Source organism: Perca fluviatilis, chromosome 2 (assembly GCF_010015445.1).
Source record: "Perca fluviatilis chromosome 2, GENO_Pfluv_1.0, whole genome shotgun sequence".
NCBI classification, from domain to species: domain Eukaryota; kingdom Metazoa; phylum Chordata; class Actinopteri; order Perciformes; family Percidae; genus Perca; species Perca fluviatilis.
The window spans coordinates 38,840,334-38,899,130 of record NC_053113.1 but is presented as its reverse complement, the minus strand read 5'-3'; the positions used below and the strand labels follow the sequence as shown (position 1 = coordinate 38,899,130).

The 58,797-nt window shown below is 40.8% G+C and overlaps 3 protein-coding genes and 1 pseudogene across 3 annotated transcripts; 1 reads left to right on the top strand and 3 right to left on the bottom strand.

The window, feature by feature from the left end:
- Nucleotides 1-13,906: 13,906 nt before the first annotated feature.
- LOC120549135 (zinc finger protein 862-like) lies at nucleotides 13,907-15,633 on the top strand. The gene is made up of 3 exons (XM_039785793.1): nucleotides 13,907-14,135; nucleotides 14,230-14,629; nucleotides 15,259-15,633. Exons 1-3 carry the CDS (start codon nucleotides 13,968-13,970, stop codon nucleotides 15,558-15,560), a joined length of 870 nt encoding a protein of 289 aa, XP_039641727.1. The 5' UTR covers nucleotides 13,907-13,967; the 3' UTR covers nucleotides 15,561-15,633.
- Nucleotides 15,634-30,211: 14,578 nt separating this feature from the next.
- On the bottom strand, nucleotides 30,212-34,114 carry LOC120553818. The gene is made up of 2 exons (XM_039792525.1): nucleotides 33,457-34,114; nucleotides 30,212-32,803 (listed from the first exon to the last, which is right to left on the bottom strand). Exon 2 carries the CDS (start codon nucleotides 32,538-32,540, stop codon nucleotides 30,927-30,929), a length of 1,614 nt encoding a protein of 537 aa, XP_039648459.1. The 5' UTR covers nucleotides 32,541-32,803; nucleotides 33,457-34,114; the 3' UTR covers nucleotides 30,212-30,926.
- Nucleotides 34,115-37,252: 3,138 nt separating this feature from the next.
- On the bottom strand, nucleotides 37,253-38,218 carry LOC120552206 (olfactory receptor 52K1-like). Its single transcript, XM_039790043.1, has one exon. The coding sequence runs from the start codon at nucleotides 38,216-38,218 to the stop codon at nucleotides 37,253-37,255; it is 966 nt and encodes a 321-aa protein (XP_039645977.1).
- An 11,698-nt stretch (nucleotides 38,219-49,916) lies between these two features.
- Nucleotides 49,917-50,897, bottom strand: LOC120551801 (annotated as a pseudogene).
- Nucleotides 50,898-58,797: the final 7,900 nt, after the last annotated feature.

Below are 58,797 nucleotides of genomic sequence, written 5' to 3'. Positions count from 1 at the left end.
TTACAAAAACGTCTGCTACGGAGCCATAACGTGAGGTACAAGGTAATGAAGCCTTTTATACATTGTTGTGTTTCTTTAGAACTAAACAATGGACAAATAGAGTCTTTAAACGCTTCAGATGTAAAGTTATTCGCAGTCAAGTGACGTAAAAAAAAAATGGCGGTCAGTGGAATGCTAACAGGAGGTGATACCTTTGTAGCAACAAAATGACGCCATCGGAGGTTCGAGTTCTGAGGTTCGAGTTCTGAAGCGAAGCTTACCCCCTTGATTGGGACAGTACTTTGGCAACACGAGATGACGTTTCACAGGGACACAAGAACACAAGTCAATAGAAGAACACATATTGGGAAACGCCCAATGAGACTCAGGTGCAACACATTAGGGCGGGGACATGTAATCACAATGGCGGGAAAAATGACAAACAGGAAGTAAAACAAGAAACACTAAGGGGAACAGAAACCTTCAAAATAAAAATGGAAAAGGAAATGGAAAAAAACAACAAAAATGAGAACCAAACTAAAAACAATAACTTAAGCGGGCATGACAATATAGCTGTTTTCTATCGACTGGGAGACTGAGGCAAATCCCAATACTGACAATCAAGGTTACAGTGCACTGCATATTATAAAGGCTGTTTAGGAACTGACATAATGACATATGCGGGGTGGGATAATCTGTGTGCACTATGCAGTGTATAATTCATTAATATCTTGCTGATCAAATATGTCCCAATTACTAGGGATCAAGGTTATAATCGTTGAGTTGGCTTGATCTGACTTCTTCTAAAGTTTTTAACTGTACTTCTCTCCCAAAAAAGCCCCTGATCGGATTGGCTTTCTGACTCCTTTAAAAAAGGCAGAGAAACAGAGTCAGCTCCCTCAACTGTAGACTGTATACGTGTGCCTCAGGTGGGCCAGCAAGAAAGACAGAGAGAGCATGGCAATGCTTGGAATGAGAGAAATAAAACATTTTGTAATGGTTTCTCAGTGGTTGCGTTCTAAATCACATAAAGACAAAAGCTATTTTGTTGTTGTCTTGTGTATTGTAGTGTATTGTGGATGAAACACTGAACTGCAGGATGTAAAGTGTGTTAACCCCTGTGACCACCAGCAGCGAAAAGCAGCTATAGTGTGAAAATGTGAAAGAAACCTTTTATTTTATTTTATAACACAATTAAACTGCATTAAATCCAGATAATGAAAAAATAAACGTGTCAAGAGAGGTCATGAATCTACGACGGAGCATTAGGGCCACATCAAAGGAAAAAAAAATAAGGAGGACGATTGTTTTTATTTATTTTGCATTTCTAGAATAAAGTTGAAATGTTGAATAAAGTCAAAATGTCGAGAATAAAGTCAACATGACGAGAATAAAGTGGAAATACTTTTTCGAGAATAAAGTCGAAATGTCGAGAATAAAGTCAACATGACGAGAATAAAGTGGAAATACTTTTTCGAGAATAAAGTCGAAATGTTGAGAAAAACTTGATATTTCAAGAATTCAGTCGGACTTTTGAGAATAAACCAAACTACTAGCTTTACCTATAGTCTTCTACAAAATGCCTTGTGAAGGCCTATATGAACTCGTGAAATTAGGCTATACTTCAGAATCGGTTTTAATAACAAGGAAATTCTTTCTCTTAAACACAGTATGGTATTAGGACTTTGAAGAGATTGTGCCGTAAATTGCGTCTGTTCAGAAGGAGAAACCACACAAACTTGGAAGAGGTGGCCGCATTCCTGCAAACTGAAATAGCAGGTAATGGACAGATGCAAGGGTATCAATGGTTACACCTACGCGCAATACAGAGAGGATATGTTGTATCACAAGACACAATAAGACAATTGATCAAATTGCTTGATCCTGAAGGAGTGGAGCTCAGGCGAGCGTGGCGTCTGAGACGCAGGCATTACCACAACAAAGGTCCCAACGCGCTAGGGCATATGGATTCGTACGACAAGCTGAAGCCATACGGCATTGGCATCAATGGTTGTGTTGATGGTTTTAGTCGCTACATTGTGTGGATGGAAGCCTACACAACAAACAACGACCCAAAAGTAATAGCAGACTACTTCATCACATCCATTGCGCGCTTGGAAGTATGCCTGCAGCGATTGCGCGCTGACAGAGGCACAGAAAATGGTCATGTTGAAAAGATGCTTATTTTTCTGCGCAGGAATCACACCGATAGTTTTGCAGGAGACCAAAGTTTCATCTATGGACGCAGCACCGCAAATCAGCGGATTGAATCGTGGTGGGGAATCTTGAGAAAACAAAGTGCACAATTTTGGCTCAACCTTAAACCCTCCAATATGATGGACATTTTTCCGGTGATTTCTTGGATAGAAGCCTAATCCAATTCTGCTTCCTAACCTTGTACAGGTAGGCCTGCACGCTCCCCAGTTATAGGCCTACAGAAGTCACACACTGATACTCACACATAGGAGTGGATTCAACACTCAACATACAGAACACACTAACAGGTGGATATACATTAGGCCTATATGTTAGGAAACAGGTGAAAACAATGCTTAGATATTATTATTCAATATTATTTTATATATATTTTAAGGTATTAGCTTGGAGAGCACTGGCACACAGTATGCCTGCCAGTGGGCTATATATAACAGTTTTAATCCTAAATATTTAAATATATTGGCATGTCTCCAACAAATGAAACATATATACTGTATATCTCATATAAGGAACCTTGTATAATTAATAAAACCTCAGGTTATGTCTGTTTTTTATGCAGGATAAACTTGATGAAGTTGTGACAACCTGGAATTCGCACAACATAAGAGTAAAGCCAGGCCATGGTGTGATAGGAAGACACCCTATTTTGATGTACACACTTTCAGAGACGTATGGCGCTGAGGACAATCTCAAGACAGTTGACATGGAGGAATTGGCCCTGTGTAAGGAAGAGTGCACCCCCAAAAGCCAATACCCATGTGATGAAACCGTATTTGATCTCTGCTGTCTTCTGATGCAGGAAAAAGGATAGGGTGCTCCCAAAGATGGATTTTCTGCTGCTGAACTGTACACCTTATTAAGAATTGAAATAAACCTACTGCTAAATATTTGAGAGTGGACAATTCTCTCTGCACTAAGGAGGATCATTGGATCATATGAGACTCACTTAGGCCACACATGGAAAGCATAATTTCCTTTAAATGGGCCTGATTTAGACCTGCACTTAAGTACCATGCAGTGGTGTGCAAGACCATCTCCACCTACTTGGAAACCTTGCAGTGATTATACACAGGGATATGCACTCTCTTGCCAGTATAGCCTTCATGTAGCATGTGTGATGGACCCATGCATGTAGTTTGAATGGCATCTTATGAGCATCCTCACTTTTGAACCTTTAGATTTTATTCCGAAAATACATTCTGTATTTTCACTAGCTACCTGGCAGTGAGTTTAGGAGGATCTATTCAAAGATATTGAATATTAATAACTATGTTTTCACTAATGTATCACCTGAAAGGTGTTTTTGTTAGTTTAGAATGAGCAATCTATATCTACACAAAATGTCTGTCTTGGAAACCACCATCTTGCATTTACTTTTGTTGGAATGTCAAACATGCAAGTTATGTAATGCTATCAATTAAATTATTGTCTATAACATTGTCTATAACCAGTCCTTCCAGAAAAACGCGGACTTTTTTGTGATTGTTGCGGGCAAAAATCCTTGATTATGCGGCACGTTTTCTTAAAAAATGCGATGGAATATGCGGGATATTTATGCAATTTTATGCGATGAAATTGCGGGAACTTGCAAAAATTGCGGGAACTTGCAAGAACTGCGGTTTGATGAAAAAGAGAAGAAAAAGTGATTCCCCCAACACCCTGCTTTTTTTAAACTTAATTTCCAAAAATAGTTTACAGATATTCAGTCATTGCAATAAGTAAACAAATAAGATACAAAAATATATACAAATAATATAATATTAAAGTAAAAATAAAAGTAATAGTCTAAACAGAGGGAAATAAAAGATACAAAAGAGACAGACTTTCAAAAATCGTTAATAATATAGACAGCAGGAGCACTTAAACAAAGAGATTTCAGATAATATCAGATATTAAGATAGCTTTCTTATTGGATACCAACTTAAGAGACGCAAAGTACATGTCAAATTCAACCTCCAACACCTGCTTTTCGATGATGTTCACGTCGCGTAATTACGTCACTTCATAATGTTCCCATGGCAACAGGGGAAAATGGCTGCTCTTGTGTGAAGTAAACGCAACATCTTTCCACTTTCTGCTTAGATATATGTGACTTTTTTGCAACAAAAATGCGGGGATTATGAAATCATGCAAGCACCGCATATTTTGCGCGGAAATCGGCAATTTATGCGGCGAAAGTGCAGCATGTTTGAAAAAATGTGGCCCCCGCATGAATATGCGGACTTTGGCTGATTATGCATTGAATTATGCGATCGCATTATCGCGTTTTTCTGGAGGGATTGTATAACAATGGGCTAAATTTATTGTATATAACATTAAAGGTTGTATTGTATTGTGAATGACAATGTTTACATAATTTCTCACCAAGTTAATCAGGTGCTTGATTAATTACAGCATTAACCTGTTAAACTCAAATGTTTTTCTAGAAATGTAAGTGTTCTTGACACTTGTGAATCTTACCCTTTAACTTAATGAATAGTTAACAGCATACACAAATGAAATAGGTGCACTTTTAATGTCAAATCATAATAATTTTTTTCCCATGGTCCATTTTTGGGGGGATAGAAACTACACCCACAGAACACTCACATAACAAGTAATTCCGTGTTGCTTGGCTACATCAGTGAACTCAGATGTTTTTTTTCACTTCCTATTGTTGGACATATTGTACCTTATCCTGTAAAACATACAAATAAAAAATACAAATCACCTTATTCACAGAACACCTGAAGTGTAATCTAACAAACATAGCTAACCGGTGACATGCTTTACATGTACTATGCCTGTGGTTGTTTTACAAAATAAAATCATAAGAAACCATTTTGCAAATTCAAAATATTTAACTAAAAAAAAGTTCCCTATTGTAGTGAAATAATGATGGCATGACTGCGAAGGGCCTGTGTGCATTAAGAGCTGCAACTACAACATGTATTTTGAATTAGGCACAAAATTAATAAATGAACTAATTAACCTGAAATTCAATTTTCCACTACCTACTTATTGTAATAAACCCTAGTTTAAGCTTACTCAAGCTGTCAATACACAAAGACAAATATGCAAATATTGTTAACCTAGAAAATAGTTTGTGAAAACTGTACTTGAAGTGGCTCTATACAAACAGAAACAGAAGTAGTGAAATGCAGGTTCCTGTTATAAAGTCATAACATCTGACATTTGCAAAAACATAGAGCCCTTAGTTTTTGCAGGAATGCAGGAGAACTGAAGACAAACTGCACCTATAAAAGGCTTTCAAGGTAAAAATAGCAGCTTTTATTTTTTTTCTAGAAACCTTGGCTTGGCAACAGCATGGCCACAATTGTTTTTGAGGGGCCACATATTGTGCTACACAATGTCCATCACCCAGATGTTGCTCTCAAGGACTTCATTGAATTCAGCCCAAAAGTCAGGGAAATTTTCATAGCAGTCAGGTAGCTGTAGGAACATTCCACATGTCCGTCCAATTAGTCTTCTTGTGAAATCCGTCATTTCTGTAAATTCAACAGTGATGGTGTCTGACACAATCAAATCGGACCCTGTGCTGAATCTCAGAAATGTTCCAAGTTTTTCTTCATCCAGTTCCCTGATGTACCTTCGTAGATGATGTTCGATCATCTTTTTGCTTTGCCCTCTTATCTGCTGGGAACTTCAACAGCCTTAACACCTTCTTAGCTGTGGGTTTAAGATCAGCATACATCTTTGACAGCTTTTCATAATTCAGACTGATCCGTGATTGTGTGATGTCCCTCCAACAATCAATAACAAACATAGGCTTTTGAACAAGTTCTTTGTGGGAAATCTCCATCAGAATTTGTGGAAGGGTGTCTGCTGAGGGTTTTCTTCTGCATTCGTAGTTGTCATGGACCTCCAACAGGTCATCAGGTTCAACAGATGAGTAGAGAAATCTTGTAAGGCTTGCCTGAGGATCTCTCGGTCTTGGCAGCTTACAAACTGAAGAAAGGCTTCTGTCAGATCACTGCTCCAAATAACATCTCCTCAACAAAAGGGGGCGCAAGCTTGATAGGAAGGTAGTGGTAGTCTTTGTATCCTCTCAATAAAATTCTGCCGACGGCTTTCCATGTGTCAGCCTTGAAATCATGTCTGATGAAGGGTACTTTCATTATTGTCCCGAGTGTGCAACGATCATAGAATTCGTGCCAAAATGCACTAAAGACATCTCTCAGAACCCCTGACCCACTACCAGCTTCCTCAGAATTATCTGGGAGTAATCGTCTCACTGCCAGTGGTCTGGTTGGAGTCTCGGGGTCAGAAAATGCTTCAATCATGTCATTGAAGCAATTTGCATGGTGTATAGTGATCAATTTTGTTTGCGGTGCATGGTCAGGTGTTTCAGGCTGATAAATCAGTGTCATCAAGATCAAATTCAGCCTCTGTGTGTGGGCCAAATGTAATTTCAGGGTCTGAGATATATGTTACGTCTTGAAGAACAACTGCATCGTCCTGCAATATCTCTGGTACAATAAAATGGATCTCTGAGACCACTGGGTAATCTGTGACATGATCTGTAGCAAGTGAGTGATCTGTGGCAACGGGGTGATGCAGAATGACCTGGTCCTGGTCCTGTGCTGAGTAACTAGACTCCCGAGACAGGGATTGGCTGTCAGAAACTTCAATAATTTCATCCTGGTCCTCAAAGTTAGATTCATCATTGTGTTCAGACTCAGTAGTAGATGCATCTTCACCTAATTGTGGTTTTGGCTGAGTGGCAATGTAGAAAAGCAGCTTGGGTAGTTTGACTGTTATATATATTTTGCCAATTGAGACATCATCAGAAATACAGTTTTGTATCAAGTCCCATACATCAAATGTGAAGTCTGATTCATGGCCTTCACTTGAAACACTATTTGGAAAAAACGACTCTTTCCCTCTTTCAGGATGTCATTAAATCCACTATTGAAGTCCATAACAACCTTTCTGGTGCCCCCTCCTTGTTTTGCTCTAACCTGTTTAGTTTCACTTTTGTCTTGGTGTATCCAACCTATCTCAATAGTCTGTGTAGTTAGCCTTCGTCCATATGTAGGTTTAGAGGTTTGAGGCTCCTCTGGAATTTCTTTGGTTTCCTTTCTTAGTTTCATTTTCTCCCTGAGCTTTTCAAGAAGACCCAGTTTTCGCTTTGAGGCAGGCTTTTGATGTCAGCAAAAATTGAAAAGTGCAATTCTGTCTCCATATGAGGGAATGTATTTGGCCAAAGCTGAACCATAAGCAGGATGACATCTATGTTGATCTGTGAAGCAAAGGAAAACCATGAAAGGGAAAGAATCATCAGTTTAATAGCTACAGCCTTTTTATGGTATTCCATTTCAGGGTTCTATAATTGACGTATAATTACTATATAGTTTAATTTTGTCATTCTTTCTGTATGTGCAATAATTAAGTGAGGTCTGCAACCCATTCACATTACTTGATATGTCATTCAGGTGCTCTTCCTGGACTTTTTGCATGTGAATCTATCTGTAAGGAATCAGCTGTGACTATGCTTGACTCTAAATAAACCCACTAGGCATACTGAAGCATCATAAGAATCATGGTTGGCAAAATGCATATCAATAAAGGGTCAATGTCAACTTTGAATTCACACTAGAACCAATTGTACTGTCCCTAAAGTGCAAACCTTGTCCATCAAAAACAGACAGATTGAAGAAAATGCTTATACAGTAATTAAGAGAATTTAAGTTGATAATTGACCCAGGCCTGTCTATTGTTAAGCTCTTTGTCAGGATCCTGATTATTTGAGGTTAGGTCAAACTGAAATAGATTATAAGTACAAAAAATATTCATAAATCACAAGGGAATCAGCAATCCTGTTAAATTAACTTTGTATTCTCAGAGAATAAATAAATTAATTCGTTAAACTTACCCAGGGGATACCTAGCAAGCCTGTCAATTGGACTTCTGCATCTCAGCTGCTACATACGCACCTTTTGCTCCTCCATTAGTGTGAGGGCTTCCTCTGGGACCCCCCGATCTCGTAGGAAATCACGAGTCACGGTGATTGACATTTTTGCCAGGTACATGGAACTGTTGTTCTGGCGAATTATGGTCCTTTAACATTGACAGAAAAGAGTCTATGAGCTATTTGTTTATAGTTGAATAGTAACGACAATCAAGATGGTGTTCTGTTTCTATCTTTCTTTGATAGCATCTATTCAATTCAATTCAGTTTTATTTATAGTATCAAATCATAACACGAATTATCTTGAGACACTTTAGAGATAGAGTAGGTCTAGACAACACTATAATTTACAAAGCCCCAACAATAACAGTAATTCCCTCAAGAGCAAGCAGTGCGACAGTGGCGAGGAAAAACTCCCTCTTGGAAGGAACCTCGGACAGACCCAGGCTCTTGATAGGCGGTGTCTGACGGTGCCGGTTGGGGATGCGATGAACAGTGGCAGTAATAGTCACATTAATAATGGAACAGTGACTTCAAATGGTAGTCGTAGTAGTTCATGTCATATCAGTGCGCTGTAGGGCGTTACAGGATGTAGCGTGGCCCACAGAGCATGGATGGACGTAGCGATCTACGTAGCGATCATCTAACAGTTTTTAGGATAGTGGGCTGTTGATGACTTCAATTCTGCTAGGCTGGTAACGTCAAGGTTAAGCATAAATAAATAGGCTTTACCCTATTGATATGATACGGCTTTCGGTTAAGAATACAGTTGCACCGCTTCAGAAACTCACCTTTACACTCCAAGGATGTAACCCATATCTATGATGTTGCCTACATGGCAGCTGGCATGGCAGGCAGTCGCTGTAATGTGATTAAGTGATAAAAGAGTTGAATTTATTCTCATCATTTCAACTTTAATTTCAACATTTCGACATTATTCTCGAAATAGTATTTCCACTTTATTCTCGTCATGTTGACTTTATTCTCGAAATAGTATTTCCACTTTATTCTCGTCATGTTGACTTTATTCTCGACATTTCCACTTTATTCTCGAAATAGTATTTCCACTTTATTCTCGTCATGTTGACTTTATTCTCGACATTTCGACTTTATTCTGGAAATAGTATTTCCACTTTAATCTCGTCATGTTGACTTTATTCTCGACATTGACTTTATAATCAACATTTATGCAAAATAAATAAAAAAAATCTTCCTAGTTTTTTTTCCTTTGATGTGGCCCTAATGCTCCGTCGTAAAAAAAAACCACAATAACAAAAAAGGAAAAAAATATGGTAAAAACAAAACAAACAAAAAATAAAACTAAGCTAAAAAAAAAAGCAAAAAACAGCAACAAGAAATAATAGGCTCGTTCGAGATGAACTGCAGCCTCGCCTGTAAAGTAGACGAGAGCAAGCGGCAGCAGCCGGGGGCGGTGACAAAAATCCGCTCTCAAGACAGTTTCCAGCTGATTCCAGCAGCCTTCAGGCTGAACAGGAAGTGACAGAAACACTGGTGGTCCGATTCCGATTTAATAAAATGTTATCAGAGCCATATATCAGCTCCTACACAGTCTCCAGTTGTTTTTATTATGACAGAGTAGCTGTCAGAATTCTCTACATGCGATCGGTTGCTGATTTTAATTAACAACACACTGTAGATGATCCATGATCTGAACAGATTTTTGTCTCTCTGACTTCTAAACATAACTATCAGCCACACAACATGTGTTCTGTACAGAATAAGCCTTTAAATCAGACAAATCGCAGTTAAAATCCCTCCGATTCTAAATAAATAAAAAGTGTATATAAAACGTCATCATGTTGAGTCGATTCTGAACCAATCAGCTGTTCGATCAGCTGAGAGGCCGGCGTTTCCCAGCATGCACTGGGTCCGCCTGCGTCCGCCTGGCTCTTGCAGTTGGTGAAAAGCAACTGCGCTACCTGCGTCTCAGAACTGCGGCCGCCTTGGTCTCGTGAGATTATCGTTGCCCACATGTGCATGACGTCAGAGCAAGTCAAGCAATTGTTAAAAAACAATAAATACAATACAACAATACCAGCAAGTACACATAAGATAAGAACAACATATGCTTAGATAGGTAAAAACATATCTGATACTACATAGATACATCAACACATACAAAGACAATACTGTAGCAATGAATACAAACACATTATTCTGTATGCGTTCTAAATCATATAAAGACAAAAGCTATTTTGTTGTTGTCTTGTGTATTGTAGTGTATTGTGGATGAAACACTGAACTGCAGGATGCAAAGTGTGTTAACTCTTGAGACCACCAGCAACAAAAAACAGCTATAGTGTTAGCAATAATAATGTACAATTCATTTCAATTTTATTTATAGTATCAAATCATAACAAGAGTTATCTCAAGACATTTTACAGATAGAGTAGGTCTAGACCACACTGTATAATATACAAAGACCCAACAATTCCAGTAATTCCCCCAAGAGCAAACATTTAGTATGACAGTGGCGAGGAAAAATTCCCTTTTAGGAAGAAACCTCGTGGTGAGAAAAACTTCCTTTAAGGGAGAAACCTCAGACAGACCCAGGCTCTTGGTAGGCGGTGTCTGACAGTGCTGGTTGGGGGTGTGATGAACAGTGGCAATAATAGTCACAATAAAGATAATGGAACAGTGACTAGAAATAGTAGTTGTAGTAGTTCATGGCATAGCAGGGAACTGCAGGGCGTTACAGGATGTAGCAGGGCACTGCAGAGTATAGCAGGGTGTAACAGGGCATAGCAGGGCACGCAGCAGGACCACGGCGACAGCTGCAACCATGATTTAGCTGCCACCCTAATCCAAGGAAACATGCTGGGCGAAAAAAAACATAAGGACTCCAGCGAATAACCTCCCCAGAGCTAAGTTAGTAACAAGCATTTCTGGGACATGGATGCACACAGATAGAAAGAGAGAGGAGAGAGAAGCTCAGTGTGTCAAAGGAAGTCCCCCAGCAGTCTAAAACTATAACAGCATAATTAAGAGAGACAGGTTAAGGAGAGGAGCCTGGTCGGGCTAGAACTCTCCCCCGCCGGATTGAGCTGTACTGGCCTGCCTCCCTCTACTTTGATTATATCATTAATTATATGGTAGATGAATCTGACGATTATGAAGAGAAGCAGCGAAGAGAAGGGGTGGCGCGTCTGCAGACTCACACCTTCCCCCGCCAGTCTGGCTGAACGCTGTAACTCCTCACTCCCTAACTATAAGCTTTATCGAAGAGGAGTGGTTTAAGTTTACTCTTAACTGTGGTGATGGTGTCTGCCCCCCAACCCAGACTGAAAGCTGGTTCCACAGGAGAGGAGCCTGATAGCTGAAGGCTCTGGCTCCCATTCTACTTTTAGAGACTCTAGGAACCACAAGTAACTCTGCATTCTGGGAGCGCAGTGCTCTAGTGGGGCAATAAGGTACTATGAGCTCTTCAAGATATGATGGTGCTTGACCATTTAGAGCTTTGTAGGTCAGAAGAAGGATTTTAAATTAAATCCTGGATTTTACAGGAAGCCAATGCAGAGAAGCTAATTCAGGAGAAATATGATCCCTTTTCTTAGTTTTTGTCAGAACATGCGCTGCAGCATTTTGGATCAGCTGGAGAGTCTTAAGGGTTTTATTTGAGCATCCTGATAGTAAGGAATTACAATAGTCCAGCCTGGAAGTAACAAATGTATGGACTACAGGGCTCGACATTAAGGCTTGTCCGCTTGTCCGGGACAAGTGGATTTTTTTTCGGGCAAGTGGATGAGAAATTTACTTGTCCCACTGGACAAGTTAAAACTCAAACACAATAAAATGCCACTCATTACGTCTATTTTACCGATTTTAAATGAATAAACCCCCCCATAATCCGTCGAACCAGCGTCCAACTCGCCCGCAGTTTAAACATAGCTACATGTTTACATTTCTACCTGCCTCAGAAGAACCGAGAAGAACAGTGGTGGAGACGATGTTTCTTCAGGCTCCGCAGCCCGGACAAGTGCCAGGGAAAGCACCAAACAAAAAAAACCTTACAACAGCACCATACGAATTTAAAAGGGAAAGGAAATTTATCAACAGCTGGAAAGATGAATTTGACTGGGTCCGTTACGAAGGAGGAGAAATGTTCTGCGCCGTCTGCCAGGGGCAGCCCAACTTGGCTGACAAGTAAGTGACGTTAGCTAGCTAGCTAACATCGGCAGCTCTGTACCTAGCAAGCATTAGCAGCATATTCAACGGTAAAGCAGCTACACTTTTTAAAGGATCTCTTGTTAAATCAGCCTCTGCCGGGTAGAAAGTGAAATTGTAGAAAAAAAAGCCTACCGAAGTTCAGTTAGCCATTGTCGTTAGCGATGCTAGCTAACGTTAGTTTGCTAGCTGTATATAACATTTCAGTGGATCTTGCAGCAGTTTGATTTACTGAAAATGATTAAGAAATGTTATATTCTACTAACCATTTGCCTACTTTAGCAAGTCACAGTATTTCCAAGCCCTGATAGTGTAACTGAGACAAATAATTCCTCTTTCAATTCCGTTTTTGTTGTTTAACAGCAATTTACTGGTGAAAGAAGTTATTTGTTAAAAGTTTTTGTTATTACATTTTTAATAAATCATTTAAATTCCCCTCTTTTTTTTGTGCTGTTCCGAAAATTGATCCTATTTGTGACTCATAACCGTGCATGAGCACTACGGTCACGCGCAAAGTGTCCCGGTTTTAGTCCCGGGAAATCTGGTCACCCTATTTATGTAACAAATAAAAATTGTAATAACACCTCAATTGTTACTTACATTATTTGTATAATATTACAGCTCATCTTCATTGGTCAAAGGGACAAGTGCCTTCAGACATGACACACTGCTGTCCCACGGGATCAGCAAACGTCACCAGCACTGTGCTGTTGCTGAGAAAGCAAAAGGTCCTCATGCAAAAGTGCCAACTGTGGTCCAAGCAGTACAAAAAATGGACCCGGCCTTTTTTAATAAAATGAAGAATGTTATGCATACAGCCTATTACATTGCAAAAGAGGAGCAACCCTTCACTCAATTTCCTGAACTTCATGGGCTCATCAACAGGACCGGTGGGACACTCCCAGACAGCTACAATTCAGACAAAGCTTGTGCTCGGTATGTCACACACCGACCAAATAAACACAAATACAATAGCCGAACAATGTTTTCTTGTGTGCAGTACCCAAAGTCTTAACATAATGTTGTTCTTTGTAGCTTCATTTGTAACATATATGATGTGGAGAGGGAAAAGCTAATGGAGAAGTTGAGGAATGCCAAACACTTCTCCATCATGATTGATGGGGCAACTGATGGTGGCAACATTGAAAATGAAGCTGTCTATGTCCGCTTCATGGCAGACGAAGGTCCAGTAAATGCTTTCCTCTCCATTCAGGCTGTTAAGCAAGGAAATGCTTCTGGGATCCTGGATGCCATATATGCAGGTAATGTGGAATGGTTGTATGGTAGATTAACTGTGTTTTCACTTCAAATATCATTATGATATCGGAATGCACAAATTAATTGACAAATGAGACTAATTTGGCTGCAACTCCCTTCATCCAGGGGTTTGTTTTTGCAATGCAATATCTATGCTTTCATGTTTACATTTTAATTTATGGTGCTCAACTGACTTCTCTTTTCTGTGTTTTTCTTCAAAGCATTTGAAGAAGCTGGCATTGATGACTGGAAGGACCAGCTAGTGGGATTTGGCAGTGATGGAGCAGCAGTCAATGTCGGATGCAGGAATGGGGTGGCAGCGCAGCTTCTGAGGGACATCCCATACCTCATCTCCATACACTGCATAGCTCATCGCCTGGAGCTGGGTGTGACTAAAGCAATTAAAGAAAATACCAACATGGTCCAGCTTCAGAATACACTGAAGAACCTATATGACCAGTACCACTACTCCCCCAAGGCTCTCAGGGAGCTTCACCAGATTGCTGAGGCCCTGGAGGAAAAGGTACTGAAGCCGTCCAACCTCCATGGTGCCCGATGGCTACCATATGTGCATCGTGCAACAAAGGTCAGTGCTAAATTAAATACAGCTTTTTAAGCAAATATTATTAATGAGTGATGCCAAATGCATATTATGTAATAATAATTCTCTTTTTTTGTAGATTGTCTGTGATAGTTACTCTGTCCTCCTGGCTCATTTTGAGGACATGGCAAGCATGGAAAGGAGCCCCAAACCATCACCAGCTGTTGTTGGAAGAGCGAAACAAGTCACTGGGTATCTCAAGAACCTGCACCATTTAATCTTTCTACACTTCATGTGTGACACACTTGATCATCTTGCTCTTTTGAGCAAAGAGTTCCAGAAAGACAACAACACGGTTTGTCAAGCGGTTGAAAGCCTGGAGACGTGTTACTGGAACCTGACTGCACTCAAGACAGAAATGGGTCCACAGATGTCCAAAGTCTACGAGGCAGTGAAGACCAATGGAGAATACAGAGGAGTGCAGTTCCAGGTTCGACATGGAGTTCCGAGCTTGGAAGCAGAACGAGCTGCAGTGATTGGTAAGGAGTGTTAGTTACATTATGTAGATTTCCACTGTATTTTAATGTAGTGGCAATAGTGTAATTTAAATGATTATGTTTTGACCCAAACAGATGCCATCATCTTTCACTTAGAGGAAAAGCTGAGGGACCTTCAAAAGGGCAGTCCAGTCAGTAAATTTAAGGCCTTTGATCCCTCTTGCTGGCCCAAATGGGATAGGTCAGACGGCAGTGCTCAATTCAGGGAGAGTGGTCAGGAGGATCTGAGGGCACTGACTAGGCACTTCAGTGTCCTCCTCTGTAGGGAGGGCATAAGCACAGAAGATGTCATGTCCAACTTTCAAGACTACAAGGTCTTTGCCCAGGGGAGAACATCTGTTCCAATGAGGGACACATTCTTAAATATTCTGAAGTCAGGTGTGTGTACTACTGTAAGAATTTGATACAAATTCTGAATGATTACTGTAGAAGTTCCTTCTTAATAGCCTTTTCTATATGTAACACCTCCTGGTGGCAGGGAAGTATCAACAGTTAAAGTATCCTAAAACAGGATAAGCGAGAGAAGGAAAACGTGGTGCCATTCAGTACGGTTGCTGTCATCAGAATAAGAGACCGATAAAATATAACCTTATATTTTCTTATCTTTTCAGATGAGAGATGTGAACGGTTCAGGAGTTTGGTCACACTCCTGAGAATTTACTTGGTCCTGCCAGTCAGCACAGCTGTGTGTGAGAGAGGGTTCTCAACCATGAAACGGATCAAGTCCGACTGGAGGACCAGCCTCAGCTCAGTCCAGCTTCAGAGGCTGATTTTTTTGTCAGTGGAGGGCCCAAAGTTGCAAGACTTTGATGCTGGATTGGTGGTGGAGAGGTGGTGGACCTGCAGCCAAAGGCAGCGCCGCCCAGGATTTAACCCCTGGGAATCAAGGCATCGGTCCGAAGATACAGAGTAGGGTGGGCCATGCCTTCGCCATCCTAGGAAAATAAATATTGCAGGCCTAGGTAACAGGTTTTACTGCCTCGATATCGGTGTAAACGTTAAAGCTACTTGTAAAGCATATTGTTTAATATTACTTGTGCAGCAATGTGTTGATATTCAGGTTGCATTATTATTTGCTTATATATTTCAGAACCACATCTAAACTTCACATGTAATGTAAAATACAACTTCATAGTTAACTTCATGTTCGAGTTGTAAATAAATCTTCCTGCATCTCAAAGATCTCTGGTTCAAGTTCTTACCTGACACCCTACAGCGGGCAAGTGTTTCAGTAGCCAGTTTTCAATAGGTTTTACAAGCCTATTGCCTATATTTTTGTAATATAATAAACACTGTTACTGGTTAGTTCGAATTTTGCATTTTTTTATAAAATGATAAATCTTTACCCGGACAAGTGACTTTTGTGCACGGACAAGTGAAACGTAAATGTACTTGTCCGAAGGACAAGTGCCTCAAAAAGTTAATGTCAAGCCCTGGACTAGTTTTTCCAGCATCATGTTGAGACAGGATGTTCCTAATTTTGGCAATGTAACGAAGGTGAAAAAAGGCTGTTCTTGAGGTTTGTTTTAAGTGGGTGTTAAAGGAACACGCCGACTTATTGGGAATTTAGCTTATTCACCGTAACCCCCAGAGTAAGACAAGTCGATACATACCCTTCTCATCTCCGTGCGTGCTGTAACGCTGTCTGACGGCTCCAGCATTAGCTTAGCCCAGCACAGATCCTGCAGGTAACTGGTTCCAACTAGCCTACTGCTCCGAATTGTGACAAAAGTGACAAAATAACGCCAACATGTTCCTATTTCCATGTTGTGATTTGTAGAGTCACAGCGTGTACAAAAAACAACGTAACATGAGACACAGCCGTCTTCTATCCGTAACAAACCGGGAACTATATTCTCAGACAGGCTTGCTGCGAGCATATTACTCCGCCCAAGCACTATATTTAAGTATATTTCTGTCAGGTCCATTAAGTCAAGAACACACATGACAATAAAAATGATTTAGGACATTTTTATTGAATAATTGCATTTCAGTTAATAAATTCTGAATTAAATTTTTGGCGGTATGGCTCTGTTCAGGGAGTCCTCTGACCTTTCATGAGCACCATGAAATAGCAGAGAGTCAGAGGACAGGACAGCAGCAGCATTAGGGAACGCTCACACAGTTTAGGACTGTGTGAGCTGAGCTATTCCCCCACATGAACAGAGCAGCAACGATGACATAGAAGCAAATGCCACGTTAGACACGACAAGGAGGAGCTGGGGAGGTGGCGGGCGGCAGAGAAGCAAGCAGCAAGCAGGTAGGAGCAAACTGAATCTGCTTTAAATAGGGCGCCCTGTTTGAGTGTGGCCATTAAGCAGCAAGGGGTGTTGACCAGCTGATGCGCTAATCCAAATCAGCTGATGCAGCTCAGCTGGAGCAGATCAGCTGATGACCGTGTTGTTGGCCAATAGCGTTAGCAGCGTCTTGAATACCTGGCTTGCCAGAACTGACTGTGACGCTCAATGTCAGGTCTTGTCGTTCTTTCTAGCAGTCCTACGTTTAAAGGTGAACCGCTAGAAATTGAGGGCAAGAGGTGATGAATTTTATCTCTAATTGTTATAATTTTATCATTAAAGAAGCTCATGAAGTTGTCACTACTCAGAGCTATAGGAATAGATGGCTCAATATAGCTGTGATTCTCTGTCAGCCTGACTACAGTGCTGAAAAGAAACCTTGGGTTGTTCTTATTTTCTTCTATTAGTGATGAGTAATAGTCTGATCTGGCATTTCTGAGGGCCATCCTTTATGTTTTCAGACTGTCTTGCCAATCTAAACGAAATTCTTCCAGTTTGGTGGAACACCAAGGTGCTAGTTTCATTTTTTTGGGGGGATCAATTTTTTTATTATTTGTTAGCACCATTTATCATACAGGCATACAGAATACATTCCACAATACATGCCAGGTAATGTCAGGTGGTGCATAGAACAGATGAACACAAAAACCCTCTCCTACCCCTACCCTCTACAGTCTTGAGAAAAACAAAAGAAACAAACAAACAGAAATCACACCTTGCCTAATCACTCTCCTCTAGTTCTTGTAGCGTTGAGGTATCATTTTCTTGGTTGCAGTTGAGCCAGCTAGCCAAATCAAGGAAAAATATATTTTTAGAAGGTTTTACGGCAGACTCTACCCTGGCACAGGAGTTTAATAAGTTTTATTCTAGGTTTGATGTCCACGATTTTAGTAAAGAAACGGGTGATTTAAAGGACAGTCTAATCAACTCGGGCCTTCCAACTCTTTTTTTTTTCTGAATGAAATGTTGTGAATACTTTTAAATATAGTAAGGCTTGTACAAGCGCTGGCCCCGACAACATTAGTAGCCGCATGTTGACCCTCTGTGCAGATCAATTAGGTTTTATTTTTTATTATATTTTTTATTTATCTTTTTGTCAACATAGAGTCCCTAATTTATGGAAACAATCAATAATTATTCCAATCGCAAAAGGCAAGCACCCAAAAATTCTAAATGACTATAGACCGGTGGCTCTAACTTCTTTAGTTATGAAGTCTTTTGAAAAAATTATAAAGAAAGAATTGCTGGGAAAAATTTAACATCTTCTCGACCCCTTGCAGTTTGCATATAGAGCCAACAGGGGGGTACAGGATGCAACTATAACTTTGCTTAACCTCATATACAAGCACTTAGAGGGAAATAAAAACCATGTTAGACTGCTTTTTGCGCATTTCTCGTCTGCCTTCAACACTATCCAGCCCCATTTATTGGTGCAGAAGCTCATAAAAAATTTTGGGCTAAATTACAACTTGGTGGGCTGGATTTTGGACTTTTTTACAAATAGGACACAGAGAGTGAGAGTAAATGGACATCTGTCTGGAATTTCAGTGACATCAACCGGCTCCCCTCAAGGCTGTGTTCTCTCTCCTCTTCTGTACATTTTGTACACAAATGATTGTCGGAGTGAACTAACCAATAACTATATTTTAAAGTTTGCAGATGACACAGTCATAGTAGGTTTACTGGACAACAATGAAACAACTTACAGCCCGGTACTACCTTATTTTTTAACCTGGTGCAAAGAAGCTTTTTTGGGCCTAAATGTTACAAAGACAAAGGAAATGTGCATTGATTTTAGACGTCACCATCCAACTCTTGAAAAGACGATTATAGATGGAAAAGAGGTTGAATTTGTTGAGTCGTACAAGTATTTGGGAATCATTATTGATAACAAGTTGACCTTTGACCTGAACACAGACATGCTGAATAAGAAAAGTCAGCAACGTCTCTTCTGTCTGAGAAAGTTAGCTAAGTTTCAAGTAGACATATCCCTGATGACATTGTTTTATAAATCTTTTATTGAGTCTGTTTTTACTTTTTCATGTATTTGCTGGTATGCTTCTCTTAGTTTAAAACAGAAGAACACATTAGCAATGGTAAATAAAGTTAGCAGCAAAATTATCAGGATTCAACAGATAAAACTAAATGAACTGTACAATAGACATGTACTGAAAAAGGCGGAATCCATCATGTCTTGTAGTTCTCACCCCCTGCATGCAGAATTTAAGATGTTGCCTTCTGGTTCCCGTCTTAGTCAGCCATACGCCAAAACAAATAGATGTAAATTCTCCTTTGTACCTTCTGCTATCTCTTTGATAAATTCTCAAAAAAAGAGGTAACATCTGCACTGAACTGAAATTTACATTTAAATGTTAGTGGTATTAATATATCAATTTGTTGGATGTGTATTGTAAATTTTAATGATATTGAATATTTTTGTTGTGATGTATTGTTGGGTACTACTTTGCTACTATAGCAAAACTAATTGCCCCTCGGGGACAAATAAAGGTCTTGAACTTGAAATCCTCCTCTATCTCTCAAGCAGGTGTAATTTAGAGTCATCATTAAGTAACAAAACAATCGGGTCAGTAGGGATTAGATATCCTATCACATCAGATAATATTGATGTTGTTTCATGCCAGAACTCATGCACCTCTTCACGCTCCCAGACCATATGTAGGAAAGTTCCAGTTAGTTCAGGTTGACAGAATGTACAATAGGGAGTGGGAATGGCTTTCGAGACGTATCTCTTCTGAGGAGTCCAATATGTCCTATGGCATGTTGAAGTGGATGTACTGGTGATTTGGGTTCTTGGAACAGTGGAAAATGTTGTCCCAAACTGTCTCCCAATTAATTGCGTTCCCCTCAGGGCACAGCTCTCGTTCCAATTTTTTTACCATTGGGAGTTCTCCTATGGATATTTGCATCCGTTTAGTATAAATCCTGTACACTAATCCTCTCACAGGAAAATCAACAAACCATTTAATGACTGTGTGCGCCTCAAGACAAAACTGATCTTAAGAGCAGATAAAAGTAGAAGGATGTTCTGGGGACCTCAAAACTAGCGCTCAGGTCTTCAAAACTCATCATACCTTTCTCATTGAATAGCTGGTCTAAAGTATAAATACCTCTGTCACTCCACTCCTTACAAGCAAAGGGTTTGTTACCCTTGTAAGTGTGCATTGTGCCATAATGGGTTATTCAAATGCCACTTATTGGTGTAGAGTAGTTGCTCCTCCACCTGTTTAAAGTTGGTCAGTGTGTTGGTGATAATAGGGCCATGGGCCAGCATACACTTTTTTGGACACACACCTGCAAAGGCAAGGTCTTGCAGTCTTAGACTTCCAGTGAGGTTTTGCTCTATTTCTCTCCATGGAACTGTAGATGAGGGGTCCATCCACACTCTGAGGGCCTGTAGCTGAAAGGCTCTGTGGTACACTTTAAGGTTAGGGAGGGCCAAGCCTCCCGTGTTTGTGGTACGTTGCAGGGTAGAATATTTTAGGCTAGGTTGTTTATTATTTCAAATATACTGCCGAATTAAGGTATCAAGTTTATTCCAGAAATTTATTGGTGGGGGTAGAGGGATCATTGTACTTAAGAAATTCACACGAGGAACTATGTTCATTTTAACAACAGCGATCCTGGACCGTAGTGATGCCAGCACCACAGACCAATTGGTCAGATCCCTTTGAACACTACTTAATATAGTTTCATAGTTGTCCTGGACAACTCGCTGTAGCGACACCTGTATGGTGATGCCCAAATATGTACTTTTTCTTTGGGTTGGTATTGTAACACTAATGGCTGATGTCACATGCCTGTTGTTCGATAAAAGAAGATTAGATTTATTCCAGTTAATTTTATAGCCGGAGATTGAGCCATATTCGTTGAAGATCTTGAGAATTTTTGGGATAGAGTCCTCAAGATCATAGATGTACAACAAATGTCATCTGCAAATAATGATATTGAGCTACTATCGGATTTAATCTGGACATTACAGATTTTATTTGACCTCATGGCTTGGGCGAACGGTTCAAGAGAGATTGCAAACAGCATGGGGAAAGTGGGCATCCCTGTCGCGAGCCCCGCTCGATGGGAAATGGCTGAGAATGCAAGCCATTGATTGGTTGAGACTATGTGTGGGGTAAGTTCAACATATTGTTTTTTTTTTTTAACCCTTTTTTTTTTTTTTTTTTTTTTTTTTTTTTGTTTTTTTGGCTTCTTCTATTACATGAAATAGTCTGCGTACATTGTCTGCAGCATGATGCTTTGGTATCAAACCTGATTGGTCTGGGTGAACAAGCTTCTCGATTAAGCACTCTAGTCGGAGAGCCAAGACTTTGGAATGAAGTTTAATATCAGTCCCAAAAGTGGAGCAATCCGTAAGATCTTTGACCTTTTCGGGTATAACGGAAGTTAGCGCAGTGTGGGTTTGTTGGTGGAAAGTACCCTTCTCTATGGCTGAAGTTAAAGCTTGTAAAATGGTAGGTCCTAATATGTCAAAATACTGTAGAAGTTCTGATGGAATTCCATCCAACCCTGCCATTTTCCCTTTTTTCGTTACGGGTTGACCCAGTTCTTCTGCCTTCTCTGGGTCAAGAAGAGGCAGGTTTAGTTCTTTTAGGAACTTCTGGCACTGTGTCGGATCTGGATTGTAGGAGGACTCATACAACTTTGAGTAGAAGGATTGAAAAGTGGCGCTTATATCCTTAGGATTTGTTGAGATAATTCGGTCTGTGCGGATGCTATTGAAAGTAGCTCTGGATTTGCTTTGTTTTAATTTCAGAGCAAGTAATTTGCTTGGTTTACAGCCACTAAAATAATTATTTTGCCTCGCTCTGTGCATTATGAACTCAGCTCTCCTTCTTAGCAAATCATTCAGCTCTGTTCGACTTGTGGTTAGAAGAGTATGTGTAGATTTAGAAAAACAAGTCTTAAGAGACTGCTCTAAAGATTTACAGCGTTCTTCCAACTCTGCAATCCTTGCCTCTCTTTTCCTCTTCAAGTTGACCAAGAAGGAAGATGTGAAATCTCTAATAAATCCTTTAGCTGCCTGCCAGACAAATGCGGGCTCAGAAACTGAGTCGGTATTGATTGATAGAATTCTGAATCAAAAGCTGTGTTCTGGAGAAGGGAATTATTAAATTGCCATCTCCTAGATCTTTCTCCTAACATATCAGAAGGGAATGTGGTTATCAGCGCATTGTGAGCAGACAGAATTGCTGGTTCTATTGCTATCGTGTGGAACATTGCCTTAAGCTCACTGGAGCACAAAATCTAATCAATGCGGGAGTGGGTGTGGTGACGTGTGGAAAAAAGGTGTAATCCTTGCTAGTAGGGTTGTGCATACTCAATATATCTGTGAGATAGTGGGATTCCACAACTGCTTTAGAGCAGTCTGATTAGGGCTGGGCGATATGGCTGAAAACTTTATCATGATATAAGTGTTTCATATCGGTCTATATCGATAATTATTTATATTTTTTATGAGCTATTTAAAATAAGGACCAGGAGAAAATTTTATTTATATTTTATTTTATTTTAAATGTAACCTTCCTCTGATTATAATCCCCTCAGTTATAAAAGCAGAAATGTCAACACAACCATGGAAAACACTCAAATAATTAAAATGTAAACATAGGTCTAAAATCACAATGAACACTTAACAAAATTAAAGAATAAGTAAGGCCGGTTACACACTGCACGCGTCGCAGGAGCGTGGCGTTTCTGTTGCGTCTCAGCTGCATGGATTTTTCTGTGTCCTACATACCAGAAGCGTGTCTGACACGGCGCTGCTCCTGCTGCTAGGTACAGGGAGGGCTGATCTCGGGACATAGTGCCGACAGATTCAAACTGATAAATGGGTAAGTGGGCTGTCTGAACAACTTAGTGTAGCTGTAAAGAGCCTATATAGCCTATCTGATGTTGGACCGTCACTCAGAACACACACTACGTTGTTATCGTAGCCTATCCTACCATTTATATATAGCCTACTGATTTGATTAAAGCAACACAACGTCGGCAGTATTTACTGCAAAATATGTTACAGAATATTTCGTTCTGTATGACAGGTGCAATATTTGAAAATCTTTTCTCTGAAATTTTGTATTACATTTATATCTACATTGATGTCAAAACCTAGACTTTCAAACATCAATATGTCATTTATTAATATGTATTTTTGTCTAAATGACATAAACATATGTTCCTATTCTATTTTGCCTGGAAACGCTTCCAACACGCTCGCGTGAAAAATAGGCGTTGGTTCTATTTCTAGCAGGCACGCGTCTCACGCCGGCAGTGTGTAAGCTCTAACCTGTTAACATGGGAGCCGAAATATAAACGGACACGCCACGCAGCTGACACGCTCGCGCGACGCTTCCAGTGTGTAACCAGCCTAAGAAATGCTTAATAAAATGGTGCAAAATGTTAAATATAAGAAACCTGAGAAGAACTATTTTCTGCAGGTTTAGGGCTAGGTTGGTAACCTGGCTTCTCGACAGCGCTCAGCATGTCTGCCTCCGTTATTTCTTTGTAGCGTTTAGTAAGGCGCTGATGCAGAGTACCTCTCCATGGTGGTCTGCTGCTTGTGCGGTGTAGCAGCTGCAGATGTTGTTGGACGTTGCTGGCGAATACGGCTGTGCTCCAAAGTGTGAGCGCGGCTAAGGTGGTAAAACAAGTTTGTGGTATTACCAGTGTTGGTGGGGACGACTGTCTGACGACATTGGTCTGTCTACGGTCAGACTTATAAAATCCCCAAAAACTGCCATACTGACTTTTCCTGTTTTATCAAAAATGTCCTCGCTCACTGCGGCATTCACTTTCCACTTATCACTCCACGCCGCCGGTTCTGTTATTGAAGAACATGAGACAGCGATGTGATTGGCTGTTAGAGTGTCACTCCCTAAGTTGCTAGGTTACCAGAGAGTGAGTGCCTTTGTTCATGCAACCAAACTTGCTTCACAACTTCTGGTTTCTTCTGATGAAGAAAAACAAGTTATCGAATGTTTTATCGACCGCATTTTCTATTGATATTGATTACGTGTCTATCACGAGACATATCATTATCGTTTTATCGCTCAGCCCTATGTCTGATATATATTTTTGGACTTTTGTGTGATTGACCCCTGATCTATCCTGATTTAAATCTAGTACCGCAATCATGTCTCCCCCTATAATTAGTGAATATTCATTGAGAGAAAGCAATTCATTGGTTAGGCGCAGGAAAAAGCTTTCATCATATGTAGACGGTGCATATACTGAAACAAAGGCTATTTTCCTACTCCTTATCGTAGTAGTAATAATAATAATAATAATAATAATAATAATAATGCATTTTATTTATAGGCGCCTTTCTAAACACTCAAGGTCACCTTACAAAATCAGCAATAAAACACTCAATACATTAAACAAGCAATCAGAGAAACAAGCAATAAAAATAACATGATAATACTATTAATAAAAGAATTAAAGAGAGTAAGCCTGTCTAAAAAGATGAGTTTTTAGGTGAGATTTGAAAGTGGTTATGGACGTGGAGTGTTGAATGTAGTGGGGCAGAGAGTTCCAGAGGTGAGGGGCAGAATGACTGAAAGCTCTAAACCCCATGGTAACCAAACGAGCAGGTGGGAGGATGAGCTGGATGGAGGAAGATGACCTGAGAGAACGGGTAGGTGTCTTAATATGGAGAAGCTCGGTGAGATACTGAGGGGCAAGATTGTTGATAGCTTTAAATGTAAGGAGGAGGATCTTGTAAATGATGCGGTATTTCATGGGGAGCCAATGAAGTTGCTGCAGGTGTTGTGCCCCTGTAAAAGGGGAAAATAGAATGAACTACACGGACACAATGTTGCTTCACTCAAGTCCAATGTTGTAATGCATTTTTTCAGTAACATCACAGTAGCAGAGTTACAAGATGTAATAAACCATGTATTTTCTCTGTTCACAACACAATAATGTCCCTTTAAGTAACTCAGTTTTGAGTAAGTAACAGTGAAACTATTTTCAATAACAAAACAAAATATATCTTAGCTGCACCTAACAAAATGGTTCTGCTATGCATTTATTATTAACCCAGAATAATTGATAATTTTACTTCAGTTGCACTAACCCTATCATTTACAATCTTACTTCAGTTGCACTAAAACAAAATATTCGCTTCTGCACATTTAACACCGTATAATCAACACTATTATTATTAAACTGCAGCAATAGCATTCTGATACAAACAATATAGAAACTAGTGGACACAGGCACACGGCGATATTACATTAATGTTAGTGTAGCACGCTTCACCTAACTTCATGTGACGCGAGTTCGCATGCAGGCCACAGTAGAGCAACCGTTTACATTCAATCTTCAAAATTCACATGCTTGAGTTATCACAGTAACTAATATTTTACTCCCTTACAGAATTAAAACACATATTCATCGATCAAACATCCCACAACCTTCATTCTTACCTGTAAAGGGGAAAATAGAATGAACTACACGGACACAATGTTGCTTCACTCAAGTCCAATGTTGTAATGGACGGGCGAGCCACACATTCCCCTACAGTTCGGACAAGGCATTAGTAATCGAACACAGATTAACAACTCAGCTAGTGCTTAAAACCGGAAACAAATAAAAACTTAAGGAAACAAAGAAATACTGCAAAATGTCCTTTCAAATGCATTTTTTCCCATAATCTCATAGGTATCTTAGACAGCATTTTAAACACAAATCACCTTTTTATCCTATTTATCTTTTAAGCCTCTTTTACCTGACAAGGTCAGAGCAATGGATTACTGATCTACAGATCATAGTGCATTTCAACTCAAAGAAATGAATGACCATCTTTTTACCCAAGCAGTGCAATGAATTACAGCATTTTAACTTAGCAGTTTTAGCTTATGACTGACCATCTTTTCAACCAAGCAGTGCAATTAATTACAGTATCTTAACTTAGCAGCTTTTAGCTTATACTTTTATGCACATTTTTAAGTATCTTTTAACCTCTGGATGTATTTCCATTCAATGTGTTCAAAATATCACTGTTACACACTCCCCCTCAACACAGATGTCGTCCCCGACATCCCGACTAACAGGTAGGTAACATCCAAAGCAGTCAAACAGTGTAAACGATGTCATCACAGCCTCTTCGCCACAATCTGTATACAAACACACAGTTTCTTTAAAAGTCCAAGATGTTGTGTAGCATGTATGTTAGGACTCTGTCCATCAATGACTGTATCATGAATGTAAGGGAGTATATCCACACTCAACATGTCCAACAGTCCATTCATGTGTGTATATGTGTGTGAGCACTCAGTCCAACAGTCCATTTGTGAATGTATGAAATATGTGCGTTCATGCAAATGAGTTCCTCAGTCAGTACCCTGGTACAACCACAGGCTGGTAGTCAACACGCTGTACCGGAGTCATCCATGGCTCCATAGGGTGCTGGTGGGCACCAGTGTGCATGGTGTTATTCGAGAATCCAGTATTGTAACAACCAGGATTGCCCAGCTCGTTATATGTGAAGACTCTTGGAGGTCGTCTCTCTCTTATGGGTCGCTGGCATCGTCCACTTTCACTGTTGTTTTCACTCGGAACAGGGGACTCTGCTACTGGTGTCCTCTCCAGAAGAGTTTCCTCCTGAACGATCGTCTGCTGTTGTTCCGCTGTGTCCCCCTCTGTCAATGTCTCTCCACTGTCCTGCTCCAGCTGGGGAATGTTCTGTTGCTGAGGCTCAGCATCCTGTGAGAGTTGTGTGACTTCCCTGTCAGCATCCTCTCTATCGGTGTTCACATGCGGCTTTATCTCGGGGAGAGGCTGAGCTCTGAGCGGATAGTATCCATAGCCATCATCACTATCATCCTCATCTGTTTCTGGGTTCGGTTGCCCCCTGCCCTTGTGAGTCCAAGCTGTGATTTGTCTCTTTGCTTGAGATGGCTTCATTTGAATTTCTAGAGGCAGGTGGTCACATGGCAACAGGAGGTTACGATGCAGGATCCTACGTCCTCTTGCCTTGCCTTGCTCTGGTATTACTTCATATATGGGCATGTCTTTTCCCACCTGACGGATAACTTTGTGGATGGACTCTTCCCAGTGGTTTCTGAGCTTCCCCGTTCCACCTCTGGGTGTCATATTCCTGACAAGAACACGGTCACCCTCGTGCAATACTGAACTCCGCACCTTGCAGTCATGATTTCTCTTGCTCCTCTCAGCACATTTTCTTGCATTCGCTGTTGTGATCTCATATGCCTCTTGCATCTGTTCTTTCCACTTTCTCATATACTCCTTATGATCAGTAGTTCCAGTCTCCGGGGTCAAACCAAACAGCAAGTCCACAGGTAACCTAGGTGATCTTCCAAAGAGGAGATAGAAGGGTGAAAAACCTGTGACTTCACATCGAAAGTGCTGTTGTATGCATAGATGAGTTTGGGCAGCGGCTCACGTCAATCTGACTTCTGCCTCTCAGTAAGTGTTCTCAGCATTTGCAGTATTGTTCTGTTTAGCCGCTCCACCTGCCCGTTGCCTTGGGGATGGTAAGGTGTTGTTCTCGACCCCATCACCCCACAGTTTTTCTTCAGCTGCGCAAAACAACTGGTTTTCAAATCCCTCCCCTGGTCATGATGAATTCTCAGGGGGAACCCAAACTTCAATGCGTAATCATTAAATATCTTATCAGCAACAGTTTTGGCAGATTTAGATGTGGTGGGATAGGCTTGTGCAAAACGTGTGTAATGATCTACAATCACCAATATGTACTCATATCCACCTTTACACTTATCTAGATGCAAGAAGTCTATGGATACCAGCTCAAATGGCTGCGTGGTGACAACTGGTGTGAGTGGAGCTGTTGTTTCTCGACATGGCTTTTTCTGTTTAAGACAGGTACAGCTTTGGGTGACATAGTGGATTATCTCTCTTTGCATGTGTGGCCAGAAAAAGCGATCCCGAACAAGGGATGTTGTGCGGTCCACACCTTGATGTCCCATTTCGTTGTGTAGCTGTTTCAAAACTGTTGATTTGTATATTTCGGGAAGAACAAGTTGTGTCCTGGTTATAGTCTTCCGGTGAAGTATTCCATCCCCGTCAAAGCAGAGCTTCTCCCCGCAGTCGCGAGGAGACACCTGCTCCGTGGACCAAAGGATCTAAACTGCTGTCCCACAGGCCTCTCGTTTGACTGTTTACAGGCCATAACAGGGCCAATATCTTTATCATCTCTCTGGGCTCGACGAATGGCTGCCCTCGAAAGGGGTATAGGCACGCTCTCATCCGTTTCTGCACACCCAGTATCCAGCATGGACCACACCGTGTGTGAGACATTCATCTCCACAGCTTGTACTGTAGTTTGCACAGAAGGGGAGGACATTTCCTCTGAGCATTCTTCCATCATTGTTTCTATGTCACAGGGTATTCTCGAGAGGCCATCAGCATCACAATTCTCTCTGCCTGGGCGATATTTGATTGTAAGATCGAAGTCGGCCAACTCAGCAACCCACCTATGTCCTGTTGCATTAAGCTTGGCTGTTGATAACACATAGGTAAGTGGGTTGTTGTCCGTATATACAGTGCAAGATGAGCTGATAAGGTAATCTCTGAATCGCTCGGTAACAGACCACTTCAAGGCCAGAAATTCAAGTTTTCCTGAATGAAGATGGTAGTTTTTTTCTGTCTTGGTCAGGGTACGATGCATAAGCGCATTACACGAAGCTTACCCTCCTGCTCTTGATACAGCACTGCACCTAGACCTTGCTGTGAAGCGTCTGTGTGTAAAATGAATGATTTAATGAAGTCTGGGAATCCAAGTATAGGAGGCTCAACCAGACAGTCAACCAATCGCTCCAGTATGTGTTGATGTTTGTCAGTCCATGTGATCGAATTATATGAAGGGGTCCCCTTTGTACTTCCCTTTCACTTTCCTTGCCCTTGAAGCTACGATCCTTCTGTTTAACTGCTCCAGGGTCCAACTCCATGAGGGCATAAAGAGGGCCGGCGATACGGGAGAAGTCCCTGATGTACTGTCGGTAGTAGCTCAGTAGTCCCATGACTGTCCTCAGTTCTCCTACAGTCTGTGGCCTTTTCTCCTTTAAAGCCCTCACAGCTGCAGTATCAGCCGGGATCCATTTTACTGCCCTCAGCCGACACAATGCGCCCCTAAGTAGCGGACCTCGCGTGAACACTCCACACTTACTTGGTTTTAACTTTATCCCGCTGTCGTAGTCGCTGTAGCACTATCCTCACATGCTCCACATGATCATCAAATGTTCTACTGAAGACCAGGGTGTCATCTAAGTATGGAATACAGATTTCATCCCTTAGCTCCCCCAAGCATTCTTCCATGCAGCGCTGAAAGGCAGCTGGAGCGTTCATCAGGCCGAAAGGAATTCTTATCCACTCATAGAGACCCCATGGTGTCACAAAAGCTGTTATGGGTCTGCTCTCCTTCGCCATGAATCCCTGATGGTACGCCTTTCCTTGATCCAACAGAGAGAACCACGAGTTTCCTCCTAGGCCATCCATTATCTCTTGCACTCTGGGGATAGGCGCGGCGGTCGGGGAATAGTCTTTTTGTTCACTGCCGGAAGTCGATACACAGTCGCAGACTCCCATCTTTTTTCGGACACACACGACTGGTGATGCATATGACGAGTTAGACTTCTCCACCCAACCCTGGGCGATGAGGTCATTCAAGTAGTCCTTCATTTCCTGATAAAGAGGCCTAGGCACTGAGAGATATGATTTCGCTACAGGCTTTGTGTCTTTCAGGGAGATGCTAAGTTGTAGTTTTTCTATGCAGCCAATATCATCATCTGTTCTTGAAAATGAGGCACACTCCTCTCTTAACATCTTGTGAACTATCTCCCGTTCTGGCTCACTGAGATGAGTCAGGTCCACTTGTGGATCCCAAAACTCACCAGTAGTTTGATCCTTTTCAGCCCTGATGTGATTTGTTGTAGCAGGAGGTGTAGGGCAGAACCCCTCGAGGGTAGCGGTAGGGTAAATTGCCTGGACCTGCTGGACAGTCCCGATTACAGTCCTCCCTGCTAACACTATCTCATGATCCGTAGGATTCTGTACACTTACAATAATAGAGGGTTTTTTTCTGCCCTTACTCACTTTCACGAGCATGTCACATAGTTCGAGTCCCTCAGCCCAGCGGGGGTTCACATCAGGCTCAAAGAAAAATGTTTTATCTTCATGTGGGGAGTCCATTTGTACATAGCACTCAACTCTGACTGACGCGGCGTTTAGGTATGTTAATCCTCTCTTTTTTGTCTTGACGACATACTCATCCACTTGCTGGTTAGTGACTTGTCCTACAACAGCAGTTACTTGTTTTACAAAAGCCTTTGCTTGGCCTGGGAAAGCTGCCCTTACTGTTCTACTCAGCTGTTCTTGATCAGTAATGTTGGACTGTCTCAGTTCGCTGTCTATAATAATCTTAATTACATTAGACCCAATAATTGGTTGAGTAAGCAGACCACCCTTCATTACTAGTATGGGGACAATAATTTCTGTATTGGATGCAGCCCCTGAAACCAATCTGAAAGTTGCCTCAACCCAACCCGTGTATGGCATACTCTCCCCATTTGCGGCTTTTATGTCAAAATCTGGGGTAATATCTAAAATTTCTAAAATGTCTCTTAATCTTAGGTCTGGCAGGTGTGCTTCTTTCCATATCTCATCAATTATGGTCACTTGGGAGCCTGAGTCCCACAACGCCTGAACCCTTTGATCTTGGATGAAACAATCAACAATGTGCTTCTCCCCTACCAATGGTGCTCTCTTAGCTTTTGTTTTTCTTGTTGGGGTAGTGTTCGTTGTCAGACATGAGGGAGGTCCACATACTCTTTTGTGTTCATCCCAATTATCAACTTGACATGGCCTAGAACAGTAAAGCACTTTCTTACAAGATGCACATTGCTTTAGGATTGCTCCCTCACCCTTTTGTCCACAATGTGCACATTCCTGGGACCTTCCGTCATTATCAGTCACTCCCCGTCCCGTGCGAGTGACCTTCCCCCATTTAAAGGCTCACCTCCAAGCTGTCTCTGTTCCCTTGCTCGACAGCCGGCCAGGAAGTGCTCGCTGCTGCCACACCTGTAACAGTGTGTGCAATAATCTCCAGCTCCACTCTGTTGACAGCCAAAACATCTTCTCCTTCGTCCACGATTTGCTGGGGCAAAGCTGCGCTGGGGGGCAAACCTTTGCTGATACTGGGCAGTTCCTCCTTGGTGTCTGTGGTCCGGAGTGAACCAGTACCCCTGTGGCAGATCTTGCACCCGCTGACCCGAGAATTGCAGTCCTGATGCACCATCGGCCCCCCCTGCTGGCAGTGGCTGTCTAGGGGTGTGCTGGGGCTGTTGCATGGACTCCCTAATTTGAGACACTTCAGCTTTGAGATCTTTCAACAGAGCCATCTCAAATTTAATTTCCTCAAGCTGGGAAAGAACAACTGGGGAAACTTTAGAATGTTGTTGGGTTGGAGGTTTTTCATTCCTTTCAGCAGGAGCATCGCTCGACTGGACTGAGTGGGCGGTAACAGGCTTCTGTTGTCCTGACATTCTTTTCTTGTTCTGTCTCTCGGTCTCATAGGCACATGCTGTATTCATTCTCTCAAGCAACAGTTCATCAGAGATGTCCACTTGTTCCAAATAAGGCTGAAGATCCCGCCTGATGTTGTCATTCTGGAGGCCAGTTAACACAGTGTGAAGAAACATTTTTTGCACTAATCCAGGGTCATATTGGAGACCTGACTCATCTTCCTGCGAAGCGAACAAGATCTTTTGTCTCAGGTCAAAGGTGCGAATAAGGAAACTCTGTGGGGTTTCTTTGATGCCCTGCACCTCTGAGGTCAGCTGCTTATAAAGTTCAGTCGCACTTTTTTCTTGATAATGACAACGTAGTATACGCCTCAATGTGGGTAAGGGTAAGCTGGCTTTGCCCTCTAAATAACTTCGAAGTTGCATGCCAGGGGATATCGCTCTGATCACTGCATCTACAATCTCAAGTTCAGGGAACCCCTTGCTTAAGCCATGTTCAATTTGTCGTGCTAGGCTTGAAAAAGTCAGCTTGTCTTTCTGACCGGGCTCACCAATTTGGCCTGCGATCTTAAAGTCTTTGTGCCATGGGTGAGGGGCAGGACTGTTAACTGATCTCGGTGGTGGCTGACTAGTGGGGGCCATGCTTTTCATTTCTCTTTTCTCCTGCTTTTCATTCACATTCCGTTTCTGTGTGCTTGCCAACCGAAGCTGCAAGGCCTCAATTTCCTTCAATAGTCTGTCCTCCTCCTCGTTCTGTTTTTTCTGTTGCTCGTCTACTTGTTTTAGTGTGCCCGCTTTACAAGCTACCTGGAGCTCAGAAAGTTTGTCTTGAAGATGGAGTAGTTCAGCCATGCCTTTATCCTCAAGCTTTTCTAGCTCTGTTCTCTGGATGTGGCTCGAAATTAGTGTGATGAGAGCAGTTCGGCCCTTGTCAGAAACATGCTCAAACTCTGCTCCGGCAATGATTAGATAGTCACATATCTCCACTAAACTTTCTCGGGGCAGCAGACACAACTCTCTTATTACTTCAAGCTGTAACTTCTCTAACTCTGTCGACTCCATCTTTCCAGCAGAGCGTGGTTGCTAGCAGTGACGTGGTATCTTTCACTCTTTGGGTAGTAATAGTAGCTCTCCTGGTATGTAGAAATACCTCAGATCACATACAAGCTGCCCCTAAGACGATCGGAATCCCACTGCCGCTGATCCACCTCCTGCTCCGAATTATCTGGGTTGTTTAACAGAGATGTGCGACGGCTGGGGACATCTCTTGTAGATGCTGGTCCAAGCTGCACACAATCCCAGCGGTGCCTCCAAATGTTGTGCCCCTGTAAAAGGGGAAAATAGAATGAACTACACGGACACAATGTTGCTTCACTCAAGTCCAATGTTGTAATGCATTTTTTCAGTAACATCACAGTAGCAGAGTTACAAGATGTAATAAACCATGTATTTTCTCTGTTCACAACACAATAATGTCCCTTTAAGTAACTCAGTTTTGAGTAAGTAACAGTGAAACTATTTTCAATAACAAAACAAAATATATCTTAGCTGCACCTAACAAAATGGTTCTGCTATGCATTTATTATTAACCCAGAATAATTGATAATTTTACTTCAGTTGCACTAACCCTATCATTTACAATCTTACTTCAGTTGCACTAAAACAAAATATTCGCTTCTGCACATTTAACACCGTATAATCAACACTATTATTATTAAACTGCAGCAATAGCATTCTGATACAAACAATATAGAAACTAGTGGACACAGGCAACCACGCGATATTACATTAATGTTAGTAGCACGCTTCACCTAACTTCATGTGACGCAGTTCGCATGCAGGCCACAGTAGAGCAGCACGTTTACATTCAATCTTCAAAATTCACATGCTTGAGTTATCACAGTAACTAATATTTTACTCCCTTACAGAATTAAAACACATATTCATCGATCAAACATCCCACAACCTTCATTCTTACCTGTAAAAGGGGAAAATAGAATGAACTACACGGACACAATGTTGCTTCACTCAAGTCCAATGTTGTAATGGACGAGCGGAAGCCACACATTCCCCTACAGTTCGGACAAGGCATTAGTAATCGAACACAGATTAACAACTCAGCTAGTGCTTAAAACCGGAAACAAATAAAAACTTAAGGAAACAAAGAAATACTGCAAAATGTCCTTTCAAATGCATTTTTTCCCATAATCTCATAGGTATCTTAGACAGCATTTTAAACACAAATCACCTTTTTATCCTATTTATCTTTTAAGCCTCTTTTACCTGACAAGGTCAGAGCAATGGATTACTGATCTACAGATCATAGTGCATTTCAACTCAAAGAAATGAATGACCATCTTTTTACCCAAGCAGTGCAATGAATTACAGCATTTTAACTTAGCAGTTTTAGCTTATGACTGACCATCTTTTCAACCAAGCAGTGCAATTAATTACAGTATCTTAACTTAGCAGCTTTTAGCTTATACTTTTATGCACATTTTTAAGTATCTTTTAACCTCTGGATGTATTTCCATTCAATGTGTTCAAAATATCACTGTTACACAGGACAGGTGTTATGTGACTGATGGAGGGGGTTCTGGTAATGATGCGGGCAGCAGAGTTTTGGACTAGTTGTAGTTTATGGATGGATTTGTCAGGTAAACCATAGAGGAGAGAGTTGCAATAATCTAGTCGGGAGGTGACCAGGGTGTGAACCAGAATTTCAGCACTGTTGGGGGAGAAAGATTGGCGCAGGCGAGAGATGTTACGTAAATGAAAATATGCTGACCGAGTGATGTTATTGATGTGGGACTGGAATGACAGAGTGCTATCTAGGATGACACCCAGACTCTTAACCAGGGGGGAGGGGGACACAGATGAATTGTCGATGGAGATAGAGAAGTCATTTATTTTTGAGAGGATTGATTTGGTGCCAATAAGGAGGAGTTCAGTTTTGTCACTGTTGAGCTTGAGAAAGTTTAGGGAGAACCAGGATCTGATTTCCTGAAGACAATTTGATAGAGAGGTGGGAGGGAGGGATGTGGTAGGTTTAGTGGGTAGGTAGAGCTGGGTGTCATCTGCATAGCAATGGAACTGAATGTTATGTTTACGGAAAATATGGCCAAGAGGGAGAAGGTAGATAATGTTATATGTAGTACATATATAAGATATCCTGCCTGATAGGTCTTTATACTTTTGTCTACGGTGAGTGCGCATTTCCACGACAGCAACACAATGGAGCCCTTGGTTTTGGTGTCGTCACTAGATGAGGCAGCAACCTTGAAGTATTTATTCTGTAGACGATTTAGCTCGTTTGATCGGGCCATTTAGCCCCCTGATGTTAACTGAAGGGATTGAAAGCTCAGCCATCTTCAAAATGTACACGTGTACACTTAGATCTAAGCAAAGTGTGGTAAAAACTAAATAAAATAAATCCCCTAACCCTCTGAGACCGCAGACCCCTCCCCTGTCTGTAAGATACATGGCTCACGCACAACTCCAGCTCAAAACGCCCCCCCATCTAAAGTCACAGGTTAATTGAAACAGGTGTATTGAACTCTTATGTTAAACATGAACAATGTTACAAAAACCTTAGAACTAGGTCTCAACCAGCTATTAAGTTCTGAAATGGGCTATGCTAAAAACATACCAGCCTAGTAGAAGTAATAAACATAGATTATAAACTGAATAGTTCGCATTCATCATGTTCTTCCAGTCTAATTAACTGTTCCTTTAAAGCTTGGTTCCAAAACTTACATACTATATTTCAACCAGCTATTAACTTCTGAAATAGGCTATGGGAAAAACACACCAGCCTAGTAAGCGTAATAGACATAGATTATAAACTGAATAGTCCGCATTCATCATGTTTTCCAGCCTAATTAAATGTTCCTTTAAAGCTTGGCTCCAAAAATTACATACAGTGCTCTCGAGTCAAACTTGTACAGTACTCCATGTAGCGTTAGTCTGTGCTCTTTTGTAAGGGGATCCACACCGGTAACTGATTTTTCAGGTTTTTGCTCTCGTATCAAGCTCCTAGTTTTGCTAAGTCTTTTTCTGTTTTTGCTCTTTTTTTGCCTAATCAGCCGCCTGTCTTCTACCTACAGTTCTACACCTGGATTATCACTCACACCTGCCTGGCTGTCGACTTCACTGCAGTACATTTGGATCAGCACTAAATCATGCCACCTTCCAGCCTCATTCCCTGCCGACCAACTGGACCAATCCGTTTCCACATTCTATTCCAAATAAATACTCACCTTGTACTCCTGCTTACCTAGTCCTGGTCTGCTTCTGGGTTCCTGCACTAGACTAATCATGACAGGAACGGCATTGAATTAAATGCTGTTGGAATATCTTCCTTAAATTTAGCTATAGCACTGTCAGATAGGCATCTGACAGTGTAGAAGCTTTTATTTATTTTCGTATAGTCAGGTAGTAAGAATTCAAAAGTTATTAGAGAAATGGTCTGATAATAAAGGATTCTCCTGAAATACTATTAAATCTTCAATTTCGATACCATATGCCAGCACAAGGTTGAGGGTGTGGTTAAAACAGTGAGTGGCCTTATGCACACTCTGACTGAAACTAATTGAATCTAGTAATGAGTTGAAAGCAATACTAAGGCTATCGTTGTCAACGTTCACATGGATATTAAAATCACCTACAATAAGTACTTGGTCTGATTTAAGGACTACGCATGATAAAAACTCAGAGAATTCAGATATAAATTCAGAATATGGACCTGGAGCTTGGTCAACAACAAATATAATTGGCTGTAGTGTTTTCCATGTTGGATGTAGAAGGTTAAGAACAAGGCTTTCAAACGAGTTGGATTTTATTTTAGGTTTAGGATTAATTAACAGACTTGAATCAAAGATGGCTGCAACTCCCCCTCCTTGGCCAGAGCCTCATGGAATTTGAGTATTAATATGACTGGGAGGAGTGGATTCATTTAGACTAACATATTCTTCATGGCACAGCCATGTTTTGGTAAGATAGAATCGATCAATTTGATCTGATATCAAATTGTTTATTAGTACTGCTTTAGAAGACAGACACCGTGGTTATGGAACTATGAGTTAGCGACTGCGCCAATGGAAGCACAGAGAAGCGCTAACAGAAGCTACAGTATCTTGGTCCGCACCAGCTACGGAGCGCTGGCTAGCTACGGAAGCATATGATTTTGATTATTATAATTATTATTATAAATGTGTCGAGAGAGTTCATGAATCCACAGGTTTATAAAAAACAACACAATAACAAAAAAGGAAAAACTATGGTAAAAACAGAACAAACAAAAAATAAAAAGCAACAAGAAACAAAATGAATAAAAGTAACCAATCAGACAACAATCCAATACATACGAAGAAATGCATGAAACACAATCAGTAAAAGTAAAACAAAAGTAAGGCACAGTGATATTTTATGTATTACATTTTAGTTGTATTTGACACATGGCTGTTGTCACTTTCTCACATATACTTATTATTATTATTATTATTATTATTATTATTATTATTATTATTATTATTATTATTATTATTATTATACAATAATTTAGTACAGAATTTTGCTCAGGTCTTTGACAGAACATTTAAACAAATGCTTTCTAGCAGAACTGTGAAATAAACAATTAAGCCTTCCACCATAAAGAGAACATGTAGCATAAGCTTTTGATATCAAGTACTCTAGAGTGAAAGTGGTTTAGATAGACAAACATTTTTCATTTGTTATTTGATATACAGAGATATGGTAAGAATCATATTTAGACACTATGCATTACTATGAAGCCTCATTCCAACTTTAGCATTTTTCAATCTCTTCATCAAAATATCTTTGATATATTTTGTTTTGAAGCAATATATGATTGGATTAACAGCACAAGGAAGAAGACTGTACAACAATACCAATAAAATGCGGATGTCCAAACTGAAAGAGAATTCTGTATAATGAGCTAGATAAACAAAACATCTTGGCACGTAATAAAGGCAAGAAATTAGTAACTGTGGTGTACAAGTTGATAAGGTTTTGTATCGTCCTTCTGCGTTTCCTATTCTTAAAACAACTACAAAGATGGAAATAAAGGAAAAAAGTATAAATGAAAGTGGAAGCAAGAGACTAAACATTGCAAGGATGAGAGCAACAGTCTGAACATATTTTACATCTCCACCACATGCCAGGTTTGTAACTGAAGTATGGTCACAATAACATTGCACAATATTAGATTTACAATAAGGTAAGGTTAGGGCATGAAATACAATATACATCATCCTAAGAAATGTACCAATCCATGACAATCCGCAAGCCATAGATACAATGTTATTTGTAAGTAGAACAGGATATTTTAATGGAAAACAAACTGCAATAAAACGATCAAGGGCCATAATAAGGAGAAGGAGAGATTGAATTGCTCCCAAGGAATGAACAAAAAACATCTGAGTGAAGCAGGCACCAAAAGATATTATCTTGTCATCCCACCAATATCTGGATATCATTTTTGGTAAGGTCACTGTCCCAAATAACAAATCATTCATTGCCATATGACAGAAGATCAGATATGTTGGTTTATGAAGATGCCTCTCAACTCCAACAAAAACTAAAATAAAAATATTTCCAACAAGAATAGCCATGTAGGTAAAGAAAAGAAGAGTAGATACAGGTCCATAATACATTGGGTCAAGACCTGGGAATCCAAGTATTATGAAGTCTTTGATTGCTGTTTTGTTCGTAATAATCATAATTTATGTTAAAATGTTGTGAAAAATTCTCTCTAAAAAAAGGTTGCGAGTTTGTTGTAGGTATATCATTCAGACAGTACAGTAGTCTTTATGATATAGCTATTTTCTGTCGACTGTGAGGTTGAGGCAAATCCCAATACTGACAATCAAGGTTACAGTGCACTGCATATTATAAAGGCTGTTTAGGAACTGACGTAATGACATATGTGGGGTGGGATAATCTGTGTGCACTATGCAGTACATACTTCATTAATATCTTGCTGATTAAATATATCCTAATTACTAGGGATCAAGTTTATAATCGTTAACGAAAACGAACGAAAACAACATGGTAAACAACATTGCCGTTAACTGAAATAAAAATAAAAACGAGGCAGTACAAAAAAACGATAACTAACTAAAACTGTAATGTCTGTTTAGAAAACTAACTAAAATTAAATTAAATTATTGAGTGAATGTCCTGTGTCTTCCACAGAGCAAATAACATCTTTCAGAGTTGACATTTCCGACCATAGACCTGTTTTATACAGTCTATGCCATAGATATATAGTTTCCGACCGGGAACCCAGAAATTCCGACATTCCATGTCAAATTGAACACAACATAGTCCATGCCCCTCGCCTGACATCATGGCAGTACCGAAAGTCGGAAGAAAGCAGCAGAGTCCCATTTGATTATGACTGTGTCAGATAAAAGCAAGTGCCTTGCATTGGAAGGTGATAAAATATGTGTACAATTTACGAAAGGAAAAATCCCATGAATTTGAAAGTACATTTGAGAAGTGCACACAAGGAGGCTAACCTAGCTTACCATAACAAGGCAAGGCAAGGCAAGGCAATTTTATTTATATAGCACATCTCAGCAACAGTACAATTCAAAGTGCTTTACATAAAACATTAAAAAGCAGTTAGAAATGAATACAAAATTAAAAACAGATAGAATACAAGAATATAATTCACAGTGCAGTACAAAGGAAAAAAGGCAACATCAAAACGATAGGTCTTCAGAGCTTTTTTTTTTCTTCTCTTTTTTCGGACATTTCTCCATGGCGATCTTTTCTTACTAGAGACAGCTTTGACCCTAGTGGGAGCAATGGCATCAGTAACATTTGTAATTTTACAATTTAAATTATCTACAAGCTCAGTGACTGAGGCCCCAGAAACGGTGGGTGTGGAGGAGAAAAGCTGAATGAATGATTCACTGGCGTTTTCAGTGATGTATCACTTTCTTATTATCTTTGTTTGAACACTTTTGTGCAAAGAGATAGAGCCGTTAAAGAAAACGCAGGAATGATCAGAGAGAGCAACATCTGTCACCACAACCTTGGAAATGTTCAGACCTTTAGAGATAATCGAGTCCAGAATGTGTCCCTTATTGTGTGTGGGCTCTGTCACATGCTGAGTCAGTCCATAGTTCTCATAAACACAACACAGTTCCTGAGGGTTGTCAACATGAGTGTTGAAATCACCAGCAATAATTACACAGTCAAAGTTAATACAGATCATAGACAGCAGTTCAGTAAAGTCATCAAAGAAAGCTGCACAGTATCTAGGTGGCCTGTAGATATTTAGAAATATAGCTCAAGGGGAGGACCTTAGCTGAAGAGCCACATGTTCAAAAGAAGCAAAATTTCCATAAGATAATTGTGTACATTGGAATGAGTCTTTGAACAAAATGGCGACTCCACCTCCTTTCTTATTCACTCTATTCTCACTCATAAAACTGAAGTTGGAGGGAGCTGACTCGATAAGAACAGCAGCACTGTTATTCTGGTCATTATTGTTATTTCAGTTAAAAACATAAAATCAAGATTGTTTTTGATAATAAAATCATTGATTAAAAATGATTTTCCTGCTGTTTGTTGGAACAGACTGTGACTGACAGGGAATGGGTGTTACATTTACTATGTTAGCAGTTGAGTGCTTCTTATTGTTTTGCGGATTCACCACTTTGTGTGGTCTATTATTGATTCTAACTGGGATGATATAGCTGGTCTGTGGGCTAACAGAGTTATTTCTAGAGGAAGGAGAGCTTATGGGAGAATATGACTGGGAAGTGTGCTTGTGCATGTGTTAACGGAATGCAAACAGTCAATCATAGCTCTTGAGTCTGCAAGGCGTGCCGTAAATTTCCACAGAGCATTTTGCTGCCTCGTGTATTTGGATGAATACCATCCCTGCTAAAAAGAGTGCTACATTCCCAAAATAGATTAAAATTGTCAATAAAACCTATCTTGTGAATGCTCCATGTAAACTGGAGCCAGGTGTTAAGGTAGAGTAGTCTGCTAAAAAGGCATGCTCCGCGACCTAGAGATGGAAGCGGGCCCGAAATAAAAACCGACTTCCCAGTGCTCTTTAAAGTGTCAATGAGAAGGTTGAAGTTTGTTTGTTCACTCATCATTTCATGTCCACAATGGACTACAATTCGTTTAAAGTGGCCATATTATGCTCATTTTCAGGTTCATAATTGTAATTTGAGATTGTATCAGAATAGGTTTACATCGTTTAATTTTCAAAAACACCACGTTTGTTGTACTGCACATTGCTGCAGCTCCTCTTTTCATCCTGTGTCAGGTCTCTGTTTTAGCTACAGAGTGAGACCTCTCAACTTCTGTTCCATCTTTGTTGTCAGTCGCACATGCGCAGTAGCTAGGTAAGGATTACATGAGGTAGCTAGCTGTTTCTCCAACTTCGGCCTGTACAAGGCAGGATTAGCCGGGAGACTTCTTCTAAACGAGGGCGCACTTCCAACTTTGCGTGGAATACCTGCAGAACAGGGACATGTAAGTAGTTCTATACAATTTATTTTGTAGATTAGGGTGAATTTGTGTATGTTGTAGCAGTGTTTTGTCATTGAGAACGAGCTAGCATGCTAGCGCTAGCATGCTAACAGTTAGCCCCTTAGGCCCCTCGTTTCGGCTAGTGACGTAGAAAGCCGTGCAGATTTTGAACAGCTCACCCGGAGACTGAAGGCAGGACACATTCAGAAACCCGTATCTCACTCAAAACAGCATGAATGTTTTTTTTTCAAAGTTTGTACGCGTGTGGAAGCACCAGAGACACAAAATAACACCCAAAATCCCAGAAAAAGTGATTTTTTTTCATAATATGGGCACTTTAATCGAGATCGGGAGTGAGGGTAACAGGGCCTTGTCTTTGGCGAGGATGTCTAGAACCTTGGCTCCTGGAAAACAATGTGTGACAGCATTGAAAAACTGTAGACCATATTTCTCCTGTACTAGCTTCTCTGCATTGGCTTTCTGTAAAATCCAGGATTGACTTTAAAATCCTTCTCTTGATCTACAAAGCTCTAAATGGTCAAGCAGCATCATACCTAGAAGAGCTCTTAGTACCTTATTGTCCCACTAGAGCACTGCACTCAGAGCTACTAGTGGTTCCTAGAGTCTCTAAAAGTAGAATGGGAGCCAGAGCCTTCCAATCTGGGTTCGGGGGGCAGACACCATCACCACATTTATGAATAAACTGAAAACCCTCCTCTTTGATAAAGCTTATAGTTAGGGAGTGAGGAGTTGCAGCGTACGCCTAGACCGGTGGGGCAGGGTGTATAGCTGCAGACACAGCAACCCTGCTTCTCTCTGCTTCTCTTCATAGTCATCAGATCTACCTATCACATATGCAGTAATATAGTGAGAGTAGAGGGAGGCAGGCCATTACATAGACTTCTGAGTTCTAGACTGCTGGGGAACTTCCTTCCTTCCTATGACACAATGAGCTAGCCTGACAAGCCAGACCCGCATCAAGATGTTGGGTCTGAGAACTCACCATTGACAGGGCTCAATCCGAGGGGCGGGATAAACGGTTGTCTTTCAAATTCCCTCTGCACGTAATAGGATAGCGCTACAACCAGGCAGAGCAACGAAGAAGGTAGCGAAGCTAGTTGATAGATAAAACTTTTGCGTTTCCGGTCTTCAAAACTCCGAACACATCTTCCTTTTTTAAGAATGATTTCAGTGCCGTTCTTTGTTCTTTTCTCAAAGAAAAGCTTAACTTAACTTATCTTCCGTGACACGCGGGAAGAACGGGACGGTTGGGTTTAGGAAAGGGTCGTGGGTGGGCGTACAGTTCTGTGACACGCGGGAGGAAAGAAAAAAGCGACTCTAAAAAGCAACTCTAGCAAGCGTGACAAGCGGGAAGCAAACCCGGGTCTCCTGTGTGAAAGTCCTGGGTTTGACCCATCCATTACCCCAACCAATGTCCTTACACAGTAATTCTCCCTTACATACTACTCGCTAAATCTTATCTAACTGCAGCTCTCCCCGTTGCGTTACACAAACACGCTGAAGGGCGCCTTTTTCGTCACATCAGACGCTGACAGCCACTGGCCAAACGTCCTTATTTTACGAGTTCGGAATGAGAACGGGTTGGAAAATCAGTATAAGCCTTTACCAGTGTGTGATAATTATTTTTACGTTTTTTAAATAAATACTGGAATAATAATAATAGTACAAAGTATAAATAGTTTTTAGTCAAATAACATAAAAAGACAAGATCCCTCTATGCCCATGAAACTTTTCTCCCTCAAAAAACAGTAAACTAAATGTTACTTCTAGGCTACACACACACACACACACACACAGCAATATAAACAACAGCCTCATGCTCTCTTCACATCGTTCTTGTAAAATAATAATAATAATCAGTAAATATTACAAACACACCGCTTCGCTGAGAACAGCACTTACCAGCAGCTGCGGAATTGAAGATCTTCTCCTTCTGGTAGTAGTGCACGTGCGCGATATTGAAAAACGCACGTGCGGCAAATCGTCCCGGTCTGGATGAGGTCGTCAGGTGAAAGGTCATCATGTGGTTCATTTTATTTATGAATAAATTATTATTCATTCATTTGTTAGATTTGGGCAGGCCTTCACAAAAGGGCCTTTAATTACATTTTTTTTTTTGCCTTGACAAAAGGGCACTTTGGGCATCAAGTGGCAAAGGGGCAGGTGCTCAAGCAGGTTTCTTCCTAAAAGGGAGTTTTTCCTCGCCACTGTTGCAATAGCTACTGCTAATGCTTGTTCTTGAGGGAATTACTGTAATTGTTGGGGCTTTGTAAATTATAGAGTGTGGTCTAGACCTACTCTATCTGTAAAGTGTCTCGAGATAACTCTTGTTATGATTTGATACTATAAATAAAATCAGACCAGCGTCAGGAAGACAGCAGTCAGCAATGGCCTCAGATGGACATGGACAAGTAAAAGACGATTTCTCACCCACATCCCGCAGAAGCCGGTAAGGAGAATGCAAAGCACCCCTCCCCCGAAACAGAAGCTTACCCTGGTACAGGGCATGGATGTATGGGTACAGGCCCAGGCAGCATGACGGAGACAACCGCAGGACAGAGAACACTACAGGAGGGCTTTCACCGGCGACCTGATAGCTGCTGGTTAGTATACACAGGAACACCAAAAGCAGGAGGAAGCGTGGATTAATATGTGTATTGAGGATGTCTACACAACTGTGTGAGTCGATTGACTTCAAAAAGTTCGCCACTTTACTTGAACCAAAATTCAAAACACCTGTTGATGTATGTCTTCTTTAGTCGATTGGCTATTTAGGTTTTTTCCTGGCAAACGTCACTTACACATATTAATCTTACTGCGGTGTCTTGTGTAGACTGTTTACATATTTGTGCCCATCATCATATGTACATTTTATGTTCTGTTGTTATTGTTGAATACATGGTGAATACATATTTCTAAAACTGTATGACGTTTTTGTTGAGTTATTAATGCACAATACTTTTTCTGACCTTTTTGAATCTTGCCCCTGACAAAAACCCATATTACAAAAAAAGACTAAAACTAACACTAAAACTAATTAAAACTAAACTGAATTTGAAAACAAAAAGTACACCGGGCTGACACTGTTCTTCATGGCATGTGTCAGCAGTCAGTCACTGATGGCTCAGATTACAAAATAAAGAACGAGAGTGTAAATAGCAAGGGGCTAAGAGAAGAGACAGACTGGAGAAAACAACAGAAAGTGTCCAAAGTTTGGAGTCAGTTCAGACGTAATTAAAACGAAAACTCTATACAGTGTGTCTACTGCAAAATCAAACTAGCTTACAACAATAATAGCACAACGTCAATGCTTCAGCATCTCAACAGAAAACATTGGGTCTAACTTAATCATCCATCCATCCATCTTGGTCTGCTTATCCGGTGTCGGGTCGCGGGGGGGAGCAGCTCCAGCAGGGGACCCCAAACTTCCCTTTCCCGAGCCACATTAACCAGCTCCGACTGGGGGATCCCGAGGCATTCCCAGGCCAGGTTGGAGATATAATCCCTCCACCTAGTCCTGGGTCTTCCCCGAGGCCTCCTCCCAGCTGGACGTGCCTGGAACACCTCCCTAGGGAGGCGCCCAGGGGGCATCCTTACCAGATGCCCGAACCACCTCAACTGGCTCCTTCGACGCGAAGGAGCAGCCGCTCACTCGAGTTCCTCACGGATGACTGAGCTTCTCACCCTATCTCTAAGGGAGAGCGAGCCAGCCCCCCGTCCTGAAACCCATTTTCGGCTGCTTGTACTCGTTCTTTCGGTCATGACCCAGCCTTCATGACCATAGGTGAGGGTAGGAACGAAAACTGACCGGTAGATCGAGAGCTTTGCCTTCTGGCTCAGCTCTCTTTTCGTCACAACGGTGCGATAAATTGAATGTAATACCGCACCCGCTGTGCCGATTCTCCGACCAATCTCCCGCTCCATTGTCCCCTCACTCGCGAACAAAACCCCAATGTACTTGAACTCCTTCACTTGGGGTAAGGACTCATTCCCTACCTGGAGTAGGCATTCCATCAGTTTCCTGCTGAGAACCATGGCCTCAGATTTAGAGGTGCTGATCCTCATCCCAGCCGCTTCACACTCGGCTGCGAACTGATCCAGTGAGGGCTGAAGGTCACAGGCCGATGATGCCATCAGGACCACATCATCTGCAAAGAGCAGCGATGAGATCCCCAGCCCACCGAACTGCAACCCCTCCCCACCCCGACTACACCTTGATATCCTGTCCATAAATATTACAAACAGGATTGGTGACAAAGCGCAGCCCTGGCGGAGGCCAACCCTCACCTGAAACGAGTCCAACTTACTGCCGAGAATCCAGACACAGCTCTCACTTTGGTCGTACAGAGATTGGATGACCCTGAGAAGAGACCCCCTCACCCCATACTCCCGCAGCACCTCCCACAGTATCTCCCGGGGAACCCGATCATACGCCTTCAGCGTAGACCGGATGGGCATACTCCCAGGCTCCCTCAAGGATCCTTGCGAGAGTGAAGATCTGGTCCATTGTTCCACAACCAGGACGGAATCCACATTGTTCCTCTTCAATCTGAGGTTCGACTATCGGCCGAACCCTCCTTTCCAGCACCTTGGAGTAGACTTTACCAGGGAGGCTGAGAAGTGTGATACCCCTGTAATTGGCACACACCCTCTGGTCCCCCTTTTTGAAAAGGGGAACCACCACCCCAGTCTACCCGTTTGGGCTTACCAGGTCTGTCCAGAGTCTTCTCCCACCCCCTGACCCAACTCACCACCAGATGGTGATCGGTTGACAGCTCTGCCCCTCTCTTCACCCAAGTGTGATCTAAAGAGCCGACTTGTTGACTATCCCTTCGGAAAAACAGCTGATTTTTGCCCACCATTTTCTCCCAGTCTCTCTCTTCATGGAGAAACAGCTGATCAACGATCTACTAGCATAAGTATCACAGAGCTGTGTAGCATTTTAATCAAATCTATAAATGAAAATAGGTTGAGTATAACTAATATTACATATGGCCTATATACAGATCAGTCTAGGTTGAAACTTGTAGTTCTGAAAGTTAAGTTGCACAACTTAAGGTCATGTTTATGTATGTTTAATGTATGCCTTAGTTTGAGGTTGTTATTGCATTTCAGAAAATGTTTTCTTTAAAAACAATGTAAAAATTCCTTCGCCAATTACGACGTTTCACACAAATCTGATGACATTTTATGTCCAAAAGGTCCAAGGTCATGTTCTGCAAAAACACTATTCTGGCTGTTATTCAATGCCAGCAACTCAGAACAGAAGGCATTTGGTAGGGTCCTGAATTGGTGACACTACTGTTAAAACTGTGGTGATTGTATAGATCACTGCTGAAGATGTGTGTGGAGCATCAACGTTTCACCCCAAAACTACACTTAATACCTTTAATTAAAGTCTTCAGTACGGTTATGTCCCTATTAAAGGAGAATTCTGGCCAATTTTATGTTAATCTTGATCGCTATAAATATGCGAGTACAGTCGATAGAAAAACGAGCCAAATCGGTGTTGTCAACACGAAGTAGCTGTAGCTACGTCTACGAGCTTCCACTGAGCTAAAACGGCAGTTGTCGGGGCAAGAGTGCCTTTGTGCCTCTTAACAGACACAAAATGCAATTAAAGTTGGTGAGTAGGAGGCTTGGCAGTGGCGATTTGTGTGGTAGTTCCCTTAGCCGGACCAAACGGGATTGCTTCTCGGAGCGATCTGCACACAGTTTACCTTTTCCTGCTACAACGGGACTTCAGCGCGAGACTACAGCAAGCCTTCTCTAATGCTATCACTGTGGAAGCCACAGACATCATTTTTCCAATGTACATGTAGTTACATAGTCACTGATATGGTCATAACCACTACAGTGCTCAATGACCTAATTTTGAGGGGGAATAAACTTCAAGTTTTCGTCGTGAAGGCATGACCTGTCCTCTGGACGACATAGCCAGAACAGCGGGCGCTCGGTGGATTGTTATGGGGAGCAGGAGGCGACGAAGGTGGGTAGGAATCAGAAGCAAGGATGCCGGTCGGGCCTGCTAGTCCGGCTTAGGGAACTACCACACAGATTGCCACTGCCAAGGCTCCTACTCACCAACACCAGATCGATCACACACAAAATGGATGAGCTATAAATACACGGAACTGCTGCGTGATGATTATCACAGAAGCCTGGCTGAACACACGGCAGCTAGCATCTAGCAGCTAGCAGGACGAGCTAGCTACTGGCAGGATCAAGACTGGGTAGGTGAATTTAAACAATGTCTGTGTTGAAAACGTATATTGTTGTCACGTAAGGGCCCTGTTCATGTTGCACAGACATTTTAATTGCATTTTGTGTTTGTTAAGAGGCACAAAGGCACTCTTGCCCCGACAACTGCCGTAGCTGAAGCTCAGGGCCGGTTCTAGCCCTTTGGTTGCCCTAGGCGAGATTGAGTTTTGCGCCCCCCCCCAGTCTCACATTGCCAGATGTCCACAGCGCTGTGTCAGCGATAGAGTAGCAATGTATGTTCATTTTAGTTTCTAGCTTCCATGTAAGTTAGATGGCACCAACATTTGGTCAAATCATAACTGGTCTGGCAACCCAAAGGCCAGTGTTTTGTTTCCAGATTTGTGTGCATTGTGACTTATAATGGGGGGGTCTGGGGGTCCACCCCCTGAAAATTTTGAGCATTAAATACTTCATTTCCTGCATTCTGGTGAATTTTTATGCACTTTTTTTTTTTTTTTTTTTACCTTTTTCTGAATCAATTTATGCTGGAAATATCTTTATCTAAAGGGAAACAGAGATTACAATCCAAATATAAAAACATAATGGAATATTTTGCAGTAAGGCTCTCAGGCATTCTGTATTGCTTTCATCCATTTATTCTCCTTTGGATCGATGTTTCTAATTATATCTGAGTCAGCACACATGTAGCCTAGGCATCATTTACTCTTCCCACTTTTGCTTCTTTTGTTGAGGAAGTAACCACCTTAAATGTGCATATTAAAATTATTCACCTGAATGATACATGAATTAATTTTAATGAATTAATAAACCCCTCCACTGTAATATTTCAGATGTGTTTGAGCAAGATTTCTGCTCATGTTCAAAACTTTGTGCACATTCAAAATACAGTATCTCATCTGTGTTCTCTGAGGTATGGAGGAGTTGTGATATTGTGAGAAAAATAAAGTGATAATACAATAGACTATTACAAGAATAAAGTCACTATATTTCAGAAAATAATCCACCTGCACCATAGTGTGCTGTGCATTACGTGACTGCTCTGCTGATCACGTAATGCTGATCTCAGACCTCCTGACAGACACAGAGCCCCGTTTGGGTCTCTGGTCTCTGAATGAGACAGTTTAGGGAAGTGGCTGTACGCTGCTCTACATCGGAGGTGGAAACACAATACTACGCAGAACTAGGGACACATCTGCCGCAGCATGCCCAGAGCAGAGCGCGTCCATTATAAACCTGAAGCTGCACAGACCACGGAAGGTGCGCTTGCAGCAGCTCCGTGTCTGTGCCGCTGCTCGTCTCTATTTTTACAGCGAGAGTGGACACTAAGCGACGCACAGGTCTGTTTCAGAGGTCCGTGTGTTTGAGTTTGACCCGTAGACTGGTCGCGTAATGAAAGGTTGACAAGTAGGCTAAATGTGTGGCTGAGGGGGCGCCCTAGGATGATCATGTTTAATAAACACGTTTTATTTCGCTTGTCGTTCTAATTCTATTATTAATGGGAAGTATACCTAAGGGCGACACGGCGCCCCCAACACTTTTGATGCCCTAGGCAATCGCCTAGGTCGCCTATGGCAGTCGCCGGCCCTGCTGAAGCTACTCGCGTTGACCGCACCGATTCGGCTCGTTTTTTTTTCTTCTATCGACTGTACTCGCATAATTATAGCGATCAAGATTAATGTAAAAATTGGCCGGAATTCTCCTTTAAGTCTACGGGCGAAGGACAGAAAAATTAAATAACCCAGGGGTAAAAGCAAGGACAGGGTGGCAGCAGTTCAAGTATAAATCAAATGTTTTATTGTTAAAACTAACAAAATCAAACAAAACTTGCTGGCTCTCTGGCTCACTCACTGGTACTGATACTGAATGTCTTGTTAGAAATGTCTTGTAGCCTACTGGTTAACTGTATGTTTTTAATGATGTTAGCACTTGTGTGCTCCTTAGTGAAAAATGCATAATATATTATTATCATTCTTTATTTAACTCTTATTTGCTCAGATGATTGTTATTTTTAGTTTTTCATCTCTTAGTTTTTCGTATGGTGTTTAATTATATATATATATTTTAAGAGTGTATCCTAAGGTTTTCATTTACTACAAATTATCTTTTATCTCTGTAACATCTGCATCACTAGTGGCCTCCACCCAGGGACTACAGATGAAAATTAGGTTTTAGCTACATCTGGTACAATACATCTATTGTGCATTGTCCTGCTGAATAAACAATGTATGAAAGAGAAACTGAATCTTAGTGAATGCTTGATAAAGAGAGATTTAAAAGACACTGTTTTAATAATTGATATACAGTATACTTAATATTTAATTTAATTCACTTTTTTAATAAAAATACAACAAATACATTTAAAATATACCCTCATTCTCCACTTTTGCGCTCCCTCTGTACTTTGACAGTATACATATGAAACAACTGACTCCAATTCACATGACAATTTGAAAGTCCTGCACTGTTAGAGCTATAATTTCGACATAGCAGATAAAAGAAGCCTTTTCCTCCATTTAAGAATTGGCTTAAATTAAGACGTGTTTCAAAATGACATGGTTACCATTTTGACAGCTTCAATTAGTCCTCAGTCAATATTTTTCATGAGACTTGCCAGTCCTCACAAGGAGAGATTGCTATTAAGAAGAAAGGAAAAACATTGAATAATGCATTGGTTTATCAGTTACTTATAGCTGAAACTTGTGCTTTTTGTGGCACAGCCCTTCTGTTGAATTGCTTCTGCAAACTTTCTCTCATGTCTTTAGCTCTCAAGCAGTATATAAGTGGATTAATCATGGGGGGACAAAGGCTATACAGCATAATAATTACTATTCGCACATCATCACTAAATTTAATGCCAAAGCCATTGCTGGCTAAATATACACAACATCTGGGTAAATAATAGAGTGAGATTATAATCAGTTGAGGACTGCAAGTGGACAGAGATTTTACACAACTTTGTACATTTGCTATCTTAAATACAGCTATAATTATGGAGCAATATGAGAACAGTATGAATGCCAGAGGTCCCAGTAACATAACCATTGCTAACACAAAAGCAGGGAAGCCATAAGGAGCCCTGTCAGTGCATGCCAGCGTTGTTATACCAACATGATCACAGTAGCAGTGGTTGATAATGTTTGAAGCACAGTAAGGCAGAGGGTATGCCCTAATAACTAACATTAAAGAGGCTGCATTAGCAGTTACCCATGCTGTAATACTTAGAATGAGGATAGTGGAGTTTTTAAGAACAAGGGGATATCTGAGAGGATGGCAGATTGCCAAATACCTATCTAAAGCCGAACACAGAGAATAAGAAGGAATTCACTGTGCGAAGGTAGTACACAAAGTACATTTGGGCGAAACCAAGCAGTGAATGAAATGTTTCCCTAATTGAAACCAATACCTACTGATGATCTTAGGTAAAGTGGTTGTGCTAAAGAGAATGTCGCATGCACTCAGATTTAGAATTATATAATACATTGGCTTATGAAGGCTGCGGTCGGTTGCAAATAAAAAAAAAATTGTAACATTGCCTGTCACAGTTAAGAAATAAACTAAGAACAGTACAGCTGAGACAATTCCTTGGTACTCTGGATGAAGTCCAGGGAATCCAGTAAGGATAAATTCAGTCACAATGCTCTGATTTCCCCCCGGCATGATGGAGTACAAATTTCCTGAACACACTAAAAAGGAAATATAAAACATATAACATCATCTCAAACATTTAAACAATAGCAATGTGACAATAGCACCATACGCACTGTCCACCATTTTATTGCAATTACTGTTTTGCATTAAAATAGGATAAATAAAATGAAGTGTGTGTGAGTAACTCACACACTTATTATCAGACTTTAAACAAACAAACTAAACAAGCAACAAGCTGATCAATTTCTACCACTCAACCTTTTACACCTACATGATGTCGAAGACTTTCAGATGCCGAGAATTAATCAAATAACTTATCAAGAGGCTAAGATGGTGCAAAAATAAAATCTTAATTTAATGAAAAGATTCTGAAATACTTCTAAAGAAAAAACTGAATTTAGTGTGCAGTTACAAGATATTATAAACTGTGAAGATTACTGAAACCCCTCCCTCCAGAAGACAACCCACACCTGCTTGTGATGAAGGTCAATGTCCCTTCCTTTTTATTCTCTAACAATCAGTCACATTAATCTCTCTTAGCCACACTAGTTTTTTCATCTAGCGGAAATACATCAATCAGTTATTGTGAAGATAAAAAAAGTAAGAAATATAACATTTCTTACTGTATTTCCAGTAGGTGTTAAATGTCTGACTTTTTCAATTAACATAGTAATTAATATTAAATTGGTCAGTGGGGGGGAAATATTGCTATGCCAACTATGCATAGAGAGGAACAATCACCTTATGAGGGTTAATTGGAAGAGCCATTAATTTAATAATGCTAATGGTTTATAAATCCCACATGAGTAAACAATTGCACTTGAACAAAACCCCAATGTGTACCTAAATTGTTACTGAGGAGGGAGGGTTAATATCCCCAGTGTTTAATGGTGGTCTCTCAGCACATAGCACATTTAATCCAGGCTCATGACGTCTCTATGGCATAACATAACAAGCAAATGATTAACATGAAATGTGAAGCCTTTTAGCTTATGAGTTTTTGTCTTAAGTTGTTGGACAATGCCTGCATGTGGATATTGTTACTACAGTTTGTGGTAATTGTAGTTTGTATTATGGGTAATGTAATTGTAAATAGAAGTAGCAGTATTATTAATGTTGTAGCTGTAGTAGTACATGGCAGAAGCTTACTAAATCTACATAAATGGTAAAAACCTGTATCCAGTTTTCTAACAAGTATCTCTAAGATGTAAGCAAAAGCTAAATTTAAGATATAATAGAAGGCCACCTTGAGTCTTTTCATCAACATTTTCTTTCTTAAAAAACAGAATAAACACTTGAAGACTCAATGAATTTTAGCCTATATTTAGGCTAAGACTGTATTAGTCTAATTATAGAGCAATATGAGAACAGTATGAATGCCTGATGTCCCAGTATCATAACCATTGCTAACACAAAAGCAACTGTCAATTCAGTTGAAGATTCTCGTCATCATCGTAGAGCCTTCAGTGGTCAGGAACCTGTCTACACCTGTCTGCAGCCCTACATCACCAGTAGGAATCTGAGGTATGAGGGTGTTTAAATCAACTTAAACTAAACTTACTGACTTTACTATTTTTCATTTACTTTTGTCTAGACAAAATAAGAAATATGAAGACTAATTTGGGTTTTTGGACTTTGTAGGCAGGGATTTGTCATTACTTTTTCTTATATACAGTAGGGGTATTGAAATTAATCTTTGCATCCATGCATCGCGATACGGATGTGGATGATTCTGCATCGAAGCAGTGACAGACCATAATCGATTATAACCTACTGATCATGCTGTTGATTTTCCGGTCACTGCTTCTTGTTGTTTTTGCCTTTTGTCTGTTGACTTCAGACTCTGCTACATTCAGGAAGTGTGTTATTTAAGAGCAGATACAATAAAAAGGGGAGTTCACGGGGGCCGGTGGCAGCAATGGGTAGTGGTGGGGTGGGGTGGGGTGGGGTGGGGTGGGGTGGGGTGGGGTGGGGTGGGCCCACCCAAACGTGCATTTTGCCCACCCAATCAAAAGTTAAGGAAAGTCAATGGAAAAAAATTGCACAGAAAATACCAGTAGCATTTCTAACTTCCGATTGGGTGGGCAGCCTAAAGCCCGCCTCCAAAGTCGCTCACTGCCCCGTCTTCTCATCGTTATTGTGCTCTGAAGAAGACCTATCGCTTTGTGTCCATTCTCTCTGTAAAATAGAGATGAGCAGCGTGGCTTCCACAGTCAGTGTAGCAGCTCCAGTTGATTATAATGGACGCACTTCTGTGTGTGTGTGTGTCTGCTGCAGACGTGGCACTGCGTCTGTGCTTCTGCCGTAGTTTCGGTTTTCCACCTCCGATGTAGAGCAGCATTCAGCCGCTTCCCCAAACTTTGTCTCATCCATAGACCCTGGAAGGGATCTCTGTATCTGTCAGACGGTGTAGATGACATATTGCCATATCAGCAGAGCAATAACGTAATGCACAGTAGACTATAGGGCAGACGGATTTTTTCTTGAAATATTTTGACTTTATTCTCGTAATATTAAGGGTATATATTTTATCTCAAAAGAAGATGGGATGAGTTACATTTTGAATGTGCACAAAGTTTTGAAAATGAGCAGAAATCTTGCTGAAATACATCTGAGCTATTCCAGTCCAGGTGTTTATTAATTCATGTAGCCTATCATTCACATTAATAAGTGCCATGTGCATATTTAAAGAGGTTAGTTCCCCAAACAAAAGACACAAAAGAGGAGGGAGGAGTAAATCATGCCTAGGCCTACATGTGTGTTGACTCAGCAGAGATAACATTAAATGAGAAAGTTGATCTACAGGAGAATAAATATTTGAAAAATACAGAATGCCTCAGAGCCTTACTTCATTATATTCCATTATGTTTTCATATTTTCAATTGTCCCCTGTGTTTTCCTTTACACAAATAAAGACCTTTCCAGCATAAATTGATGCAGAAAAAGTTAGAAATAGGTGCATGAAAATTCACCAGAATGCAGGAAATTAATGGTGCGTTCTTTTTGTCCACCGAAGTCGTTTTACGAGTCGTTTTCCGGAGTTACGACCCGGAAGTTGCAAAAAGAACGCCCCCGAGGTCGTATTTACGACTCGTCAAGTCGTCTGAACTCAGAGGACCCCGAGCTCACTTTCAAAGATGGCTACGTCGTGCATCACACGTAGTAAACATTGTGGTTTTCTACCATTTTAAGCACTTTTGTCGTTGTTGTAACCAAATGAAGAAGTCGTACACATAGCGCTGTATACTGCTACCTATAGGCATGTCGCTACAGTCTTATTAGGAGTTAAATACCGCCTAATTAGTTATTTTGTAGCTTGTGCAGCTGAAATTGGCTAGAGACGCTCGGTTGCTATATGACAACGTCTTTAAGCCGAGTCTTGAGCAGAAAGCAGAGCAGTAGCCTAACGTTAACGTTAAACAAAACGTAATTTTCATGTATCAAACTGTGAAATATATGTGTGTAATATGTCAATAACTGGGTGAATAGAATCCTAAATGTTACTGAAAATGTTACAAAAATCCATCTTTTCTCCGACTCGTAGTATTGTGTGACAAAATGAACGCAACAACCCGCGGTTATTCGTTTTTCGACACGGATGTGACGTCACGCTCGAGCTACTAGTCGCGATTACAAGACAAAAAGAACGCACCATTAGTGTTTAATGCTCAAATTAGTTTCAGACCCACCACATCATATTCCTCCCCAAATATGTTCAAATAGATCCTATGCCTTTGGGTTGCCAGGCCAGCTGGTATTAGTCAAATGTTTGTGCCATGTCACCAGGGCCTGGAAGCTGGCACCCGTAATGCACTTCTCTAAACTCTGTTTACAAGTTGCCCACCTATTTTTTCTACCAGCCCACCCTAATATAGCAGGCTAGAACCGGCCCTGGGAGTTCATACTGTATATATCTGACTGCTTGAATTTGTTGATGAAAACCATGTGTAGTAATATATAATAATATTGAGGCGGGGACACATCGATTTGAATTGTTGACAGGATAATTGTAATCAAATCATGAGACCAGTAAAGATTCACACCCCTAATAGACAATCAATAAATACAAAATCGACTAAATATAATAATTGATAATCAGAGTTCAGGCAGTTTAAAACCACACAGTGCTTGCCTTCATAAACAAACGTATTTTGACCAGTGAGTCGACTGTATAAGCCTCATTTATTGTTGCCATACAGGCTACAGAACAATCAATTTACAGCATTCATATTTTGACTTTCCTAAATGTATGGAACTCTATTTAAGATGTCAATTTATACAAATAATATATTAAAGAGTTGAGGTTGCCAAAAAGTTGGAGGAAAGAATTGTTTCAACAGAAGTGCAAAACACAATGTTTGGAATATGTGAACTCTGGGGAAAACAACCTTGCATAAGACTGTTTTGAGATAAGAGTTCACTAAGGCACAAAGACACACATAGGAATACACTCCCACATGCACACTTTTGTCCCACATGAGACACTAAATAGCTTCCCCATGGATCTCATTTGTGTTGTTGTATCATCATCCATCATTAATGTTAAACTTTTAACATTAAAAACCTCAGGGGAGCTGGGGCATGCAAAGGTCTATTGTTGACCTTAGTACAGCACTTTGCTTACTGACATATATCACTGACAATACAAGTTATTTGTATTTAAATGATAAATACATTTATTGTTATTAAACACATTTCAACTTGTCATCTGAAACCCCCACCCCCCGCAGTTATTGTGAACTCAACCGCTTACTTTTCACAGTAACAGCCGGGGTCAGATGAGCAGAACCCACATGTGCCACTATTGTAAACTTGACCTTCTGTGCTTTATATTCACTAGTGCAGTGCCTTTAATCATTGTACCCAAAATGACTTACAGAAGGAACCAAAGAGACCCAGGTTCGAATCCGACCTGTGGCCCAAATCCCTTAGTAATAATATGCAACCCCACTGTATACTACTGACTTACTGTGTACTTCTACTTCAGAGGAAACATTGTACTACTCAGTGTGTCCGCTAGACAGTATTGTGACCTGTAAGGTTTCATTTTACCGCGTCAAATGGGAAAAGTTCCGGTCCAATATTTTTCCGTGTTTCTTTCGCTTAAAAACAATTGATAGGCAGGCTATAAAAGGAATAATATTACCAAGACATGTAGATGTATAGTATTTTATTGACATGTAAGCTACTTGCTAAAGACAAAGAGGCCAAAAAGAATTGAATGAATACAAATAACGTGCCGATTTCCATTTGCTAGCCAGACGAAATACAAACTACAGTACAAACAAACTGGCTCATAAAATTATAAAGTGCCGACTTTAATCTAAATAATTGTAAACAATTGTCTTTCTGCAACTCGCGATGTGCATAAGCCTCTGCCTTCCCTAAGGCGACTTCGCTGCGCTGTTTTGATGCGGTTCTGCAGGGAGAAGCCTCTCTCTGCTGGCACACTGGAGACGGGAATTACGCTACCTTGGCCAGTTTGGCCGACTCATCCTCGCTGGCAATTTCTTGGCTTAATTTATGTTAGACCGACTGCTGCTTGGTGTTATAAAGTAATTTGCAATGTTTCCCTGTTGACATGGCTTGGGCTTTGACTTTCTCGCTTGCTTGTCGGCGTTTGTAGTTTGTAAATCAACGGTAGTGACTGCATTCAATCACAGCGAGAACGCAACATGTAGTTTTTTTCCTTTATCACATTTAAGCTACAGTCATTTTTTAAAATGAAAAAAACATTGTTCATTGTTTAATAGAACAAAATATATGAAAATCAATGTAGCCTACTTTAACACAATTCAAATTGTGCAGAGGTAGGGTTGGGTACCGAACTCTGTACTATTTTGGGTACCGACCGAATTACATTGTTTCTACCGAGAACCCATTCGCGTTAAATCAAACGTTGCCAATTTTCGGTACCCGAAAGCGTATGAGCGCGAGCATATCTTTGACTCTGCAGTTTGTTAAAGTCACAGTGAGTCACGGCAATGTCGGTAAAGCAGTTGCAAGTGTGGTTATGGTCCGTTCATGCCACCTGGGAATATCAGGGACCACCCCCGTGATTACGTTGTTCTTCCGACTGCCAGCGTTCATGTGCTTCACTGTAAATGCGTATTCTTCTTCCGTTATTTTGGCGTTTGTCATAACAACTTGTTGCATGACTGCCACCAACTGTTGGGCGTAGCCTTGAGCATCAGGTGCGTGAAAACATGGAGTCCACAAAACAAAGATTTGCTGCTGTTTTCTTATGAGAGCTTACAAATAGCACATCGACAGGTGTTTGTGTTATCTGCAGGACAACGAACGGGAAAGGGCACAGATAAGTTGTTTTTTATACATAGGCCTATTTATGAATAATTTGAAACATGTTATGTCTGTGTATGTTTCTTGGGTTAGCGTTGTTTGTCCACAATAAACAGTTTCTTGTCATTTAAATAATTTCAGTGAACCAAAGTAGCCTACATCAAACTTAGTATAGGCTCATGATCATGGTCTTACCATAATGGATGGATGGATGGATTAATGAATATAGAATATAGCCTAATCATGGTGTGTCATAATTTCCCCATGCAGTTCCAATTTCAGTAGCCTCTCTAATCTTGTGGTAGCCTAGTTTGGGGATTTTTAAGATAGGCCTACATTTTAAACACTCATCACTTCACCCTGCATCTAATTCTCCTAATTCTGTGAATTAGTTGGTTTGTATACATGGTTTTAGGATCTGAAAAGTTATTATTGGTCTTGTCATTGTAATTCTTGTTCTACGCAGGGTTCCCACCGGTCATGGAATTTCTGGAATATCATGGATTTTTGGAAAGTCTATTCCAGACATGGAAAGTCAGGGAATTGTATCATTTTGGAGGCAAAGTCATGGAATATCAGGGAATTTTGTTGTAGCAGTTTAAAATTTACTTGCCAAAATACATTAATACAAATACAGTATATTTCCACTCAGATTGGTGCATATCTGGTTATTAGCTTTACTGCTTGCTTGAATAGTTGTGGATTGTCCAACTTTGTTTATTCAATGCCCATTTATTCATCTCCCGCTCTTAGTTACTCTGTTGAAACCAATGAATGACTACAACCTAAATCGATAGCACATTGTGGACGTTGGCAAAATATATTACATCAATGCGGGAATTTTCTATATTTAGGAAAAGTTTCTCACCCTTCAACACATTTGAATGATCGTCGGCTGTGTTTCTGTACATCAGTTGTCAACAACGCGTCACCAACTGGGAAACTCTGTTATCAAAATCTAGCCCCAGTTTCCCACCTCTGATTCCCACACAAAGTGACGTGAATGATGACGTTTTCACTGGGAAAAATGTTTTTCCGATGCACATGAACGCACAGACAGCGTATTTAATAGAGAGGCGAAAGCTGTCGCTGTATGGTTAACGTTAGACTTCCTCTGTGACAGGCAGGCACCACGTGTTCACTATGCCCTATTGACTGACTGACAGGCTGAGGTTGTAGGGCAAGGCAAGGCAACTTTATTTCCATAGCACATTTTAGCAACAAGGCAATTGAAAACGCTTTACATAAAACATTAAAGAGCAGTTTAAGTTTAAGTTTAGGAAATAAAAACAAGCTAAAATAGAATAAGATACAAATACAAAAATAAAAGATACAGTGCAGATATAACTGTTTAACCTTAAGATAAAAGAGGCTTTATGGATTAATACAGTGTTGGGACTGGAGCAGTGGGATTAAACATGAGCTTAAACAAAGGAAGTCACGTGACCAACATGTGGCCTGAGCGTCCTGGGCCTGGGCCTCCATGCAACTGTAAAAGCCTAAACGTCACACCTCTGTTGTAGTGCACACCTACATGTCACCTTCCAGAACCCTGATTTCCTATTGGCCGGAGTCCCTGAACAGAGCAGGGGTCCATGCCCAGGTAACT

Bases quoted from the DNA above. Each gene is read 5' to 3' on its own strand.
- LOC120552206 (XM_039790043.1), bottom strand. From the start codon at position 38,218: ATGATTATTACGAACAAAACAGCAATCAAAGACTTCATAATACTTGGA.
- LOC120553818 (XM_039792525.1), bottom strand. From the start codon at position 32,540: ATGGAGTCGACAGAGTTAGAGAAGTTACAGCTTGAAGTAATAAGAGAG.
- LOC120549135 (XM_039785793.1), top strand. From the start codon at position 13,968: ATGGTCCAGCTTCAGAATACACTGAAGAACCTATATGACCAGTACCAC. The intron at 14,136-14,229 runs GTCAGTGCTAAA...CTTTTTTTGTAG, and splicing joins ATGTGCATCGTGCAACAAAG to ATTGTCTGTGATAGTTACTC. The intron at 14,630-15,258 runs GTAAGGAGTGTT...TTATCTTTTCAG, and splicing joins AGAACGAGCTGCAGTGATTG to ATGAGAGATGTGAACGGTTC.